Here is a 65,509-nt window from a genome sequence, read left to right on the forward strand (position 1 = left end):
GGCAAAGTCAAACTGAACCTCCCAAAAACTTCATGCTGATTCCCAGTCAGCTGGCATATCCAACGCAAGGTCACTTATAAAACCACATACACATAAGACTCGTTTACACGCACACGCACGAACACACACACACACACACACACACACACACACACACACACACACATACACACACACACACACACACACACACATACACACACACACACACCACACACACACACACACACACACACACACACACACACACATACACATACACAAACACATACACACATACACACACTCACACACACACACACACACACAAATATACAAACATACATACGCACATTTAAACAATCAATCAACGACACACAAACTGTAATTAGGATGACTCAACACCGCGCCAAACACCTGGCAGCCAGGAAACACGTGCTCACAAGGACAAGTTGAGGTGTTTCAACACACACATCAATGTCCAAACCCGTACGCGCACACTCACACACACAAACACACACACACACACACACACACTGCACCAGAGACCGTTTACATTGACACCTGTGTTCATAACCTCTGATAATTTTTTGAGAACTCTCTAACTCTCAACTTATTACAATTTATCGCAATTGCCGCAGATAGACTTGGGATCTCCCTGAAGGGACCATAACTCCATTTTAACCCGGCCTTTCATTCCATATCCGAACAGTAGATGGACATCTATGGATCGCTGGTCCCCGCTCGCTTCGATTGATCAGATTCATTCTTGAATACCTTCTCATCCTTCACACCTCCCCCACTCCCACCAGACGCACGCTTTCGGCTTTAGATTTCAAAGGCTGAAGTTATGCTTGACGGCGTTAGAAGGCATTTGGAGGACTAGCAACAGCCTCAACTGCACCAGACCATGTCAGCTCAATGCATAATGTATAGTGTAAACACACATACACACATACATAACAACACACACACACAAACACACTGACAAGACACAATCACAGACAAAGGGCAACAGCCGGTGGGGGTCAGGCCATAGTTAAATATGCTAATATGTTAATATACGTCAGCAGTGCTCAGGAACAAGCTGCTCAGCCACAGCCATGTGAGGTCCAGGTGAGGAACACAGACAATCAGATAAAAGTTGGCAGGCGTGAGATGCACACCACAATGGTATCACCAAAGCCCCTCCTTCAGGCCGACAGATGACCTCCCCTGCACCTGGTGCTTTGGAGGGGACGTTAACGTGGAGTAGTTACACGTTACCTCAATGACTTTGTGGGGATGCATTTGATACATGCCTGCCTGTCGCCACGGCAACAATATAACCGGCAACGCAGGCCCGTTGGTTCAATGTCCGCGCCACCATGAGTGTTCACGTGGCAGTGGCAGCATGAAGGGACAATGATAATGACGACTTTGAGGTTGCTGCGTCACACTAACTCCTATCCCGCACTTGACTACAACTCATAAATGAACTGGAAAACCCCATTCCTCTTGTGTTCTGATTCCTGTAACTGTTCTGAATGTTAAAACAGGCGATTGGTTGGCTCTTTTGGTGTCATATCTGTGATATTGATTGTATGCTTCAAATTGTTCTCAGCCTCCAGCTATGAGCTCGCTATGGATCTCAGCATCTCACAAACCAGTGGCTCAATGCCACTGGAATGTGAGTTGAGTTCCCCTCCAACCTTGCTATGAAACGATGCACAGGTGCATCTACTGCCAGCCCGATACCAATGTAAAGCTAAGCCTATAGTATTCACGGAGCTGGGATGTCTCACTGAAGAAGTGGCAACATTGTCCAGAAAATACAAGTACTGGTATGTGATTTAGCTGTTAAAACAGGCACGGGCACGCACACACACACACACACACACACACACACACACACACACACACACACACACACACACACACACACACACACACACACACACACACACACACACACACACACACACACACGCACCACACACACACGCATACACGCGCACACGCACGCACGAGCGGACACACACACACACACACACACACACTTTGTGATAAAGATGGTCTGGACAGGTCATCGAAGAGCCACTCAAGGTGGAGCAGGTCTGAGTAAGTGATGGGAGCCAGTGTTGGCGTCGTGAAACTGTCCCTGCTGGACATATTAAGGAGGCTGCTCATGTTGGGAACACATTGTTCCCTCACCAATAGCAGTCTGCAGTTACCATGGTCACAAAGAGGAGGATGAGGATGAGGACGAGGGAGAGAGAAGGAGAGAAGAGGGAGGAAAAGTTGTCTGAAATGAGTCGTATGGCATCCGTCATCGCCGCTAAACAGGACTGTAGGCAATAACATTTTAATGCGTGTATGTTTGTGTGTGTGTGTGTGTGTGCGTGTGTGTGTATTACTAAACGGCTGGGCTGGGGATTTGGTTTGGAGATTAACTCGCTGTCAACCGACCGTTTTGTGTCAGCAGGATAGATGGATACATAGATAGGGTGTGTTTGAGTGTGTGTGTGTGTGTGTGTGTGTGTGTGTGTGTGTGTGTGTGTGTGTGTGTGTGTGTGTGTGTGTGTGTGTGTGTGTGTGTGTGTGTGTGGTGTGTGTGTGTGTGTGTGTGTGTGTGTAAACAAGTCTTGGTCCCAATTACCCCGGACAATCCCTCAACACCCATTAAACAGTTTATACAGCGATCACCAACTGTGCACTAGGGGGGAGGAAGGGGGGAGGGGAGGCTGTCACTGTATATCACCCATAATAAAAAAAAAATGACCTGGCCGGAACATAAAAAATGGACGCACGGAGAGAGCGGATCAAATCCCAGTAACAACCACCCCGGTCTCGGCTGTGTATCTATAAGCTGCGTTCTGGGATGTAGGGCAAGCCGTCGCTATACACTTGACTGGCGATGAGATGTGGTGGGGGATGGGAGGGGGAGTGTAGCCCAAGGTTGATTCGGATGCAGGCAGCTGCACTACATCTGCGAACAGATTTTTTTTTTTTTTTGAGAGTATCAACAACTCAGATAAATCCCCTTCGTGTGCCCGAATTGCCGTTTGTGTTTCCAACCCGTGTTTGTTCATATTGACGGACGGGCATACAGGCAGAGCGAGGGGGGTTAGAAAATAAGAGGGGCAAGTGAAGTCCCTGTAGAGAGTGTTAGGTTTGGTTGTGCTATTCACATGACAAAGCAAACACCGGCTTGGGTATAGTATGGGAAATGACCCTGTCTCAATGAGAGAACCCAAACCAAACCAGTGGCCATGTGAACGGCGGATTGAAAACTGAATTAAGGAAAAACTACTTAAATATAAGCGGAGAGACGCGGCACTGATTAAGAGCTGCAGCCGCCGGTTCAATGGACCTGATTTCACCCCACTTCATACAAATGTAGACTTGATGTTTTTGCGCAGTGATTCTAAAGGACAAAGGGGAAGTAACGCCGATGTGTCTCTCTTTCTGTGTGTCTTATTAGATTTTGTTTTGGACCGTTTCTTTCTTTGCCCCAGAAGCCAAAGCACTGTGTGTATCAGAATGTCTCTTCAGATTGCCTCATGCATTATTCATCAGGGACCCCCGGCCGTAATCCTCCCCATTGTGTCCCTCGGCTCCATCATTGCCATAGTGACAGCGAGCAGCCTCGGGGGAGCGAGTTTACTGCATCGGCTCGCCACGATTACCCACTTCCACGGATGGGGACAGAACAGTGACAGTGGGTCAAAGCTGGGCGTCAAATTAAGGCAAGGGCTTTTATAATTAGACGCGTTTTTGTGTCCATGTTCGCATATTTGGATCAGGGTATGCGCGTAAAAGCAATTCATCCAACGACGCTGATTTACTACCGCAGACCCAACTTGTCAAATCAAAGCCACATTATAATGATGTTCCTCTCCGACCCGCTTATTGTTGCGAAAGGGACTTTTACTCGATCTTAAAACGATGCATGTAGAAATATTAGGAATCATGGCTCTTGGTTTGCATAAAAAATAATACTAATTCTGCAAGGAAATGCACAATTCGTCTTACCACGGACAGGCAGGGGGACCAGGAGAAGAGCCAAGACGCATGACAGCAGCAGCGCCGTCGGCCAGCATCCCCGGCTACACCTCGCGTCCTTTTCGTGCATCCTTGCGTGCAAAAAGCGATAAGAATGAAATCCGATAAAAAATATAAATAAATCGTGGGACCTGTCTAGTCAAACGGGCTTAAAAAAACGCGTAATCTGGATTCAGCCTGCAGTTGTGATAACTCGTCTAGACTCCCGCCTCCCTGCGCTCCTCCATAGTCGTGTGGTGGTCTCGAGTGGTGGTCTCCTCGCTACTACTTCAGCGCTCCTCTCAGCTGCTCAGCGCGCCATCGTCAGCGAGACGCGCGAGTTGTGTGTAGTAGTTCGGAGTTTGGGGGTGGGGCGGGGGGGGAGATCCTCCTAGCGTACAGCTAGCTAGCTCCACCAGCTTTTTGGTTGGGATTTAGTGCTTTTTTTCTGGCACTATTGAAGTTCAGGAGAGAGTTCGGGAAACACACACGGTGGAGTGAGACCCGCTGGACAACGCGACGGTCTCATCTGCGGATTGAGGATTGTCAGTCCCACCCCGAATCCCCTTCGCCTCTCCCCCCCCATCCCCTTCCCCTCTCTCTTCCCAAGCCCCCCTCCTCCCTCTGCCAGCGCTTTTCTTCTCCTTTAGAATAATCCTCTATTCATCTCGGGTCCCACCGTGAGTGTGCACGCTGGCTGCTGCGACGAACGCGCCTCGCCCCCCCTATCCCATGAAACATTGTCGATTTTTGGTTCAAGAGTTGCTCAATAGGCCTACGCGCCGACTCACTCCAGCACCAGATGGACAAAGGACAATCATATGTTTAGCGTCTACTACCACAACAAAGACCGCTCACTACTTCGTAGGCTACTTTCACAAAACTCATATAAAGGGGCTTTTGGTATCATGGGCGACTTGGTGTGTAATGCGATATCGAGTTTAGGGGATTTCACATCGTTAAATCGCAATGCTACGTTTCCAAAACACTGTGATAAGAATCAAGAGAAACAAACAATGACAATGATGAGAGAGAGAGCGCGGGGGCGGGAGGCGCGAGATGAACGGATGTGTTGGTGATGCGCGCGCGGGCCTCGGGGGTGAGGATGGTCGAGGGTGCGCGTGCATTCTTCGACCAAACAAAACTACAGAGGCAGAAGAGGGAGAGCGACACTGTGTGTGAGAGAGAGAGAGAGAGAGAGAGAGAGAGAGAGAGAGAGAGAGAGAGAGAGAGAGAGAGAGAGAGAGAGAGAGAGAGAGAGAGAGAGAGAGAGAGAGAGGGAGAGGAGGGAGGGAGGGAGGGAGGGAGGAGAGAGAGAGAGAGAGAGAGAGAGAGAGAGAGAGAGAGAGAGAGAGACACGCATAAAAGTAGTCTACATCTACCCAATCTCAGATTAACACATTTTGCTAAAAGGCACATAAAATAAGGCAGGCTAAATTGGCAAAAAAAAAAATCTAACACGAGGTAGGCAGTGTTTGATTAAAACCAAAGGGAATTCTAGATGTGTTCAATGGCTTGTAAAAAGTAGGCCAAGACAGCATTTGAGTATGTGAATAATGTAAACAGTCTGTTGCAAATCACCTCTAGAGTGCAACTATTCCTCCAAACAAAGACTGTGATTACACCCAAGACATCAGGTTCACGCTGTGTCTGCCTCTCTCTTTCTCCCGTTTAGATTAATTTACGTGTTGCTCTTTCTCATTCACCCTCTTCCCTGTTGAGATGGTTAATCTCATACACAAAGGAAAACACATTGTGATAGGAATTTGTCTGTGAATAAATTCACGTGGAAATATGGATTTTTGGAATATTGATTCAAAAGCAAATCTGAATGCAAATGCGAAAATACAGACAAACGCCCTGGTGTGTACACACGAGTCCCCATGCACTTATCACTGCCACACACTCCACAAACTCACACACACAAACACACATGCGCAAACACATACAGAAATACAAATGGGCCGCCCTTTTTTGGGGGGAGGGGGGGTGAAATCCTCTTATTGAATATGATGTGTGCCTCGTGCTGTTATTGTTAATGTAGACAGGACGAGACAATTGGTTCCTGATCGAGACAGTCCGTCATCATACGGATTAGGGCCAATGCAACCCCCTTTCGAATCTCATATCATAACCCCAGTCTACCCACTGCTAGTGGGGACTGAGGTTATGGGCAACATAATTCCTTGAGGCTTATGTCACTGGACAATCCAGTTCTTTACATTTATATCCAACACCCCAGCCACCTGGAGCACAACTGTCTGCTCTGATGAGGACTACAGTGCAGCTCTGGCTGGGAAACTTTTCCTGAGCAGTTGACCTGGGGTCCTCCAGTCTCTGGGGTCCTATGTCTCTATACTCACGGATGATATCTCATTAGTTTACGTTGCAGCAGATAGTTGGCAATCTGAACAGACGCTAGCCTTGGAGCTCACGCTGCTGGAGTCTGGCCAATCTGGCCAGAATTGGTAGCCTATGGTCTTATGTTGATCACTATTTATAATGGTCATATGGTATATATATATATATATATATATATATATATATATATATTTAATATATATGCATCTTATGTGCTAGCACAATCGCTCTTAGCAATCGCTCTCAATCGCTCACAATCGCACAATTGCTCTCAATCGTATTTGTCAATCATTTTGTGTTTTTGTTTATCTATCATATAGATAGATATATAATAATAATAATAATAATACATTTAATTTAGAGGCGCCTTTCAAGACACCCAAGGTCACCTTACAGAGCATATAGTCATCATTCAAAACTATGTAAAACAGACTAGGAATAAAAGGAAAACAGAGGTTAAACATGAAGAATAATAATAATAATTAATAACACTCAAAGACGCCTAAAGTGAAGTGGGGACCTCACTAACCACCACCAATATGTAGCACCCACTTGGGTGATGCACGGCAGCCAATCTATATCTATGTTTCTAGCAAACAGTGACTCAAGTCGATGCACTTGGGGTCGTATTTCCTTGTGAACTCACACAGCACAAGATTAGCACCAACACCCAGCCAGGAAGAACACTGGGCGTCTTATGTTCTCCATATTTTGTAGTACAGAAAAACTATGAACTGTCCTCCAAATATACTGCATGAAAGACGAAGAGAAGACTTGAGGCGTATTTCAGGCGGAGATCAGAACAGTGAGAGGCAGTGTGTGAACACCTGTCTGTGTTTGTTGTCCTCCATGAAGGCTCGTCTGCTGGCTCCGTGGGGATGGAACATCGATGGCCCCACGTTGTTGTTGGATCAAACACAAATATTAGTCTTTTACAAGTTATGTATACCTGATCTATATGCACAAGAATCCCAAGAGTCCCAGGTTATTGACACTAACACTGCACCAGAAACTGAAATGGACTGAAAACTGAAGATCAATATGAACAACAATTATTATTTTTTCTGGAATAAACAAAATACAGGTTTATAGTTAGACAGAGCTCCACGTCATACCTAGGATGCCAAATAGAACCACAGTGGTCCACTGGTGCATGGTATTGCTGCTTGTGCCTGTGTGTGTGTGTGTGTGTGTGTGTGTGTGTGTGTGTGTGTGTGTGTGTGTGTGTGTGTGTGTGTGTGTGTGTGTGTGTGTGTGTGTGTGTGTGTGTGTGTGTGTGTGTGTGTGTGGTCTCCACTGCAGAACCTGTTGGCTTGGTGCTTTTGTCAAGGAAATGTCAACATGAGTTAGAAAAGTACACACACAAATGCATGAATGTAGAAAAAAGGATAAAAAAACACCAACACACACACACATCCACGTACACACTCACTCACAAACGCTCACAAACGCTGACACACACACACACACACACACACACACACACACACACACACACACACACACACACACACACACACACACACACACACACGTTCACACAGGGAATTCGTTGACATATCACAAAACAAACACCATTTATTATTATTAGTATTAGTATTATGAACTGAGGAGGTCATCCAATGCTAGTACCTGCAATGGTACTAGCAGTACTGCAGGGTCAATAGTGATGTAATCTGAATCTTACTCTGTGCGTCAACAAAAAACCAGCATTTCATAAGCATGCAACTTTGCAAACAAAGAATACACTAAGCACAATCTTGCACGGCCACGCACAAAACGTGGCTCATGCATACATGGATGGTAGCTACGGATGAAAACCTTGGTCTGGGTCAACATTTTGGGTCAAGAAGTTTCTGGAGTTTGGGGCACCACCCACACAGAGCTGCGTGTTGTGAGGGTGTTTAAGGAAAACAGAATATATATTAATCCAGCTCTTGGAACACAATGAGGAATGGCAACCAAGCGTATTAATAGCCCAATGATACAAGCCAAACATGTCTGTGCGTGTGAAAGACGGTCAGATATGACTGTTTACGGATGAGATGCAAATTGAGGCATTTCATGTTCCCACGTGAAAGTGTGTGTGGCATCTTTGTGATGTGATCATGTGCGCTGGCCTGTTCAGGTCTGTCCGTTATTCATTAGTTTGATTCATGATAATGAGTATGATGATGAGGATGTCAGGAGCAGGGTTAGGACTACGGTGAAACATGGTCGTGCATCATTTATTCTGACCACTGCAACATCTTCATCATTACACGGCATCAAGCAGAGAACTCGATAAGACAGAGAGTGGAGGAAAAAAGAGGGAAAATTGAAAAAGTAAGAGAATAGAAGACATGGGCCAGGCAGAAGACAAGAGAAGCAACATTACATTTTGGGACAGGGGAAATCATTATGGTCCTTTGAGCTCCCTGTAGCATCAGCAGAGTCAGAGAAGGGACTTTGAGTTCAGTAGCACAGCAAAGAGGAGGATAGCAGGGGAGAGGAGAGAGACAACGAGAGCAGAGTAGAGAGCGAGAGATGAGGATAGGAGGGAGGAGGAGAGGAGAGTGATGAGGCTAGTAGGGCAGAGGGGAGCGCCGAGGAGAGACAAAGAGAGATGAGAGAAGAGGAGAGCAGAAAAGAAGGTAATATATGAAAGAGGAGAAGTGGAGAGAATATGGGAAGAGAGGAGATTAAATCAGAGGAGGAGAAAATAAGGGCTGATAGGAGATGAGAGGAGCAGAGTGGAGAGGACGAGAAGGGAGGATTTTTTCGAACTGTTGGCCCTCTAACACGTTTCATCATTGATGAGAACACGCACATGTCAAGATGGCAGTTTTACACATGCCTGACCATGCAGGGTTCAAACCCAGGCAACCTGGATGCACCCCTGAGCAAGATGCCTAAACCCCACCTACTCATCCATGCCAATGCGTAAACTCTGCTTCTGCTGTTGGATTGTGAATAACTGAATCTCCACGAGGCCCTACATTTTTTGGCTTTGTGCTGGGACTGATCTGATACACAAAGGAACGCTGGAGGATCTAAAGAGCATCCAGATAGAGCTCTCCGTACACACCACCCTGGCCCCTGACAGAAAGAACGTCCCGTGTCACGGGCCCAGCAACTGTTGCTATGGAGCCGTTGCCGTGGCAACAGCCTCCTCCAACAAAAGGGCACTCGGCTGCTGCGGTTAAGTAAAGAGACACAGGGCGAACCCGCGCGCAACAGGAGGAGAGCGCACAGCAGATACACGCCTGCATTCGAACATCACAAAATGATGACGACACTACACACTTCCTCTTGGTGGGATAGCCACATGAACATAGCAGGTCACAAAGGAAGTTTGGATTGAGTAACAATGATATAACAACAATATCACACATATACAGACCAAATCCTTTTTTTTTAACAGGGGAAATTAAAGGCGGATGCTGTGAGATGATTACTGATGTTTATAAGACGTCGTTAAGATGAGATTTAATTAGATTGTCATTTATTAAACCCCAAAGGCTAGTTGGAACCGTGAATAATGCAGAAGAACAAAGCATGGTTTAATACATCTGAATGACTGTTTATTATGAAACACTTACATTTGCCTCATATGACTCTGCATTGCCTTTCCATGCAAGAGGGTAGACATCAAGTGAACCGTGAAGATTGCTCCATCCATCCATCCGCAGCCACACACCAATCCATCCACTAATGCATCAACCTTTCCATCAATTCATCCATCCATCCATGCCTGTCAGAAGACATAACCTCTCTCTCTTTCTCCACATCCTTGTCTCCCATTTAGAAAAAAAAAGGGCTGCAAAAAAAGACAGAAGGATGGACAGATGGTTAGGAAGACAACAGATTGTATAAAACCAAAAGACAAGAGACAGACAGAGGAAAAGATTAAGTGACAGAGGGTGAGGGAGAGAGAGAATAGTAAGAGCAGGGATGGTGGTCGAGTGGAAGAGGAGAGATATAGTGGAGCTGTAGAGTTTGATGTTAGCCTGTAGTGGCAGAGTGAGTGTGGATGCATGGACCAAGGAGAAGGAGTGTTCATTAAAAAGGCGTCCCGAGTGCACACAAGTGCTGCCATATGGTCCATAATGTATGGGCCGAGCACAGAAACCCATATACATATATATATTTAAATAATCACACCTCTTAAAGATGTAAAATTTAAAACCCAGGTGTTTCGAGGTATCCCTTCTTTTCGAGCTCTTCTATAATGCAGCCGTCATATTAAACATTCAACCAATATATATTATTAATAGTGAGAACATACAAGAACGTAAATGAGGTCAAACCACTGCATTGATTGTGTTTCAAACCAAATGTTTTTAACATGTTTGGAGAGTCAGGCTTCAACTGGGACCACATGTGGCCGATTTGCCCTAAACAACCAGAGAATTAGGAGGATTCTGTTGACACATTACTAGCTGGCCACTTCAAAACGGTTAAAAGTCAAAAGAGACAAAGCCTGAAACGTTTTCCCTTTAATCATGACCCAGTCTACTTCTACTGAAGACTGAAACTTTACACACATGTTCAACAGAAAGCCCTTATCCCTTCCCATCCCACCCAAGAATTAATCGGTGTGCCAGCCCCCAAAATGGTCTCAATAACATGTCCCATCTCCCGCACCCCCTCTCCCAGATTACAGCTCTGGCCGGCAGGGATTAGGATTGGGACGGTTGGCGCCGGGTCCCCCAACATGTTACACACAGATGCTAGGAGTGGAGTGATCAGGCAACCAGCGCTGTGGAACTAGCACACTGGGAAGCTGGCCCTGGCTCTCGGACAGGGCCAAGAGTAGAGATTAGAACATGTGATATGTTTACTAAATCGATGTGGGCACTCTTGATCAAATGTTTCAAATGAAAAGCAAAGATATGACTACAATCAAGATTCACATTCCCTGCAGAATGGCACAGTCCATGATAATGTTCTGGCCTGAAAGCCAATTGATTAATGGGTTTATTGCACAGGGCTATGCCAAATAGTTTGAGGTCATTAAAATACCTTCCAATAACTCACATTTAGCACCACTTTTCTGACAGTGTGGAAGGTGTCAGGAGCAACTTCCAAGTTTAGCAGAACCTTTCTAGAGCAAGTGACATTCAAAAATGTTATCCGTTTTTAAGCGCATTAGCAGGTATTGGCGTTTAAGTAAAGGCCAATGTATTTGTACATGAACTGCAGACTGAAGGAACATTTGGCTTGTTGGAGGGTTACGAGAGCGGACACGAGAGTGGACTGAAATGACAGACTCCAGACGTGGCGCTCATACAAAAAAAACGTTTATTTGACAGTGTGTAGGTCCAGACCCCATAAAAAGACAAACGCAAAGAAAAAAAAGAAAAACATAAAAAAAATAAAAACAACTGCTACAAATATTCTGAAGAACAATGAGAGCTCAGTCTACACAAAGTTTATTCATCAAAAATACATTACCATAAACACAAAAAGAGTAGCCAAAAAAGTATTACATATGGAAGGGGGTTCCTGGCTTTTCCTTCCAGGACAAATATTCAACAGCCTGGAAAGTTCAGTTAGGGGGTACGTTAAAATTGTGTCATCGAAAAATGTGTGCACATGTGTCGTATGTTTATGCGTGTGTATGTGTGTGCGCGGGTGAAAGCGTTTCTCCTTCCTGACGGAGAACGGCGCCGGAGGCCGGTGGCCCACGTGCTAGCGTTCCGTTGGGTCTGGAAGCGCACGGCATTGTGGGAGGAGGCAGGAAAGCTTGGCCGTCGCGCGGCCACGTCAGAGAGGTAGCGCTTAGCGAGAGGAAGAGCTCTAACGAGAGGTAGCTAGGCCAGGAGCGAAGAGGAGGTAGCAGAGAGTTGCTAACAGTACTAGCGAGAAAACAGCAGAGGGGACGGGGGGACAGGGGGGGGGGGGGTTGGAGGTGGAGCTAAAGGCATAAGCCCACCACGTACCACTACCTTAATTACTGCAAATAATCAAAAAGTTTGCATTTGGCATTTGCTTTTCAATCCCGTACTCTGATTACAACATCTCAGTCCAGCTATGAAACATGTAAAATGTAATAGTTGATATAATTAGCCATTTGACAAGTACATATAATGGCAGAACTTTGATGGACATATGTACATATTAAGCACATGTAGTAACACACGTACTTAAACTATGAGTATATACGAACATGTTAGCTTGGGTTGACCCATTTTTCCCGTCAAGCTCGTGAGTGGAATAAGACTGTTGTAATCAAGTCCTGTGTGTGGGGAGTGTGTGTGTGAGAGGTAGGCGGTGTTTGGGGGGGGGGGGGGGGGGGGGGGGGGTGCAGAGCGAAGTAAGCTTGTATGAGTAGTAGGCTCATTATCATCAGCACGTGGATGACCACCGTGCACGTGTACAGACACAGCAGTGCACTGGCGAGAGGAGAGCGCATGTTACAGATCCAGTAGTGCCCGGTGCACCAGGAGAGTACACGTGACAGATACAGTAGTGATTCAGTCAGAAGCCGAGATGGCACCACATGTGCTTCTGATACGCACTGCGATGTGTCCAGCCAGTCTACAGGGAACAGAATCCAGAATTGGGTGTGTTTAAGTGTGTTACGGATGGGTGGTTGGCTTGTGTAATAACCACACCCTTCGATCAATAGAATGGATCCCCCCACCAACAACACACACACACACCTACAGTGTATTGTTTTTTGAAGAAGCGTAGAGGTAGATACTCAGCGTTTGGGCAGCCAGTGTTTTCGTGTGTATGCGTGTTCATTGGATTGATCCCCTATTCCACATGATTGCCACACTACTGACGTATCTGAACTCTTGGGTAACAACAGTCTCACCCTTTTCCCCCTGGTGGTAAGGTAAGCGATCACAGAGGACAAGCAAGAGAGCGAGACAGTATATGTGTGTGTGATGGTGTGTGTGTATGTGTGTTCGAGCATCGGGGTCTTTACAAAGGGAGGCTGAGAGAGAAGGGATGGGGGGTGGGAGTCTACAGCATCATTAGGAGGTAAATAAGCGATGGGGGGGGGTTCATCGTGTCATCCTCCCTAGTTCATTAAATAGGGATGACTCTGCGGATGAGCGTCCATGAGGCCATAGCAGAGTACAAAACAGTGTTTACTAAACGACCCTCGCCGCTGTGCCCTGAGAGAAGCCGGGGGGGGGGGGTATGTGCATGCATGGATGTGGGTATGTAGGACAGATGGAGCCATGGAAGCTTGGGTCAGCCTTGCCTTTGAGCTGTGTGTGTGTGTGTGTGTGTGTGTGTGTGTGTGTGTGTGTGTGTGTGTGTGTGTGTGTGTGTGTGTGTGTGTGTGTGTGTGTGTGTGTGTGTGTGTGTGTGTATGAGAGTAAATGTGTGTCTAAAATAAGAAGCTATCGTCATTTTTGAGGAGTGGGAAAGAAATATTTTTAGTCAGGAAGGAAGGCCATTATTCGCATCAGATAGTTAGTGAGAGTGAGTGTGAGTGTATGCATGTGTTTGAGTGTCCTAGTTATCTGCCACCCGTGCAGCAGGGGGCGCTGGAGGACCTGTGGGGACTGCCACTATCCCATCACCCGACGGTCCTGGATCTGCAGAAGAAGAGAGGAGGTTCCTTTTAGAACCGAGAACAACGTCTCATGCAATCTTTAGAAACGTCAATAAACAAGCATCTTGTTCACAGAGACCCTGAGGGTCTACGCTTTGGCATTCAAATTAAAGACCGGAAATAATTATAAACATGTTTCACGGTTTATGGTTAATGCGCCTTGGAAGCATGCTGTGTAAAGCCTTTTCAAGTACTATCAACATTAGAAGAAAAACACGCACACTTATTACATTTACAATAGATTCTGAAAGGCCAATGCGTTTAGATCAGCATCACAGCAGTCTACAAAGGGTTTACATTTAATGAATCAAATATATATATTTTCACTAGGGATGCACCGAAATGAAAATTCTTGGCCGAAACCGAAAATGAGGAAACCAAGGCCGAAAACCGAAACACCGATAGAAATTATTATGCCAATTATTAGTACCATTTAGGGTTGCCGCGGTATACGGTATTACCGGTGTTGAGGCCAACAGAGTTATTTTGTATCTTTTTTTTCCAGTAATAAAAAAATATTCGCAGGAATCTTTGGGCCTATTTGATTAGAAAAAAAAGTTCGGCAGTTTGTCTTTGCACGGTTTTATTTTTGATGCGTTTTTTCATAAAAAGAAAAATATGCAAACCTAATAGATAGGCTACCTAATAAAGCGTTGGAACACACAAGACCGGTAACCATAGCAACGCCGGTAAACAAACCCAGCCCAATCCCTACGAGGGCCCCGCGCTACGGCCATACAGAGGTGCACAGAGCTTTTGGCCGTGATATTATGTATACAATTATATTATACTATAATTTTATAGTTATAAGACGCTATAAGACGCTGTCACCGAGAATTGACGCACTGCCAGACGCCGAGTCACCGAGTGTGAGAGGAGAGTTGACGGAGAAGATGGCGGTTGACCTAGTTTATACCGGTGTTGACAGGAGTGTATTATTCGATGTGAAAATGTCCACACTGCGGCAACCCTAGTACCATTGCATTTATGGCTATGACTGTGTACTAACTTCATTTCATTACTAACTTCAATTTTTGCAAATCGCTATACGTGGGTCTTTCTCAGAAACATTGAAAAACGTCCACACCGCAGACATATTGGCGCTTATCTAGACAAGCGTGTGCTGGCCGCGCTTTTTGTTTGCGTCATCACAAATTTCTGTTTCGGCCGTTTTGTTTCGGTGATAAAAGTATTTCGGCCGAAAACCGAATATGCGCTTTTGGGCCATTTTCTGACCAAAAATTTCGGTGGCCAAAAATTCGGTGCATCCCTAATTTTTTACAAATAGAGAAAACAGAAAAGGTTTTCAGTACATTTAGAAAGACACAAACGAGGCTTGGTACTCACACATGCCATTGGGTGCACCTGGGTGCCGGGGGCCCATCATGGGTGGCATGCTGCCTGGTGGGGGGCCGCCAGGTGGGGGCCCGGACATCATACGCCCTTGGACGGGCCCTGGTCCCATTGGTCCTGCGGGACACAAAGAATTGATGCAAGCAGTGAACGACATGCTCCATCTCCCTTGATGTATTGCCTCCTTCTTCCTCCCTCTCGTCGACCACAATCAACCTCCCTCTCTATGATCTGTCTTGATTCCTTCCTCACCTGTGTGTTTAATCTCTCCCCCTCTCACCTGCGAGTTTACCTCTCTCTCTCTCGCTCTCTCACACTGTCTCTCACCTGCAGGGTGGTGGGGGCCGATGGCGTGATGGCCCATGGGGGGGTATCCGGAGTGCATGGCGGGCGGGGGTCCCCCGTGGTGCCCGGGGCCCTGGCCCTGAGCGGCGGCGGCTGCAGCCTGCTGCTCCATCTGCTGGCGGGCCTTCATCTCAGCGTACTTGAGCTGCTCCATGTGGAAGGACTGCCGCTCCGTCAGCAGCTGCTGCCTCTGCAGCTCCAACTACAGGGACGGAGGGAGAGGGACGGCCGGCTGTTAGGGCTGGTTATCCTGGCCCATAATGAAAGGGCTGTTTTGAATTGTAATGCAATGGAGATGGTAGGAGAGAGTGTTAAAGGGTCAGAGGCCGAGAAAGGAAGAATGCAAGAGAGACAGAAGGAAAGTGAGGACTAGACCGGAGAGGCGGTCTCGGGTCAGATCCGCAGGCTCAGGGTAGAGATCCTCGTGTCTCCTTGGGTCTTGCGCGTTTGCTGGCCGGTGCAGAGAAGACAGCCCGTTGGTAAGGAGGATAAACTGTGTGGGTGTTTGTGATGCGTGTGACGCCCTGTGCCACTGGCCATCAGCAAAACAGCTCTTCTGTTCATGCTCTATTTACGGAGCAGATGATTTGGGCCGGGCTCCCAGTAACTTCTACACTCGACAAAGTTCAACATTTTGCCTGGCAGCACCAGGGAACAAACTCGCACGCCGAATCAACCCCCCAGCACGCACATACACCAAGTGTTTCACTTTACAAATGGGTTTATTGGCACTCTCGGGGTGTCCAAGAAGCTTTATGTCCGTGCGACCAGGAGGGTTGTGGGTGGTCTGCTAGGCTTGGAGACACAGTGTGTTCCCTACTGAATACAGCTTTCAAACCTGTGGAGCGTGGCTAGTTGCTACCTAGTAAGTCTGCTGCATGTCAACTGCTGCTGCTTCTGTGTCTGAGTGTCTGCGTTACAAACGTGAGCCAATAAGAAACAGCTATTGCATTGACAAGGTTTCCCCAAAGGTGGCGCTGTCCCAGTGATTATATTTGTGATCCTGTGCCGTTCAGGCCGCTATGTGGTGGAATTAAAAGGCCCAAGTCTCAACAGAAACTCAAAAATGTAAAATGTACTTACGGCCTCCTTCTCGCGGTCCATAATGGTCTCCAGCTCCTCAAAGTGCCTCAGCTTGATCTCCAGCTTCTTCATCTGAGTCTCCACCAGCAGGGCCACCAGGGACTTGATCTTCCTCTCCTCAACCGCGGCCAGGTGCTGGAGGGACGGGAGGGGGGGGATGTTACGGCTCTGTACTCACACTGCTCCAAGTACAGGTCTTAATGATGCCCAGGATTTAGGGGGAGGGGCTAGGGTTGGTGGTCTTGAGGTCGGGGGTACGGGACGAAGGGGTGGGGCAAAGAGGTTGAGGCTAGGGGCTGAGGGACTAGTGGGGTTATGCGACCAGAGGGTGGGGTTACAAGACCAGGGGTTGGGGTTAGGGTAGGCGGGCCTCACCTTGGCTTTGGTGGCGGCTGAGGCCAGCGCGGCAGCCGCAGCGGTGGCGATGTTCCCCTCTCCGACATCCAGCTCCAGCTTCTTCTTCTCATCCTCCTCCTCCTCCTCATCTCCCTCGCCCTTCTCCTCCTCATCGTCGTCCTCCTCCTCCTCTCGACTCTTCTCCTCCTTCTCCTTCCCCTTCCCCTTCTCGGACGACGTCTCCATGGCCTCCTCGCTGTCTTTGTCTGTTGGGGGGAGCGTGGAGGCAAACGAGGTGAGTCGGTGGCAACAGTGATGGGAGTCAAAAGCGTTGTGTCTCAGCGCGGCCCCGTTACCTGCGGCGCCGGCGGCCTTGACCTCCGCCCCCTCGGCCTCTGGCTCCGGGCGCTCCGTGGCCTCGCCCGCCTCCTTCTTCACCTTCTCCCCGCCCTCCGCCTTGTCGTCCCTCTTCTCGGCGGACTCGCTGGGCTTCTCTGCCTCGTCCTTGGACTCCGCCTGCGCGCCACAGAGACAAACCAGAGTACCGCCACGGTGTTCAGTAGGCTTGGGGGCCCGGGGATTAGAGCTGCACTGATCCAGGTTGTAGGACGGCTGTTTGGCCGGTGGCTGACAGGAGGATGCGGCAGGAACATGTTTTACAGCCTTGAGCTCATCATCTCCAAATAAGTCGACTCATTATTCCCACAATAGCCTTTGATCTTCCCCCGGTCGTACCTTATCCCCCTGCTGCGAGTCGGAGTCGGTATCCATCTTCTCTGCTTCCTGGCTCTCTGAAACCACAGGGCAACAAGCGGTGAGCTTTAGCAACACACACACACACACACTATGCAAAGCCCTTTGGGTCATTTGAAAAGCGCTACATATGCAATAAAAATCATTATAAGAAGAACATATGTACTCACGATACGATACAACAATATTGTAATGCGTCTACCCTCAATGGAGTGATGACAGCGTTATAAGTAATGCAATTAGTGTGAGCAGAGGGACTCATAAAACAGTAAAAATGTATTAACATACCGGTATAAACCAACCATCTGGTATTGTTTTTAGGTGATTAGACCCGCAGGAGTAATGTTTCCTTTATGCGTGTCTGCCTTTGTGCATCCATGTGAATGTGCATGTGTGTCTGTGATGGTGCACATGAAAGATGTCACGGGTGCGCGTGAATTGGTTTGAATATTGATTATGTGACGAGTGCCCGGGGAGCACTTCTGTCGCATTAAAAGCCATCGATCGGCCCCGTGCTTCTCAAACGCATTAACTCGTGTTCAGAAGTGGTCGGGAGCGCTGGGAGGGGAAGAGAGAGCAACGGAGACAGAGAGGTGGAGCAAGGGAGGGGGAGATAATGAAAGATCTGAGAGACTGTGGCAGTGTGGTGACCCAGTTTATGTCAACTCTCCCTCCACCCCCCTCTCTCGCCCTCGCCCCATCTGCCATCATTGTGTGAATCCAGTGGGAACTATAGCAGCGACCCGCGCATGTACGTAATGCACGCATGCATGCCTTTATTCACCCTTTCAGAAAAAACGCCATAAAAAAATTTAACGCCCTGCCTGCTGGCTATGACATATCAGAAGCGTCTGCTGCCCCCCAGTGGACGGGAATTAAATACTGCATGTTAAAAACAGCCAAGAACCCTCTAACTGAACTGCCTCATGAAGAAACGGCTAAAATCGTTGGTACAATGGTTTGATTTACAAATCATTAGAGAATCGTTGATCACGTATTATAAATCATCCAGTTCTACAGTCTTAGATATTTATCTTCAGTTGTTGAAGTTGTACAGCTAATCGTTTTCTCCACCCGATACATCGAGCTCGGTGCCAAAATGGCCGTCACATGTTGGCCGAAGTCCCAACTGAAACAGCCTCGCAGTGGGCAGCCAGTGTGGGGTACGTGAATCAGATCCACGTCACCAACGTGCGTGTCCGGTGTGTGTGCGCCTGTTGCTGGGAGTGCGCGTACGCACCGGTTTTCTCCGGTTCCTCCGGGGCAGTGCCGGCGATTCCGCTGCTCTCCAGGCCGAAGGCGGGGTCCACCTTGCCGGTGCTCCTGGCCGCCTCCTGCACCTTCTTCACGTGCGCCTCCACCAGCTCGGCCGGCACCTCCTCACGCACACGCGAGAACTCCTCTGGAGACGGGGGGACACACGACACACGAGGAGGGGTTATCATGGGAAGAGTGAGAATCCCATAATAAAGTAAGGAGAGGCCCCTTCAGAGAGTAATGGACTGATCATCGCTAGTTTAAAGTCATGTCATGTGACCACGGGCACCGACAGCCACCCCCCGTAGGACTCACCGAGCGCTGCCTTTGCGGCGGCCGAGGCCACGCGGGGGTCCACCACGGAGGCCAGGAAGGCCACGGTGCTCATGACGGGGTTCCCCGACTGGCTGAAGGGCACCGGCTGATAGGCCAGGGGGCCCAGGGTGGCCTCCGTGCTCTCCAGGTAGGGGTCCTCGATGGGCAGCCGCAGGAAGTGCAGGATGCACTCGTCCTGGGTCCTGGAGCCCACGTGCTCCGACACCTTGTTCCAGTCGTCCTTGTACATCTCCAGCGCCTTCGGGGTGGGGGGGGGGCATTGTTATTGCAGGTAAAACAAAAAGACAGACCCCATCTAGCTGCATAGTTACTCTTTTCCCCCCCCCCCACACACACACACACACTACTGGTCGGGGTTTGTGTGTGCTGAGAGTGTCTACGTACCTCCAGGAGGAGCAGGGTCTCCTGTTCGCTCCACTCCCGGCCGGAGGTGGGTCCCTTGCCCTGCACACAGACAGAGTGAACACAAGCACTACAGACCGCTGCAGCCATTAGAGCTGCTACTGCTCTCATTCAGAAGGATGACAAGGCTTCACATCTCAGTAAACCATTCACAGGTGATCATCGCCGTGTGGTACAAACCCTCGTGTGTGAAATGGAACAACCAATGGATTCATGATCAGCATCAAGGTTAGAGATAATTTCAGAAGTAAAGCTGAGGGAGAATTACAAGGAACTACACGCTTGGATAAGATATGATTTAGATATCATACAATATATGAAATACATGGCATATAGCAAATCATATTTGGTAGACTAAGAGATAAAAGGGAGTGTGTGTGTGTGTGTGTGTGTGTGTGTGCTGCTGACCTTGAGGTTTTTCTTGGCGTACAGGTCGGGGCGCAGGCCAAAGTTCTGCATATCGGTGGGTTTGTCTTTGTTCTTCTCCGAGAAGTTCATGATGGGCTGAGCTGGAGGAATCTGGAGAAGCAAGAGACAACTTGAGTTACCGTATAAAAAAGGGAACCTCGCTAGTTAAGCATACTTTTTATTACAAGTACACATTAAGAGTCATCTTATCTATGGTGGTAATCCGATTGTTCCCAGTTTGTTTAGTATGCATGTGTGCCGTGTGTGCGTGTGCGTGTGTCCGGACCTGCGGGGGTCTGTGGTGGAGGGGGATAAGTCCCGAGGGGGTGTCGGCCAGGACGTTGAAGTGGGGGGTTGGGGGCGGACCCATGGGGAGCGGGCGGCTCTCAGAGTCCACCTGGTAGTTCACCAGACCCCACTGCTCCAGGAACGCATGCACCCTAGGGTGGGGGGGGGGGAGACACAGGACAGAAAGAGATGAATACAACGAACAGCAGAGAAAGTATTCTGGCCCCAACGTTACAAGTACATCAGCTTTGCATGTACTTTAATATCATACATTATTCTGCATAAAGCTGTAAATCAAAATAACATCATTGGTATTTTACTCAATGTACTAATTACATTGTTACATTAATATTTAGTTTTATTATTTGCTGCTGTTTCGACCACCTTTCCCCCGGGTATAAAGTACGCCCCCCAACAGCCAGACAATCCACTGTGCCCCACTAGTGTCCCGACACACCCACCTCATGACGGCGCAGACGTCCCCCGTCAGGTTGCGGCGGCAGGAGGTCGATGTGAGGTACTCCTGGGGGTTGAGGCGGTACGTGTCGATCATGAAGTTGCGGTAGGCCAGGTATCTGAAGAGGGACGGGGAACACACATTAGCGGCCAGCACCGAAACGGTCATTCCTTTCTCTTGTAGCTCGTTTTTTTTTTACCAGTCCCAGTTAAAATATACAGCGTGGATAAAAAGAGGAGCGCAAAGCACTGGACTAAAACCGATCAGATCAGCCGTTTTATAGATTAGTTGATACCATTATTTTGGAGGAGTAACGTCATTTAATAAAACTAAAGAATTGAACAGGATTTAAATGCAAACGGTATCCTCATTAGACAGAACATTGTGGTGTTGAATGTGCGCGTGTTCTTCTGAAGGAGAAGGTGTGGATTGCCTGGGCCCAGACACTCACATCTCTGGGGATTTCGACTTGTTCTTCCCGTTGAAAAACTCTGGCAGGGCTCGTCTCTCAATTTCATGGATACTAAGAGAAAGGGAAATGAATACAAGCAATTATGAAAGATTCGATAACAGCAATTTATACCCTACCCCCATTATTGAAGCTCTATTTAAAATAGAATATCTCTGGGGACAGGATAATTAGCATGCCAGTCCTAAGGTTCTGGGGTTTGAGCCCAACCTTTTTGGGAACTAATCAATCCCTGAGTAAGATGCCTTTACCCTACTTTCTCCATAATGACCTGTATCTGAACTCAGTGTCAGTTGCAAAATAACTAAACAGTAGATAATTAAAGCACTGGGATCCTAAAACTACTGTGCATGGGGCCGCACTTACAGGCAGATCATTAATAAATAACGATCTGGCAATAACTTCATGTGTCAGCAGACACATGAAGAGTGGGCATTTATTGGATTTCCACTTATTCTTTAGCTCCAATGCCCCGACCCAGAAGATGATGATAATCAGGTCTCATGGAGTAGAGAGCCCAGTGCCCTTCAACCTAACAAAATAGCAAGGCAACGCTGGCACACCCCTTCCTCACCAGTTGTAGTCAAACCAGGCGGCGTAACTGGGGATGATGATGTGGTGAGTCTGCTCTGTGACGTTGTCCTCGGAGTCCATCAGTCGGTTGACCTCCGCCTTGCTCTGCTCCTCGTCCTCCTGCAGGGGGGGGGGGGGACGACAGAGAACAGCTCCGGTCAACGGGAGCACTCGCCTGGACACAGCTTATTCTACACCTAGTGGGCTGCTTATTTTCCCATAGCTCTAAGAGGTCCCTCTGGACAGCAGCACGTTAGTGTATCAACCCGTTTATGTCAAGACAAGGTTGCCACATATACATGGAGAATTCCACCAATAGAACATCAGATTACTACAAACACCTCTTTCTAGGTTGTCTTCCTCTGTGGGTCATTATCATTGGTTGGACGGAAGGATGCAAGTGAATTACAGAGGTTAATGAAAACCTCACGTCACACTTTAATTTCGATTTCTTAATTTTAATTTCCAGCAATCCAGAGTGATTCGCAAGGCTGGGATGGGACTGCAGGTGTTTAACATGGTGAGCACTGGTGTTCATCCTGAGGATGCTGGCGGGCTGGACCGAAGGCCCAACCTTTGACCTTACCTTTCCACCTGACAGAACTGAGTCGTCCTCCATGTCATCTGTGGGAGAACAAAATGACATGAATGGGAAATATGCAAACAAGTTTTGTACTCCCAGTTTTACCAGTGCCGCCGGCACTGTTTTCCATTACACTGGCTGTTGATGAAAGAACGAGACAAGAGGTGGGGAGAGAGTAGTGGGTGGGAAGAGAGGAGAGGCGAGGAAAAAAAACTCTTTCCTGGCCATAGCCGCAGAGGCATCATCTGGCACAGAAAGCATACGAGAATAGAACATGGGGTGTGTAAGTCCCGAGAGGTGTGGTTGTGTTGGTGTACATAAAACTTATATTTTAGACGACTGCGCAAGACCTAAATACAACTGCACTCAGTGTGTGCGTGTGTGGGCCTAAGAATAGCGTGATTCTTACACATTTTAGGTTGCATCTTCATGGATGAATGCAGTTATTGTAGGTCGCTTTGGACAAAAGCATCAGCTCATCAATTGTGTGCCACCTAGTTCAGTCACATGTTTGTGTGTTAGCACATGCCGTTGCTCTATATAGATATCTATCTACCCTACGATCTATCTAGATATTTATATGATGGACGGCCGCCATCGTCATATCCAGCTCCTCAGGTGGTGTTCATGCCGACGAGGGAGCGAGTGTGTCCAGGGGGGCGTACCGTTCTTGGTGCCACTGGTCTCGTCCAGGGTGGGGTTGGTGGAGGAGTCGTCCAGGTCTTTGCTCAGGTCCTCCTCCGTGTCGTCCTCCTCCCCCCCGCGGTGGCTGCGCCGCTTCCAGTGAGCCCCGGGGTTCCTGGAGCAAACAACCGGGGTCAGCCAGGGCTCATGTACCCGTGAGTCTGTCCGCTTGTCACCGCCCCCCCAACTGACGTGAGTCGACCCTTAAAGCTCACTAATGGCGCGTTTCCACTGCAGGGTGCGGAACGGATCGGAGCGGATCGGGTCGCGTTTCCACCGCCAAAAGTGGGCGTGACCCGGACTTTGCCGTACCCGTTCCGGCCTCGTTCTCGGGACTCCTCCGTTGGGGTACCGAAAACAAGACGAGACGCCTGAAAGGGTCCCGGGAAATTCTAGCTACACCCCCCCTCCGTTGATTGGTCGACAGAATCATCACTTCCGGGTGACGCCGGGGATAAAAACAAACAAACAGTAGCCGCGAGGTATTATTCTTTAGAATTAACATGTCGCGTAAAACGCTTGCTTGGGCGAACAAGGAGGTGGAGACGTTCGTCTGCATTCTTGGGGAGGAAGACGATGTTTACGTAGCTGCCGCGGCGATCGACATCCGGCCTACCACAAAGGGTACTGTCGGCAGTGGAAATGCGACCTCAGAACCGAGCAGGGCTATACCGCCCCCTACCTACCGCACCTTTGCGATCCGATCCGTTCCAAACCCTGCAGTGGAAACGCGGCATTATGCTCAACACTCGATACAGACAAGGACGGAGCCTTCTTTCCGTACTCTGCTTCCATTGTCTGTATTCGTGCACCTCTTCTGAAAGCTTATAGATTTGGACGAAACAGAGAACTGAGTCCGGAGTACCACTGGAAATCGTTGGGGCACTGTATCCGTAGTTCAGGCGAGACGAGAGGGATGTTATAAAAGAAACACTTAACATTGTGCTATCCTTACAGATAATACAGAAATGTAATAACTAAAGGGGCCGCCTATTAACGACATTGACAAAGCGGTTATGAATGTGTCTGAACAACCAGGAAGGACACATTGAGCATTTAGTCAATTATATTCATACACTTAAAACTGCACAACTTTATTTTCAAGCTGCCAATAGCTGTTTAGCTGACATGATTCAGATCCGAGTTGAAGTAGGGCATGTTCCCTCACAGATGCTATCGGTTGCGATGCTGGTTGCATTAGATAAAACTTAGTGGACCAAGTCTCTTCTGATCAACTTATTTTTTAATTAAGTATAAGAGGGCAGCCCTACGAGTCACATAAGTTGCCTGTATGGATTTGTTAAAAAAATATAATTTTATAATATAAACTTTTGGAAAATGACAAATGCCGTCAAGAGTTGGAAAGTAAGGCAATACAATATTCTCTGTACACATGTTTTCATATTTATGTGTTTCACTAATAGGTTATGTCATATCGGATTCTTTACTTGAGTGATGGTCCAGTCATAAATGATCTCTCTCTAGGAGTCTCTGCTTGAGTGATGGTTCAGTCATGCGTGAGTTCTCTAGGAGTCTGTACTTTAGTGATGGTCCAGTCATGCATTAGCTCTGTAGGAGTCTGTACTTTAGTAATGGTTCAGTCATAATTGATCTCTCTAGGAGTCTGTACTTTGGTAATGGTGCAGTCCTGCATTAGCTCTCTAGGAAGTCACTGCTTGGTGAGGCTGGTCACTACTTATAGGGCCCGGTCATGTGTCGCGGAGCCAGTGGTTGGGAGGTCTTACCCCTTCTTTCCTCCCTTCTTGCGGGACTCTGCAGGGGTGGTTGGCGGGGAGGGAGAGCGGCGTCTCTTCTTGCCGGCAGAGTTGGCCTTGCGCTCCTTGCGGTCGGGCGTACGGGAAGACTGATCAGACAAACCCCAGGGGGGAGGCGCAGGGCGCGAGGGATGGAGGATGAGAGAAAGAGCGCCAGAATGAGAGGATGGAAACAGTCGAACACACAGGGAGAGGAGGGGAGGGAGGGGGCAACATGGCCGTGGGTACATGCTGTTCTCTACGGCTACACAATGCTACGGTCAATGTGGATGTATCCGTGTAATCTATTACACGGATATTATTGTTGTTTATTGATTTTAGTTTCCAACTAAAAACTAGAGCACTACATCAAAACTCAATTGTATGCCATACAATGACAAAGCATTGTTAAACAAGCCAATGTTTTAGACTAAAAAAGCAAAAAGGGTTTTAGATCCAGTTCCATTATTGTCATCGGAGAGACATGCATCTTATTTAAAACAACCAGGTTGCCCATTCCCATACAGGAGGGGGAAGGGGAAGAAGGGGAGGGAGGATGCGGTGGTGGTGAGGGGGCGGGGGGAGGGAATAGATACTAGGCTCCTGCAAATCACATACTTCACGCCCAGATCATAGAAGAAAATGTAATATTAATATTGATATAAAATTGAGAGCATATGCCTTTCTGACACGAGATTCACAAATTAAGTTAATGAATTGATTAACCTTCAATTTATTAATTAGGTTAATTCATCAAGTTTCCTTTCTATCTCTAATCGATCCCAATTACAATTATTCAAAACCCTGATGGAACAGATGAGTTCTGCAGGAGCCGTGGAAGACGCAAGGAGGGAGAGAGAGAGTAAGTGGGAGAGTGGAAAGGATGGGCAACAGACAGACTGACGAAAGAACACAGGGAGACACTGGCAAAGGAAAAGCATGGGCATACAAAGCAAACACAAGCAGCAAATCCTTTCAAGAATTTCAAGGGGTGCCGGCCTCCGAACACGCACACGCGCAACCTACTTCTTCCTCCCGGGGGAAGATCCTCTGGCGGAAGCTGACAGGCTTCTTGCTCTCGTCCACCTCATAGTCCTCCTCGTTCATCCACTCGTTGTAGGCATCTGTGTCCAGCACCCACTTGGCGTGGACCTGGGACGGACAACCACAGACGTATCGAGAGAGAGAGAGACAAAGATGGGGGGGAAGATTGAGAACTGGGGTCCCCATTGGCAGCGGTTGGTAAACCAATACAAGGCTATAAACACAGTGGCCAAGACTAAACAACAAAAACAAATGTACAACCGTTTCAAAGCTTTGCCGGTGACAGATTTGTGTGGCTCAGGGCTCAATAATTAGTTATTCTCTAAACAGTAAAAGGTCAAAAGGTCAGCCGAGAAGTGGTGAGGGGGCTCCACACACCTTCCAGGGTCTCTCTGCGCTCGGGGGGTCCTCCACGTCTCCGTCCACCTCGCCGACGGCCACCCAGGTGTCATAGCTAGAGGAGCACAGCACAACGGCCACACATCATATGTCGTTCTCAGACCTACCACTCCTTGTTTCGGAATTGGTTGTATTGGATGGCAATAGCCAATAGTAATAGTGACCACGATGCATACCTGTCGGGGGACATGCCCCAGTGCACCAGCACTTGCTTGTCCTTGCGCATGACTGGACGAAGCCACTCCTCTGCAACAAGCACACAAAACATTACTGAAGCAGTTCACACTCACAAACACACAGACGAACACACACCCATTGGGATGCATCTTACCATCTTCTTGCTGGGTAGGAGAGGGGTAAATGTGGTGGGTTGCCTTCGACTTATCCTCAGTGATGGAGCCCTGAAGAACCATGGTCACAGTTAGCGTCAAAGAAGTTACTTTTTGACCGCCAGCGTAAACAACTACGACCAGTGTGATTGGCTAGCTTTAGTTTGTAGGGCCGGACTTACCTGGTGCCTCTTGATGATGTCTTTGAGCTTATTGGCTTGCTTCTGTTCCATGTCGGTGGACAGGAAGACCGTTGGTCGAGTCAGACAGTTATTCTGAAAGCCAAGAGCAGTCAAGAGTTAGACCACTGTCGGCCTCAAGTTGGGCCGTTCGCCGTGATTCGTGCCATATTGAAAAGTAGAAGAAAAAGTCAAGATGAAATAACATTCATATGTAAAAGGCTATAGCACTGGCTGGTGGAGCAACATTTACAGAATGTATCAAAGCCACCATAAATCCTTGGTAGGCGTGTCTTTCCATTTACCTGAACCAGGGACTTCTCCACGTTAAGAAACATCTCCACGTTACGGTCCATCCTGGAGGGGTTCTGGAGATCAAACCTACGCCTGGAGTTAAATTATTGGGAAAAAGGCAAAGGACGAAATAACATCATTAGAGTTAAACATGGATATCTTCCTGTTAGCGGTGTAGACACGTTTTTTATTCTACAGTTGGAGCATAATCTGATTCTTTAACTCCTCTGCCCTCCTTTTTTAACTAGGTCATGTAAGCCTTTTAACTTTAATGCTAGCTACTCCAATTTTGACGTATGCTTTGAATCTTCTCAGCCTGATTTGCAAGTCGTTTTGGATAAAATGTTGTATGTAAACATGCAGTTCAATTTATCTATCTTTGTTTTGTGAAAGTCACTTTAATTAACAATAAATTTGGCCATGGGTTAAGAATGCCATACAGTGGACAGGCAATGCGTTCAGAGGGTAGGTGAACTGGTACCACTTACCAGCCCTGCTCACTCTTGAACTTGTAAACCGAGCCCAAGATGTGACAAAGAGCACCACCGGCCTTAAGATCCAGGAAACTCTTGGTCTGAGGGCAGAGAGGAGCAAGATGAGGACGTTGCAGTTATGCATACTAGTATAGTTTCCTCAAAAAGTGACAATGTAAATGTCAATAGAATAACATGGAAAGTAAACAGGTCATCGTGATAAAAAGGAATATTCCGAGACATATAAAACAAAACAAGGGCAAAGCAATACAAGGAATGTGATCAGACTTTTTGGCCGAAGCATATATTGATCAGATCGAGTGACTTCAAGGTATAGTATCAGACTATAAGGCAGAAGCATTTATTGATCTTCAACGAGTACACATACATTTCGTTGTAGCTTTGGGTGTATAGTGATAAAACCTTTCAAGATCAATGCACAAGTATGAGTATAAGTGCTTGTCTTGCTATTTTTTAGCCCCAAGAGCTGATAATTAAGGTCACCGATAGCTGTGTCCGTCAAGGGTTTTGGAATCATTTACTTACCGGTAACTTGGTGAGGGCGGGGTTGTTGACCCTTCGACCAAAGGCATCCTCCTGGAACTGCAGCAACTGGACGACCAGGCCGGCCAGCGACTTGCTTGAGGGAGAGTCGTTCTGGACATGCTGGGGGAGAACACACAGAACACCTTCATTGAGTCACATGCTTCTCAAATGGCGGGCCGGGACCCACAAGTGGGTTGCAGAAGGGGTCCTCTCTCCCTATATCTCTATACAAAAAGCAGCTCACTTTTTGACAAGTTATTTGACACATCTTGCTTATTTAATTTACAATATTATTTTGTTTCATAGATATTTTGTGGGCAGGGAGCTCAACCCAATAGTACGCTAACCCTTTTGGCAACACGCAGTGTAGCACAGGTCCCATTTCCACTTGTTGTGCTAAACATCCATCGCTCTCTTCTCCAGCCTGCTCTCCCGTCTCAGAACAATTGTTATTGAAACAATTTCCATGACTTATTCAGTAAATCTAACAGGTACAGACCTTTACCAAGTCTCACGTTAGACCCCCAAAACAACTTAATGAATCTGCCAACTCGTAGGGATGGACTGATTTACCACCTAAAAACCTAAATAGCATTACACATATGTCTATTACTAATACCCTATAGGGCTTCTATGTAATAACCTTTGCGCGAATTGTCGCAGAATGAAGAAACTAATTAATTTACAATTTTATTTCGATCTTAAACAAAGAAAAATAACACTTTTTTTCATTTCTGAGGCTATATAGGAAAAGTTTGGCATTTTCATTTCTCCCATTTGTAATCAATTATATATTAATCATCAGTGGCAGGTGATACATTTTTATCATTTTGAGAAGGAACTGATCAGACACCAGCGCAATGCTCGTGGACATTAAATATATTTTTCTACTATGCTTGCCGCCTCGTTGTTTACGGGCCAGCTTTTCCCATCCAATGAGATAAGTGACATGTTGTAGCCATGAAGACGGATGACAAGTAGTTGTACACAAGCACAATATTTGCTGCCCATTGTGACCCACATCTAGCATTGGAAATAGACAAGCACACACAGCAGAGTGAAACTAGCGTTAACATTGTAAACAGAAAATGAAGGCGGTCCAAGTACTTGACACATGGGGGTATGAAAACACCCTCACGCTCTTTGTTGTACCGTGCTAAGCATGCCGAGATATACAGCTACAAGGTGGTTGACAGTACGGTGCATTTCACACAACCATCGAACAAAACCCGACGCTTTTTGGTTGTCCAGGGTTGGCTAAAGACATCTTTAGCATACACTGAACCCAAATTATCCAATTCACCGAACCAACCAACTAACTACATACGTCCCGTGACTGAGCTGCGTATGCATACGTTTAATGTGTTCAGAATATGCATATCGCGTAGAATTTTCCCAAATATCGCCAGGTTGATCAATGTGTACCCTTAGTTTGATCGCCGAGATTTGTAAACATTACCCCAGAAATGCATTGTTTTTCGGGCCCATGCAGGCAATGCATGAATAGCTAGCAAACTGTTAGCCAAAAGCTAACCAGTCACATACACACAAGTTGAATTATATAGGCCCTTTCATTACGATGGACAAACTTGTTAGAAACATCGTCATAGCGGATTAACAGTAAAACAGGCTTCCAATAGTTATCAGAAATAGACGATATTGAGAAGTATTGCTCAACAAACGAGTGGAGCTAAAAAGCGCTCCATTGTGCCTTGGACGCGGGCCTACTTCAGACTCAATGGAGGACCAGCGTACCTTTTTGTAGTGCTTGGCGATCCACAACCGAACTGTCTCCAGCTGAGATACCGTTTCAGAACTCTCCCAGAATTTCGAAGACGGGCCCCCGTCCTTCTTTCGACCCACGGCAGCGCCGCCGCCCACTGGACCGGTCGCCGGTCCACTCGAACCCGTTCCGCCAGCTCCAGTTGCCGCTGTCGCCATTGTGTTTTGTCCACTACGTTTTTCTTTCTCCTCCACGGCGTCCCTCACCGTGCAAGTTTTCGAATGAAATTGCGCAGCCGCAGACGATGACATATTTTGAAGTCTCGCGGTACACAAATAGAGAATCTCGTGGGAAACGTAGTCCATGATCAATTTAATTGATGAAATTATAATTTATTGATCATTTGATTATATTACTGAATTTAGGTGGAATAATCAATGTAATACACTCATTTTTGTACATTGCATTATGTATTCACTGTATCAATGCAATTATTGGGTAGGTGTCCTTCTGTAAATTACACTAAAATATACTACTATACTACTGCCCTCTGGTGAACAATCCAGGAAAATACGTCCACAACATTCAAATTACCTAAACTCTGCACAATTATGCCAATATGAATAGTGGGTAAACATAAGACTAAGGGTGGTAATCACCGCACTATAGTGCAGTACACCTACAGAGCACAGTTTCTACAGTTTCTGTTCCATTTCTGTAGTGCACTAGACCTACAGTGTCTCCCTGGTCCTCCCTATACTGCAGTAGACCTACAGTGTCTCCCTGGTCCGTCCCTATACTGCAGTAGACCTACAGTGTCTCCCTGGTCCGTCCCTATAGTGCAGTAGTCCTACAGTGTCTCCCTGGTCCGTCCCTATAGTGCAGTAGTCCTACAGTGTCTCCCTGGTCCGTCCCTATAGTGCAGTAGACCTACAGTGTCTCCCTGGTCTGTCCCTATAGTGCAGTAGACTCCCTGGTCCCTCCCTATAGTGCAGTAGACTTACAGTGTCTCCCTGGTCCGTCCCTATATTGCAGTAAGTGTCTTCCTTGTTCATCTCATGCAGTAGGGCTACAGAGTGACTCCCTGGTCTAGTCATCATACAGGGGATATGTGGGAGCAGCAAGGGCGCGTCTCTATTTACATGTTAGATGTGGTCAGGTAGTAACTTTGTACGTCCTTAAGTTTATTGATAATAAAAAGAAATTCCTTACTTACCCTCTCCTATACATGTAATAGTAACTCATTTTTGTTGATCAAATGCTTTTCTTGTTCAATCACTTATGTTCGGTCAACTCCTTCGATTTGTGAGAATGTATAATATAACACTACAAGATGATGTTTTTTGAATAGGCTGACAATTCAAGAAATACATCTTTCAGAGGATCATACATAACTATGCACACAACATTAGGAATAGAAGAAAAGCAAAAATATAATTTCACACATACTATTACGTAAAGATACTCTCGTTTGTGGCAATGCTTACACACATAGCCCACATAACACATTGCACTCTCTTGAAACTGCAAGCTAACATCTTCAGTAATTGTTGAGTTGACAGTGGGACAAGAAGACTACATTCTTATTAGATGTATCCAAATAAAATACAGGATACACTGACCTACGATCTTTTAATATTTAAAAAAGCAGGAGCTGGAAGAAATTCTACCCGAATTGCTTTTATTTGTTCTGCCTTTTAAACCACCTAGACTATTGAAAATACTGATTAGTAAGATAGAACCGTGGGTATTGAGTAATTAGGCTTCCGCTAAATGTTTGCATGTTAGGCCTACTCAAAGTGGGTTGTTTTATTTTTTGACCTACCTCTCTCTGTTGGAAAAAACATAAATTAAATGGTTTTAAACTTTGAACTATAAACTATGAATCAATGAACTATAAACTTTTTTAAACTCTGAAAGATATACTAGGCAGAAATTAGAGAAACCTTGAACCTGTGTATGGACACATACATTGTACTTGATTTTTGAAGTTGTACCTCAATTATACTACAATTACATAAACCAACATTACTAGATTAATAGATTAATGTTAGCCATATCGTACATTTAAGATATTAAACCTCTAACATCTATTGCATGAATCCCTAATGTAATATTAATGGAGACCAATAGATGGAGACAATGTACAGAAACGTCTCTTGTTTATCAGAAGAAAAAAAATACAGATAGCGTACTGATATCTTTCTTTTTAAATCATGGGTGCTGGTGATGAGGTATTTAAAAAAAATCGATCCATTATCTTAATTAAAAGAAATTCTTGACAATTTAAATTTCCTAATAAAAACAGTTTATTCATTTAAAATGCAGACAAAAATAGTCACATTATAAAAAGACATTGGGAACAAAGCCTGCAAATAAACTGTATAAAATACAGTCAACAACTTCACAGTCTCACTCATCAAAGGGCAAAGTAACTGATGACAGAACATGAATTAAAACCAATTGAAATGAATGAACAAAGATAACTTGGTTGAGACGCCACCTCAGGTCTTACATACTAATACTATTTGGTTCTTTTCATATAATGTAGTTATGAATTAACCGTGAAAATGTGTACCACGAAAGAGTAGCAGGTGCTTTTTCCTCAAGCTCACTTAAACTCTGCCTTTAAACCATGGGGCACGCAATCAAACATACAAACAAAGAAATGTAAAATAAAATAAAATCTTGGTCCCGAGAAAGTACAGTTAAATACTGTTGCCAAGAAAAGAGATCACAGTTTTCATAGCATTAAGGCCTGTGACTATGAGGGGCTCCCAGTGGTTATGATGCCGGCCTCCTTCCCCCTCCTAGGACAAATTAATCGAGATGCTAGCGAAGGTTGTGGCTTTGAAAGAAAACAAGAAGATTGGCAATTTGCTGTTGTGGGATGCAGCCATCCTGAACCCCTAATCCAAATACATCACAGGTGTCTTTTAGCCGATACAGTCCTGGCTTGTGTTGTTTGTAATGAACGTCTGCAGGCAAACCAAGCCAATGGACTGCTCATATTCTAACATATGGCGACGGGGCTGTGGACTACAGCTTAAGTGTTGCAGTGCATTTCTAATACTGAGTAACTAACTTTATAACTAATACTAAATTAAAGCAGAACATGAATGCCACCAAAACCCACCTATTTAACTCAACTGGAAAGGCTACGTTTGACAGACCAAAGCTACACGTTTGGCAAAGGGTGCTCCGTATAAAAAAATAATAATATTACTATGCTGGGCTTCAAGTGGAAACAAAGATTGCTTCAATTTGAGGAATCAAATGCTACTGACCAACATAACAAAAACCTAGGGAGACAATGAACGACTTTCTATTGTTAGATGAACATCAATATGCCTACAATTTATACGAATTGACCAGTACAGGCAATACATAACAAAATGTGTTCCATTGGGGACCTATACAGCCTCTAGACATACTAACTATAAAGATTGGCAAGAATTCTGCTAAAAGAAGATCTACATTAGTGTATCTGGCCTAGAGGGAGCTTAATAGAATATTATGTGATCTCCCTCATGTGTAGCTGGCCTGATTGATATGCGGTCCATAAAATACTTTAAAAACACTTGGCAACAACAACATCTGCTTACGCAACTGTTGTAAAGGCTTTTAAAACAAACATACTTGGAAACGTTATAATATATTGACTGAAGTGAACCTCTTCAAAAGCTAATTTACACACTTAGACATGGTTCATTTACATCCAAACGCTAAGTTACAGAGTAAAACACTGCAATTCAACTGTACCGCAAATCAATGAAAACATGTTCTCCAAATAAGCCTTCAGAGAACGTGATTGCATCAAAAAGGGAACCATGGGTGAACTTAGAGGTTCTTCATGGTTGTGAGGAGCATCCACTGGTAGTGGAGGATCCATCGTGGACCAACCGACCTAGTCCTCCTCATTGGATATAAACATCAACACTGGTTTGGGCTTGGGGTAGTAGGGCACCCCCAGACAGAGAGGTTACCCACAGGGGGAGACATATCTATATATATATACCAATACAAAGAAAATAAACACACACACACACACACACACACACACACAGGGAGAGAGCTGTTATCTGGGCACTTTGAGGACCTTGTAGACGTTGTTGTGGAAGACGGTGGAGAAGTGAGGCCGGGCGTCTTTGTTCACCAGACTGCAGAAGGGGACCTTGCCGGCATTCTGGGGGTCCTCCACGTCCCAGATCTCTGGCATGCTGCAGCCGGGCCTAACATACACACACACACACACACACACACACACACACACACACACACACACACACGGGAGAGGAGGGAGGACAGAAGGAGGAATATTTAGAGAGAGAGATGAAGGGATGGTCGAGGTCTGTGGTGGTGTGTATGCAGGCGGTTGTTCATTCTGTGAATGTGGAGCTCAGCCACGGTGGTTTGCTCATGGCTCAACTCCAAGGCTTTTGGGATTATCAACCTCTCTCACAATCTTTTGTGTTCGTCTGTGTGCGTGTCATACCTGGTCCTCCTTGTGCACCAGGAGTCCTCCAGCACAAAGTAGTGGACCCCGAGTTGCATGAGGTTGCTTTTGACCGTCTCCCCGGACATGCGGCTATACATCGAGTACACCAGCTTGGTCCTCTCTCTGCAACACACACACACACACACACACACTAACCTTATGGGGACGGCTGGCATTAAGCATAGCAGTCGTTTCCTCTCTTGTTGTTGCAATAACATTTAAATACCTTCTAATAATAATAACTTACTCTTTTAACTGTTATTAAGTATTTTACATGAATATTGGAGTTAACTCTGTCTTTTGTCATTTCTGAAAAACAGCCAAACACAGAACTAAGCAAGACAAAGCTACACGTGGAGCTTTGGAATCAAATATTTGGACAGAGGTTGGTTTGTAGATAATCTACCTCAAATAACAAAGGCTGCAGTGCTAGCTGAACTTAGCCCGGCAATGATCCAGCGGAAGTCGATCTTAGCCCTGGCTCTACTACAGTGCTAGCTGACGTGAGCCCTAGTAATAACACTACAGTGCACTTCTAGCTGACCAAAGCCCTAGTTATGCTACAGTGCTAGCTGACCTTAGCCCGGCATCCTCATAGTGTGGATGGTTAACGATGGCCCTGCCGGTCGATAGCTTTACACTGGCCATCGTTGGCATGGCTCCAGCAAACACTGCATCTGTAGACGGATGGAGAGGTTCAAGGACAGTGTTAGTGGTGGTAAGGGAGGTGGCACAGATCTCCACAATCAAAATGTTAATGCTCCCTTATGAAATGCTCCGCTATTTACTGCAAGTTACTTTGTATGAAAGCATCTGTAAATAGTAGATTCAATTATTGTGAATGTGATAGGGGTACACAGATAGGGGTATTGTAAGAGATATAGAGAAGGGCAGAGTGAGAGACAAAGGGAGGGAGACTGGGAGAGAGAGCTAAAATACCTACAATGTAACTACTTTTTTGCAGTTTAGCTTATGTCTAATTTTCCAAAGCCCCAATACAAAGCAGAAAACACTGCTGCAACAGTGTTGGCACCAGCAACCCCATCAGCAGCAGTACCCACCGGGTTTGGTGTTGCCCTGGATCCAGTCGAGCAGCTCCTCCTGGGGCATGTTGCTAAACTCCCCCATGATCCCCCACTGGGCCTGCAGGTTGGTCACGCCCTGTACGGCCATGACAGACAGAAAGGCAAACACCACCATCTGGAGCCTGGACCTCTCCCCCACCCAGCTGAACAACTGGCGGGAGAGAGGGAGGGGAAGAAGGAGAGAGTAAGGGTGAGAACGGGAGAGCGAGATAGAAAGCGAAAGAGACAGACACAGATATGGAGAAAGAGGTAGACAGATAGGTAGTACGGGAGAGTGCGGGAGAGAGAGGAAGAGAGTGAAAGGGGTGTGGAGAGGAAGAGCGGTGAAGGGGAAGTGAAAAAGAGGAAGAGAGAGAAAGGAGAGTAGAGTGGGAGAGAGGAGGGGAGTGACAAAGAGAAAAAGGGATGTGGAGAGGGAGAGAGGTGGATGGGGAGTGACGAAGAGCAAGAGAGTGAGAAAGTGACAGAGAGGCAGAGGAAGCGAGAGGGGAGAAACAATATAACACTCAATAATTACATTTGACTACAAATACAGTCATACTGATAATAACAATACATAACGATATTTATACATTCAGAAATCAAAATGAAACCAAAACAGACTAAACCAGTTACCTGCTTGGAGCAGATGAGGGCGGCCATGATGCACATGTGAGGGGTGAGGAAGAGCTTGAGACGCATGATTAGGACGGCTAGCAGGGAGAACGCCACCAGCTGAAGACCGTGGTACACCAGCTGGAGGAGCAAACAACAAATGCAGGCAGCACACAGTGATTCATAACAATAATAATCTTTATTATCGCATTTGTGCAATGCGCGTTACAAGCCACACAATAAACTCTGCATATAGTGTGTGTGTGTGTGTGTGTGTGTGTGTGTGTGTGTGTGTGTGTGTGTGTGTGTGTGTGTGTGTGTGTGTGTGTGTGTGTGTGTGTGTGTGTGTGTGTGTGTGTGTTGAATATCGTGCGTTGGAGCAAACATTGCGTGTGTGTGTAATGTGTGCACATGTGTGTATGCACTTGTTTGTGTGTGCGTGTGCAAGACAACTCAACAGCGCAATAGAAAGGGGGGCGGGGGGAGAGATGAAAAGATAAAGAGCAATAAATAGAGAGTGATAAATGGAGAGATCTAGCGATATAAAGAGCGAGAGAGAGACCAACACAGAGACAGAGAGACATATGGGAGCCATATGACTCACGAGAGATAGTATTGAAAAAATAAGAGATAAAGAGAAAGAAAGAAAAGACTAAATAAAAAGGCGCAGGGGTTTGGGATTGGATTCCACGGCAAGAGAAACATTGGCTTTCATTTCCCAGCGGAGAACCAAGCGAAGAGAGCCGGAGGACGAGCCAGCAGCCACAGAGACATTCACTCACAGGAAGGCACAAGGGCGACAACACTGCTGCTCCTGCTGCTTCCGCTCACTAATACCTTGCAGAGATAGAGAGAGATAGGGCAGTTTGCGCTCGCTCACCTCTCCTTTGGCTATCAGTTCCGGCCTGTAAGAAGCAAATAGAACGGAATGAGTTTGGGTCGCTGAGGCAGAAAACAGCACTGCTATCTCTGGGCACATTGCAGAGAGACGAATACATTATGGGGGAAAAATGTAATATGTTTATGTTTAATGTAATACAGTAGCCCACCGCGTAGAAATGCTAAAGATAAGACTGGGAGACAGAGATTTGCATGGTTTCCAGACTGCATGGAAATATTCAGACTGTGTATTCAAACTGTTAAAGGACACCGAGCTTCCCTTCAAGACACAATACTCTGGCATCTACCTTTTCTGCTAAGTTACTGTCAGGGTCAAAAAATGTACTTTTTAGTTAAAAGTGAAAGAACCTTCTGCCCACACAATTCTTTTGATCTGTAACCAAGGATTTGTACCTGGCAAATACTCAAATCTATCTGCTATTCGCTGGTGGAAGGTGTTTACTTTGGACCCTGGTTGCATCACTCAAATGTAGCCGTGAACAACAGAGCACAAGCAGTGGAACAGACACTCACTCCTCTTCCTCAAGCTCACTCTCAGACTCTGAGGTTTTGGCCACGTCTCCATGGACCAGGAAGTGATACACATCCCGTAACGTCTAAAGAGGGACAGAAACAAATGTGTCTAGATTGGCATTGTATTTTGAGTTTTGCTAATTTGACACGCTCTGGCAATGAAAATGTAGTTTTCCCATGCTTATAAATCAATTCGAATTGAGAGAAAAAGAGACACAGAGAGAGAAAGACATCACGTTAAATGAACAAATGGTATGCATCAGGAATCTCCCCTTTGGCTCTACATTCGTTTCTACAACCAACCACCCCCAATGCTGTTTTTAAATTCATTGCAGATAATCAGCAACGCGTGTTACACTGACTTCAGCTTCGGTGCAGTTGTCAAGCTGTCGTTTTGTGACAATTGACAAGGCAGGGTAGGTGACACGTGTATATTTTTAGCACCATGTTTTATTCATGAATTCATGGAACAGCCAAGGTTTTTTTTTGGTTTTTGAATGACTGCGCTTTACAAAAAAGGCACTAATTAAGCGTTGGGGTGTGTGTGTGTGTGTGTGTGTGTGTGTGTGTGTGTGTGTGTGTGTGTGTGTGTGTGTGTGTGTGTGTGTGTGTGTGTGTGTGTGGTGCAAAAGTTACCCGTGCAGCGATGAGCACGAGCACTAACACGTTGATGGGGAGCAGCAGGGTCTTGATGTAGCGCAGCGGGGTCTGAGACGGACGGGGACAGGTGTAAGTAGTGGCCCATCATATATATGGAGGCAGAACAGAACAAGAAGCTAAGATTTGTCTGGATGAATTATCTATTCAGGCGGAATCTAAAGTCACAGAGAACAACAGTATATAGCCCATAACCTTTACAAAATGTGATGCACGCACACACACAGCGGTCGAGGGCCTGTTAGAGCCCTGCTACTAAACAGCAGGTCGCTGCGCCCTGAATGGCTGACATTTCACCTGGACACAGTGACATTTAAGCTGACACCATATTTTCAACCTGCATTAACACATAGTTTGAGCAAACAGATTCAATCTTTTAAGATAATTCATCACAGATTAACTTTCCTTTTTTCGATTGCCTTTAACTTAACTAAATAAAATGTACAAAACATCAAATGTATTAAACACTACCTCCATCTCCATGAAGTCAAACTCAGCAGCGCAGGTGTACATGAGCGTGTGGAAGTCCTGGTAGCTGGTGAACTTAGACTTGATCAGGCCGCTGATGTGAGCCTACAGGAACACGGGGAACACGTCAGAGCTCGACCCCACGCCTCACCCAGGCTCAACACTGGGGGTGAGGTTGACTCACTTAGTGGACGCCTCACCCAGGCTCAACACTGGGGGTGAGGTTGACTCACTTAGTGGACGCCTCACCCAGGCTCAACACTGGGGGTGAGGTTGACTCACTTAGTGGACGCCTCACCCAGGCTCAACACTGGGGGTGAGGTTGACTCACTTAGTGGACGCCTCACCCAGGCTCAACACTGGGGGTGAGGTTGACTCACTTAGTGGACGCCTCACCCAGGCTCAACACTGGGGGTGAGGTTGTCTCACTTAGTGGACGCCTCACCCAGGCTCAACACTGGGGGTGAGGTTGACTCATTTAGTGGACGCCTCCATCAGAAGCAATATACAAATGACAAATATAAATATAGAAACATATGAATCAGATATTCTGAGCGGGATGCCTCCCTGATGACCATACCTTAATATATCATGGAGAGCAAAACATGAATATTGAAGTAGTATGCGCGCCACCGCTTTACATTCGCAACATTATTCACTTACTCAGCGTAATGCAACTAACTTCATCATAGCAACAATGGCTTACGTCATCGGAGGACCCCAGCACGGTGGACAGTAGGAACTTGAGCACCAACGTGGAGCCCACCCATCCCAGGCCCTGCATGGACTGAGGATGGGGGGGGCAGATGCATGAGGGGACAAGGTGGAGGGTTATAAGGAGACAAACCCTAACTGGCATTATGCTAGGTGCTGTAGAGGTGGTGTGCATGGTTTTCTGCCTTACACTTGAGGGTCAGGGTTAGGGTCAGCTGTAAGCTTGAGAAAAGCTTATTCAAATTGCCGGTCACTGCTAATGCCATTTCTGTGTCAGCTTATATAAATGAATGGTTCAAAGATGATCAGGCTGATAGGTAGAGGTGGTCCTATATGTTTGATCAGACTTAAATTACTTTGGATGACAGTGCTGATCTGCTTGTGGCTGGCCTACCAATAATTGGTAGACTATATCCATATCAAAAAACACATCACTCTTTGTCGACTAACAGATCTTAAAAGCATACAGGAGCTGTCATGCCTACAAATCATCTCTCCTGCTACAGAGTACAGAGACATTTCAACATTGTGTATTTATACGTTTATCGAGTCAACGGATGTGATGAAGCTTTTAGTACTTCCACTGGTGATGACAGTTTTAGCACCTACTCTATCTTTACAAGTGCTTGCCATTTATGAAAAATTGCAGGTACAGATATCGCTGCCGAGGTGATGAATCGGTTGATGCAGCAGAAGCCTTTTTGCTCTGCATTACTGTGAGCACCTTTCATAAACAAAAGTGTTTGCCAAGCAATCGTTCCCCGATCCAGAAATCATTTTTCAGTTTTTGGATTAATATAGCCATAGAAAATGAGGACCATCCCTTTGTTTTTTAAAAAAAAGCACTTATTTTGAGAGCCTCTACCCCAATTTCGTCGCACTTTGTGCAATGACAAAAAGAGATTCTGATTCTGATAATATAGAGTGTCATAGCACCCAGCCGCCGCAAGTCTCTGACATCAGAGAGGAATGAAAATAATAATATCAATAAAATTAATCATTGACACCGACTCAGGATTTATATCGAAATGTTCGCAATGACTAACGGTGTATGTTGCCAGAGTTTGGCTGATTGATATCATATTATGGGTTGGGTCAGCTTGAAATCCTCTATAGACCTGCAGAGATAGAATAAAACAACCTTTCCAGTGATTCGCCAAATGCACCAACTCCCTAAAATGAAGCATACAACTATCAAGCATAAGGTCCTCATTGGACACAATGTTTTCCATGACCTGCATTTTAAGATGAAGAAGCATTCAATACAGCATATTTTCAGCAGTTACATGACGAGCAGGGCGTACCCAAGTGATGATCCCGGGTCTGCAGACTGCTGTGAAACTTTCCTTAAATGCGATGATGGCCTGCCAAGACAAACACATAACATCCAAACATTGAAATCCTCTGAATCACAACAAAATACCAAACACAAGGAATATCAAATATACCCAATATGTAACTGTGTATCTTTATATATAAACTGCATTAAATGGCTATGGAGATATAGTGGCGACCTAAGCCATGAACTGGAGCATCTATTATTATTTAAAACTAGAAGCTGAAATCAGAGAAAACAATCCTGAGTTGTCAATGGTTTTACTGCAGTTATTCTTTTCTTGTAATCCACATATACTGTCAAATTAATTAATTAATAATTAATTATTATTAATTATTAATTATTACACTTGCATCAAGCAAAGATCAGACTATGAGCTTTAGTTGTCTTTGCAGGGGAGTGAGGCTTCAGGCCTGTCAGTCGTTCTTTGGGTTCAAAGGACAATGCTAAGTTAAAGGACAATTCCGGTATTTTGAACATTGAGCCCCCTTTCTGGTTTGTTTAGGATGAAATAGAGTGGGTGACACCGAAATTTGAACTATTAGTCCTTTCTCGGGTATTTGGCTCATTTTGAATCGCTCCTGCCTGCTTCACAATGGTTGTCTGTGTGCATACACAAACCTGTCAACCCAGCAACCCTAAACGTTCGTTTTCAAAAATGTGCAAGTAACCGAGTGGTTAGTGGCATTCGTGAAGTTTAAAAAAAAATTATCGGCGCAATATATGGTTTCTGTCGTGTTTTATTGCACATTTATCGCCAGTTGATTTCAGTTGGAAGACTCATTACTGCACGATGATATTACTCCGCCGAACCGGAAAGGTGGGCTGTTTACGTTGGTTTGAAGTCTTGTACCGTGAGCACTTCGGATTAGGGAAAATCACATAGAAAATCACTGAAAATGGATTATGAAAGGTGGCTTCTGGAGGACGCACTCGATTTTGACGGCAGAGTATATCGTTTTGAACCAGAATTCACCCAAGAGGAGCTACGTGAAATGGAGGCTAGGGCTACGGAGGCGCCTGAAGCTCCGGCTGAAGCGGTCCCCCCAGGATCACGGGCGGGTGGTGTGCCTGTGGGAAGTGCAGGCAGATGCCGACGGAAGTCGAAAGTAGGTGCTGCACGGAGTGGGACCTTGTGCGGAAGTTTATATGGGGTTGTGAGGTATCTGAAAAAATAGTTCAATTTAGCAACTAACACGGATGGAAAACATATATTGCGCCGATATTTTTTTTTTAAACTTCACGAATGCCACTAACCACTCGGTTACTACATTTTTGAAAACGAACGTTTAGGGTTGCTGGGTTGACAGGTTTGTGTATGCACACAGACAACCATTGTGAAGCAGGCAGGAGCGATTCAAAATGAGCCAAATACCCGAGAAAGGACTAATAGTTCAAATTTCGGTGTCACCCACTCTATTTCATCCTAAACATACCAGAAAGGGGGCTCAATGTTCAAAATACCGGAATTGTCCTTTAATGAACATCCATTGAGACGGGCGTGTAGGTTGGTGGCTAATGGCCTCAGAGGTCTTTGAATTTGTCTGCAAATTGTCTGTTGTAGATGTCAAAACACACGCACACAACGGACACTAGGGCTGGCCGATTAATCGAATTCCGATCTCGATTTCAATTTCGAACAATCACAAAATTAACATAATCAAGTTTTCAGAACAGCTGGATACATATTTGTACATTCTTTTAAATTTGAACATTTTCTTTTGGACCATTTTGTGCATTTTTTTAAGGCGAAATTTCAAAGTTCTCAGTTACAAAGTGTTTTAGAGAGAGACATGCTGAATAAATACATCAAGTTTTCAAACTCAATAAATAGTCATTTGAATAATCGTGATTTCAATATTGACCAAAGTAATCGTGATTATGATTTTTCCGTAATCGAGCAGCCCTACTGGGGACACACACACACACACACACACTCACACTCCCCCCCCCCCCCTGCCCCGGAGGAGCAGAGCACTGACTCACCCAGATGGAGACCAGAGAGGAGGCGTAGAAGGAGGTGAGTAGCATGGAGTTGCCAAACATCAGGAGGAAACACATGGCAAGAGCGATCTGCAGGAAGCAACCAGGGAGAGACAGAGAGAGAACGATGTGTCAGTCAACCGCAGTCTGCTTTGCCTCCCAGTGGTGTGGAAACTGTGTGTTCTGGACCACCAGCTTCACACTGGGATGCTGAATCCAGTCGTTAGGCAGCTCATCTGTGTAATGACAATGACACCACAGGGAGGAAACAAACAAACCACATCCACTTTGTCATGACAAAAGCGAGTCCCTATTGTTGCTGCAAGAGAGGCATATTTCTCTCTCTCACACACACACACACACACACACACACACACACACACACACACACACACACACACACACACACACACACACACACACACACACACACACACACACACACACACACACACACACACACACACACACACACACACACACGAGATCAGACAAAACAAGCCCTGCATAATTTGTCAGAAATATTCATCTCTCACGGGACTTCAACTGTCGCATAGCAACGATCCCTAGTAGATTCGTCCCTCAGAGTTGAAACAGAAGAAGCTTGTTGTTAGATTGTAAGTTAGTCAATCATTATGGGAGAGTGGGGGGTTGCATGATACATTGTCATAAATAATTAGAAGAGACTAAATGCCAAGTGATGAAAACGTAGCCTTCATCCAGACGAAGCATGGCTATGTTAAAAAGGAGCAAAGGCTGTGCCTTCGCACGCTGGGCCAACTTCCAGTCGCAACTCAACTGAAGATTTGGCAGCCACGTAGGTCACAGGGGAAACACATGCTTCTGCCTGGCTGCATTTGTTATTCATGGGAACACAGACACACACGCGTGCACAGAAATCATCACTGCCAAGCCGTTTGAATTATGCACTGCCTCCATGCCCTCCCTTGGACTAAGATCTCCACCATCTCTGGATGACTTCCTTATCGCTGGAGCTCCCAGCCTCTGGCTTCCAGACCCTGGCTCATAGCCCAGCATGCAGAGGAGGATTAGGGGCAAAGGAATGTGGAGGAGATGCTTGGATCATCCCTCGTTCACAAACACATACAGCCCTCATTTAGACGAGAGACAAAACAGGGACACAAAAAGGCTTCCATGAGACTGGAAAGAAAATCTCATACGCTTGGTGTCTTGTTGCTTCAAATTTAGACATGTTAAAAAAATAAAATAAACTGTCGTCATGAAAATGTGAAGTGAAATTGCGACCCTTTGATGAGCGCTATTGATATCGAGGAACAGGTGTGGAGAAACCATGGAAATAGTGCTAGAGGGAGGAGCAGAGTGAACCAAACTGTTGGGATTGTTTGTTTTAGAGTCTGCAGTTTGCTTTAAAATCAATTCATCTTTGGGTCATTCATACTGTATTTTGGACATGGTTGTTTTTCTTTAAATGAGGTGCAGGTTTTGAATAAGGTTGCCCTGTGCAGGCGGAAAGTCTCCTACCATGTGAGTCACCAGGATGGACTGCAGCTTGGTGGGGCTGAGGTAGCCAAGGATGTAGGAGGCAAACAGAGAGGCCACCTGGACAGAACAAAGCAGCACAACCGAACATCAGCTCAAACAATGTCTGAAAGTAAAAATCTATGACTAGTAGCAACGATATCCTGCCAACATTGAGCCTTGTGTCTCATTGTATGTGGTTAGGCAGTGTGGATACTGTCAAAACGGGGCAGATATTAACTGCAAGGCATCATCACACTGGGACTGAGAACTTGTCGACTCTAGGAAAAGTTAAATGTATTGCTATGATTTCCATTAAGCTCTACAGTTTTGCTTCAATAGTAATAGTATTAAAAAGAAAGCAGTCCAGTACAATATGTGCGTATTATGAGCATGATGAATGGAAAAAAACTTAAATTTATTCAAACCCTAATGGATGGTTTAATGTACCAGCCAGATACTTCAGAGGGCACACGCTATTGAATTTATTTCCAAGCGATTTCAGCGCCAAATTTCGATTGGCCAATTGCACACTCTGCAGGCCTCGACAGGCGCCCACGAGTGCTGCCATGCATTCTCGGTGCGAACACTTGGTTTAAACCTGGATTATACTATACTACTATACCGCACGGCCGGCACGGGTCGCAAAGACATGAGCTGATGCGAAAAACTGATGGGCAAATCGTTTGGATCTTTGATACATTCATGAGTTTTCTCCATGCAGCGAATGGTCTACAGGAAATTTAACGCTACCATACGGCCATTAAATAGGCAAGACGAGGGGGGTGGGGGTTACATTCGGGAGAGACCGGTGTGAGAGATGGATGAACCGGCAGCTCCTAGGAATTCTCCATGGCGGCGCCTGCATGGAGCAGCCGTCGGAGCGAAAAAGGCCAAAAGATGCGGAGCGTGTTGTTCTGTGTCACTTTGACTCGCTTCAAAATAAAACATCTGTACCTGGGTGAGCAGCACGAACTGAGCAAACTGCCAGGGCAGCATGAAGCACAGTGTGGAGACCCCCAGGGCCACCATGGACGTTCTGCTAGGGCTCTTTGTCCTGGACCCATGGGACAACACACACACACACACACACACACACACACACACACACACACACACACACACACACACACACACACACACACACACACACACACACACACACACACACACACACACACACACACACACACACACACACACACACACGTATAAACATGTGCACACAGCATGTACAGAGTTCATTCTTTCGATGCAATCCAAGCCCGGCATCTAGGCTGCGCAGTCTTAAGAAGCCAAAGCGGGCACTGAAAAATATCCAGGACCAAATCGCTTAAGATAACATAAAGACCTTCTGGGGACTATTTCTGATATTTCTATAGTAAGAATATACCCACGTACAAACCCAAAAAGACCCACGCTTACCGTAGGATGTAGGTGAGCAGCAGCATCTGCATGACCAGAAAGGGGTACGCAAAGCTCTCCCTCAGAGGTGGGGTCCACATCACACGAGTGCTCTGGAAGCACACACACACACACACACACACACACACACACACACACACACACACACACACACACACACACACACACACACACACACACACACACACACACACACACACACACACACACACACACACACACACAGTGGAATAGTCCTTTAGCAAGAGACAGAAGCTCATGATCCCTTATTTGGATCACTCTGAATGGAGATGGAAGCTTAAAGTGAGGACGTTAAATACACAAAATGCAAAGCCCAGAGAAGATCAAATACTTTCTCTGAAGATCCGCACAGAAAGAGGAAGTAGACAGATTGAGCAGCTTGTTGCTTGTAATGTCTGATCATGTTACAGTATATTATTACACTATCCATTCAAGAAACATGATGGTAAAATCTGTTCCATCTTGGTTTTCAAGTATTGAGAGAACTACAAGCTACTTCTACCAAACTACTTAGTACCATATTACACCCACACCCACAGCTAGCGGCACGTGAGGCAGAGATTTCCTTTTGTGTCCCTACCCCACAGTAAACCAACAGTGGGGTACGGACAACCTCACAATACGCACCAGGGAGGTTAGTATATGCTTGAACTGGACCAGTAAGGATATAGCTGTCAAAAATAAATGGATGTGTGGGTTGGCAAGGCGAAACGCAATAGATTTCACACACATACAGAAATACACACATCTAAATGTGTGGAAAGCCAGTGTTTATTTCTCACTAAGCGAAAGGCAGAATTTCCGTCTGGTTTGCAGGAGGTGTGCGTGTTTGTGTTGCTGCACTGATTTATCTTTCGTTGCGTGTGCATTGTGTGCGTGTATGTGTGTGCGGCTCACTTCTCCGTGGTTGAAGAAGAAACACATGGTGGTGACCAGGCCTCCCAAGCGACTTCCACTGGGGAGGGAGAAGAAAGACAGTGAACACAAGCACGTGAGAGATAATAAGTACAGAGAAAGCAGAACATCAGCGTTTATCTTTTCCCTTTGCATACATATTTGAATCCCTCGAACAGCTCTATCCACTAAATTCCAAGGACTTGGATGTAATATTTTGTAGGTAGGTTAAAGTTCAAGGGAAGTTACCTGAGGTAGGCGCCGTATATGAAGAACAAGCTCATCATGAAGCCGTTCAGGAGGAACACAAAGGTCACATAAAAGTATGCTGGGTCGCCCAGGCCTAGAGGATGGGACACACAGACACAGACACACACAGACACACACAATTCTTGAAAACAAAGGAGCTTATGCCATTTTGACAGAATTGAATTATACGGTTTGCATCCTGTCAAATCTTTTACATTGCAGCGGATTTGTTAAATGTGCGCACATCACCGTCGCACTGTCCCAACAGATTGATTCTGTCCCTTACTGGTAACCTTGGATATTTTAACATTGCATATTTGGATTGGCCCCTTGCCATTTATCTCAAATGTATGGCCCTTAATGTAATGTTACTTGGGGCATTGTTTATTTTGGAATTAAATTGTGTTAACATTTATATATAGACACATTTCTAGCTGTACAGCTATTGCACCTTACTGCTCTTGTAATATTGATTGTTTATTTGTTTATTTTGCACTCTACGCTCTGTTCCTTCCGTGTACTGCAGTTGCTGACCAGTCATTTCCCTCTGGATAAATATTTAATCTTAAACAACAGGCCACGTGGAAGCCAGGTCTTTATTACGACAGTAGGCCAGGTTTAACCACAAAACCCCCACCCCCGCAGTGTGTGATTCTTGAACGTTATGGTGTTTGAACAAAGCAATGATCTCCTAATATCACACCCTGCTGTGTCTCATGCAGCGTGACTTGCATGCTGATGCAGATAAACAACAGCAAGGAGACTTGTGTCAGGTTTTTAAACACTAAAATGTGAGACTCTGCTGTGGAATCGCTACTGCCATGGATTGGACAAAGCTCAACAATCGAAAGAAAACATTTCTTTCTTTCTTCCCACTTATGCTAAATAAAGGCATTTCATTTTCATTGTGAAAAGTTTATTCTGTCCACACCTTCCATCCTTCATATATCCTTCATCCATCAACAAACAATGAGTCAATGAAGATGGAAATAAATAACATGCATAAGTATATAGTTATAAGAATTAGAGTATAATGATAAAGACTTATTATTCTCAGTCATCTCTCCATTGTTCTTCAATAGTGATCCGCTTTTATTTAATTGAAGCTTATTCTAGGTTTGTCTTTGTCTTTCCCCATGGCTATGACCCAGACCGACTTTATGATACCGTTTTAGTACCGCCGCTGTGTATCACCACTATTAGGAGCGATGTTGTATATGAAATGTCCGGGATGCCCAACCCTCACTCGAGCGCGGACACTGTGGTCGCTGCTCAGATGGAGTCTCACCATCCACACACACCGTGACCCTACACTACAAGCGTTTCCGAAAACTCCATCTCTCGGACTCCGCAGTCAACTGCTGCCCTCGCGTCCACCAGCAACCCTTTTTCATGACATCCGAGAGCCTTGGAAAAGGCACTCCGACGTCACGAAAGGAACGCCATCTGCATTCGCAGCAGAGTGGAACATTCACATAGTGTTTAGGGCAGAATGGCAAAAGATGACTTACTATGTTAACGATCATTTAAGACAAATGATGACATTTAAAATGTGGTCTTGGGTTCACTGGCTCTTTAAAGGAGGAGCGTTCCACTCTGCTATTTTCTGATAAACAAAGTATTGCTTCATACACTGCAAAAAAACTGTCTGCAAAATCAACTCTGTTTTAAAATAAAAGGGTGGACCACCAATTTTCTCAGGTCAGACAAATGAGGAAGGCAAATCCCGGACCAATGATGTCACTGTTCAAACCGTGTGTGTATACATCCGTGTGTGTGACATGTGTGCAAGATATACATATGAACATGCTGTGTTTGCTGATAAAACAAAAGTGCCGACCGCCAATACCTTCGCAGCTGTCAACAGGAGCAAGGCCTTCTCCCCTGTTGATGGACCAGCACATCTTAGTGGGGACACTGAAGAAGTCCATGAGGCCTGTGTATGTTCTGTACCAGCTGGCCAGGACCACCTTGTGGGCAAAGTGGGAGGGATAGAGAGACATAAGGGTAGGTTGTTATTCTTGAGTATCAGTTGAATAACAATCTAATATTGGCTTTTTGTTGTGTTTTCTCAGTGGTAATTGCCTTCTGGTCGGTGGCTTCATTGGGAGTGGGTGTTGTTCATTTTGTATTGGGTTACTCAGTTTATTACGAAATAACTTATCTATAAACTATATATATATATATATATATATATATATATATATACATATATACACATATATATATACACACACACACACACACACACACACACACACACACACACACACACACACACACACACACACACACACACACACACACACACACACACACACACACACACACCTTTATAACATAATAGCATACTAATAACAATGAATATTAAACAGTAATGTAGACAACATTATTGGCTGAATTACCTCTGGGTATAGGTTGAAGCGCTTTAGGGTGTTGATGACCAGCGGGTACTCCGTCAGCCGGTCGTTCATGACCAGGTGTAGGCCGCTCAGGAAGGAGGGCGCCTCGATGATGGTCTTGTAATAAGAGTAGTAGAGACCCTGGAACACAACGAGAAACAAAGCTGTAGCCAACACACATGGTTACAGGGGATGAGCCGGTGGACAGGGACGCATAGAAATGGCTAGAAAAAGTAAGAGATAAAGAAAGGAAACTGTGGCAGGAAATGTCATGCAAGGAACATTAGATAGATTCAGCAGATGGGGCCGAAGCACACAGTGCATTTGGTTTTCTATCTATGCAAGATAAATTCTCACTTTCAAAACATTTATAAACTTCTTTCTTTTTTTGTAACGGTCTTTTACCTCACCCCGCACAGGATAATAATTTGGATTATGGTGGGAGAGAAAGAGCAATGCATAGTAATAAAATGACTTTATGATGCACTTTGATTAATTGTGGGTGCTGGCTAAAATAATATGTATTGCTGGTCATTAAAATGGATGAAAAGCCAGAATCAATAATGATAGTTTGATATATTCTATCCTATTTACCATTTCCGTCCGAAAAGCCATTTCCTTTTCCAGATTAGATAAGTGTGAAAAATGTCGGTCATTTTCAAACAGGAGCGTGAGGTGATACCTAATCACAAAGAGAAGAAAAACATTTGTATTCACGTTCACTTTGTGTTGGCCAATACGTTGACATAGTTTATGCAATGAAAACATGAAACGCATTTTCATAGACAAGCGTCCACTTGATTACATACAAAATAACGTCAAATAAACTACATACAATTATACATGTAGTTACATGCATGTCACATAACATGAAAATGTAAAAGTGGAATTTTCACACATAAATATAATAATAGGTTATAACTTCTAATATGGTACCTGTCAAAAATGTAGCTTCATGGTAGAACAAATATCGTTTCGGAAAAGCAACAGCATTTAACACACACACACACACACACACACGCACACTAAATAAAATCCCTTACCAGTGGATAAATCCAGCAAGCGCGGCTGCAAAAGAAGAACAGCCTTAAATATTGTATCTGAATGACAGACCGCAATGACACATAACCAGTGTTTATCGGAATATCTGCGGTCGAACAAACTAAAAAATTCTTGCAAGTGGTGTGATGCTGGGTGGCATTTTATGGAAATAAGTGCGGATTTGATGGGGTTCGTTAAATTCCCGGTAACATTTCAACAACTTTGCAAGAAGGGACGACACACATTGGAAAGACATGTATGTTACTGACGTCAATGTTGGACAAGTAACGGTAGGCGGCTAACCGTAACTTTAGCAACGGTAAAGCTAACTGGCGGTTATGAGTGAGAGCTATAACCCGGGTTACGAGCCGAGTTATACCGCTCACTCGCGCAGGATTCAGCACTATATTTAGCACTGTATCCGCGATGTAAGGAACCCGTTAGCAGCTGAGCACCGAGGCTAACTAGCTAGCTAACGATAACTTACCGAGCAGTAGAGTGCCTCCTAGTTTCATGAAAGCACCAGGAGTGAGCCCAAGCTTGGCTCTGCTGGCTGAAATCACATTGGGCAGAAAGCTCCCGAAACCCTTTCCCTCTCTGCCTGCTCGTTTCATGTTACTTTTAATAACAGGCGGACTCTTGTCCCGTTCGACCAAGGTCGCTTGGGTTTTCCCGCTGCTCTGTTTTCTTGTTTTAATCACCATTTTAAAAATCAGTGTTCAGACAGAGGAGAGGCTCGAGACAGCACCGCTATGCAAGACACCCCCCTCGGTCTCCAGTGTCGACTGATGAACAGCTTGTGGACACAGTCACTACCTGGGTGATGGCGGTATCTCTCGTCTATACAAATCTGAGGAAACGTTGCCCTCTTTTGGCTTTCTGGCGCTACTGCAGGCCGCTTGCATTTGGTAACCTTGGCAACACTAGGACGTAGGATGGGCATCTCTTGTTTACTGATCTTTTGTTGTCTGATGTCAACACACTGCCACATCCGTTTACCCACGGCCGAAGAATGTACCCCATCATTTTGACCAAACCAGATTTGCTTTCTGGTTATATGCTACTATTATCATTTAACATAATTGTATAAGCATAAACTCATGATTACTATGCAATATTTTTTCGATCTATCACCATATTGTATTGGAAAAAAAGCGTGGTAAATAGTAAACACATTCAACAACTATAAATATTTTACATTGTCATTTTATTTTTGTAGGGAAACTGGTCTAGCACGACCATGCTCCATTCGTCTCTTGTCAATGGGTAAGTTACGAAATAGAAACACTTTCATTCGTATAGTGTGCTCTTCTATATATAAATGTTTCATTATCTTGTAAGTGCATGATACATAGTCGTATTGTGTTTATATGTGTCTCTGTATATTTTTTTAATGTGATGTAAAATGTTTTTCATTTTAATTAATTTCACTGCCCTGTGGTCAATCTGGGAACTTTAAATTAGTTTCATTACTAGCCAGAAGATGTCATTGTAGGACCATTGTTGCACATCCTAGAGCGGCTAAGGCACGCCCACCTATTGCGTCACGGCTGGACCACATACACTGACATTTTTGAATGGGAATCAATGGATTGAAATTAGATCTTCTAAATCAAGAAATATGTATAAAAAAAGATGTAATCTGCATAAACCCAAGTCAAAGTAATGCCGATGTGTACATGTAAGGGTATTGGGTACTTAAGTCCGTTTCAGTCTTTTTAATTGTTTGAAATTGTATTTTTATTATGAACCCTGACAGGTACATTTCATATATATTCAGATTGAAACCAACACTTTTTAAACGTAGCTCCGTGAACCCCCATATAACTTTTCAATTTCTAAGGTCAAAGCTTGACGCAGGAGGTGGGCGTGACGTAGCCGCTCAATATGCGATATTGTTTACACCTCTGGTTTACCCTATAGCCAACTGACTTTTCACACTATTTTGGAAAGAATGACAAAAGTGGTTTACTTTTTTTTTGTTCCATATCATTTATTTATAATATCACCTCCCCTATTAGGGAAACCTTACTTTTAGAGGCCTATATAGGCCTATTGTATATAGTACAGTGGTGCATCTGGTGTAGGCTATGCCATCACGCAAGAGCTTCTGCCATAGTCATTAGGAATTTCTTTCGAAGTGAATAATTATATTAGGATATGGTGCATCATAATATTAACTAAAGAGACAAAGTTCAGCAATGCACCAAACAACAAACAATAATTACAGCCAAAATAAGGCAAATATCCTACAAATATTTTGATGCCAGAAATCCATCTCAAACAACGCCAAAACAAAAACTTGTCAAATTATTAATTCGAACTAATACAAACTGATTTTTAGTGTACTATTATAATTTTACACCATGCATTATGTCACTTTGAAGATATGCCATAGGCCTTCAGCCAAATTCCTAAGAAGTTAAATGTAATATGTATAGTTGTATTCCAGTCTCTATAGGCTGGCCGTTCTCACAAATTCCCGGATGAAAGAATACACCTATTTTGTCAGTGGTGAAAATACATTTTCCCTCTGTAGCCTACTCCCAAAAGCCTATATGTTCCATGATACACACATCTGACAGGAGGCTTGATTAAACTGGTCTGGAGCGGCCTCGTTCGTGCATCAGGACGCTCTGGCGCCCGAGGCCTACCCGTCCCATCACCCGCCTGGAATCATGCCTTGACTGAAGTGTTGCCTTAAATACGACCAGTATTTCGGAGCCTGTGGTTCCTCTGCTCCGTCCACTGACGGCATGGCTGTGAAGGATACGCATCTGACACGCGCTGCGCTGTTGGCACAGCTTGCGGCCACACCGACGGAGTTTTGTTTGGACACATAACACAGCAGGGCACGGTGGAGACCGACGGCAGGCGTAGTGAGACAAAGAAGAGATTTAAAAGAAAAAACACAAAGACTTACAAATATTCGAGCTGCTGACAGTAGCTTAGGATGTTTGGTGTGTACCAGCATATTTTTGCGTTCGTTTTCAGCGTTAAGCTTTAGGAATTTGAGCCACGAGAATATTACTTTATTCAAACTATATTAACTTTAAACGTATCAATGTGGGGTTATTTTTCCATATATTTGGTCGGCGGATGTTTTGCTGATCATTTCCTATATATTTTTTTAAACCAATAGTCCTTCAGTTGTATATAGCCTACTTTTAAAGGCATAACTTGGTTGGCTGCGCTCTGTATGCAGCATGAATAACCCTATTGTTTGAGTTCATTTTACTATTTAATATAAAGGCAAGGATATAAAATATTTTATTGCATATGTTATTTTCTTTAGAACACAGGGGGGTGGGGGATGCGTGTGTGTGTGTGTGTGTGTGGGTGAATATATATGTACTGTACCCTTACTGATTTATCTGCACACTTATTTTGTGCGATGTGTGTCCCTCACATCGTGTACGTGGAAGCGTGCATATGTACGTGCATATGTGCGTGCGCGTGCGTTCGAGAGCGTGCGGGTGTGTGCGTGTGTACGAGAATGAAAGAGAGAGAGGGAGAGGGGATTCTGGGTGGGAGGTGAATTAATTAGGGGCCAACCGGCTGCCTCCGTTACCGTGACATGTTTATTACTGAACAGAAACACATGCTGTCAATGATCACTCATTGTTTGTGTATCAGTTATCTCAGCATTAGGGCCCATTAGTATTCCCTGAAATCCAATTCAATTAGAGCTCCCCAGGGCTGCGGTTCCACAGAGAGAGAGAGAGAGAGAGAGAGAGAGGTGACTAACTCATGTCACGTCATAGTCAGCGTGCACATGGTACACACTTATGTGTAAGTGAAAGAAAGTGTGTCATGTGTAAAAGAGAGAAGAGAACGTGTATCTGTTTCTTAGTGTGAGTGTGTGGGTGCGTGTGTGTGTATGTGTGTGTGTGTGAGAAATGTGTTTCTAACATAGATATTGTTTCTCTCACTGTAACATCCTAAATGAAATACTGTAACATTTCCGTTCTTGCATTTCAACTCCGTCCTCACGGCAGTAGCAGGTGCCAAGACGACGACGGCAGCCGAGACCTTGCCTCTGGGCCATCGCCGTGGAAACCATCTCACCTGTGTCAGGTGGACGAAGGCCCCTGCATCCCCCCCTGCCCAACTCCCGGTGGCTAATCCTAGTAACACAGCTGGAGGGATTAGAGGTGCACCTTGACCTGGAGTGGCTGAATGCTCCCCCTTCCTTCCTTCCTACCTTCCTTCCTACCTTGCCGGGACAAAGGGTTCACCTGCCGGTCCCTCTGATCCACAGATAAGATGGCAGTGTTGGGGGGGAACTCAGGGCAGACGGACCACCGCGTTACGCATCGCCCTCATCCGGCCACTTCCATCAGGAGCTCGAGAGCTCAGGTTAACATCGCGGGTCGGGTTATCTGAGAGAGAGAGAGAGAGGAAGAGAGACAGAGAGAGAAAGAAAGTGGGAGAGAAAGACAGAGCGAGAAAGAGAGGAAGAGAGAGAGCACGGGAGAGAAAGAGAGAGAGAGAGAGAGGCAGACAGACAGAGCATTAAATAGAGAGGGAGAGAGAGAGATAAACAAGCGACGCAGATTTTTTTCAAGGCTATGTGTGTCGAGTTAAGGTCAACTGAACTTGAAAACAATTTGGACGAATTAGCGTTTGCTTCCTTGTGTGTTTGTTTGTGTGTGTGTTTGTGTGTATGTGTATGTATGTATGTGTGTGTGTGTATGTGTGTGTGTGTGTGTGTGTGTGTGTGTGTGTGTGTGTGTGTGTGTGTGTGTGTGTGTGTGTGTGTGTGTGGGAAGGGGTTCTTTGCTTCTTTCTGTTTATGTCAACACAATGTTATTGTACTTAACTACACCTGGCCCACATGGCAGGACGTACTGAAAGGAACAGAGTATAAAAAAAAAGAATAAAAAAAGAATGAGCAGAGAAGGACAGAGAAAGCACAAGAAAGAGGGAGAGAAGGATAGAGTGAGAGAAAGACAGAGAGAGAGAGGCCGAGGGCGGGGGGGAGGTGGCCAATCTGTGGAGTTGAGGGAGAGGGCATGATTGGCTTAATCCCGTGCAGAAAGGTTGTTTCCTTTTAGCCCCGCACTGTGATTTCCTAGCCTCTGATCGTCTCTTCCATACGATTAGACCAATGAGCAGGGCATGCAGTCATATGATGGGCCTGCTGTGCTGCCAGGCTAGTGGCTAGGCTAGTGCTTAGGCGTGGAAGGCAGCCAGGCAGAGCAGCTCTAGTTCGGAGGCCAACAGGCTAACTGCAGGATTATCTTTGGGAAGGGGAAAAACCAGACCCACGGGTAATGTGGTTTACATCACCTAGCCCGCTTAATGTGCTAGCACTGATGCCTGAATTGTAAATTGGTCAGATTACTTTGATAACTTTCATTTGGTGTGTGTGTGTGTGTGTGTCTCTGTTACAGGAAATATAAGTGATGGCGCAGGAGCACAAAATAATGTGCTCCTGAAATCGGTCATATACGTCAATGTAGGCTACGTACTCACAAATAAAGACATTTCTCCTCTTTCTACATACACACACACACACACACACACACACACACACACACACACACACACACACACACACACACACACACACAAACACACTCACATATATGTCCAAGCACCACACACACACACACACACACACACACACACACACACACACACACACACACACACACACACACACACACACACACACACACACACACACACACACACACACACACACACACACACACACCTACAAACCCAGAAACACACACGCACACACACACACACACACACATACACACACGCACGCACTGCAACTAATGCAGACTTAACCGGCCCTGAGTAGGGGCTATGTAATGTAATTAGCCCAAATCAGTGACCTTGCTTTCAGACCCTACACAATGCCAGAGGCCCCTCTCTTTCTCGCTCTCTCTCGTTCCCTCTCTCTCGTTCCCTCTCTCTCTGTCTCTCTTTCTTTTCTCTCTCTTCCCCCCTCGCTCCTTCTTTCTCTCCCTCTGGTCCCTCGAGTCCCCTGACTTGGACCTGCTGGCTAATGGAGCCACCACTTTGGGACTGTCTGACACACAGAACGAGAGATAAAGAGACAGCTGTAGAGAAAGAGAGAGAGAGAGAGAGAGAGAGAGAGAGAGAGAGAGAGAGAGAGAGAGAGAGAGAGAGAGAGAGAGAGAGAGAGAGAGACAGTATTGTTGGGTCAGATGGATGTTAGCGATAGAGAAAGATCAAATGACTGCGGTAGAAAGATAAATAGGAGTGAAAGTCAAAGAGGGAGAGAAAGAATGAGAGGAGAGAAAGAAGGAGATGAGCGAAAGAGCGAGTGATAAACAATGGAAGAAGAGATGAGACTCTTATTGTGCTATTGCTCTATATCATACTGTATAAAATCAGTTGCTTTTCAATTGCATGTTATTATCTTGACCTAATCTCATCATCTGTGCACAAGGCTTTGTCTGCTGATATCTCTCTCTCCCTCTCCTTCTCTCTATTTCCCTTTCCCTCTTTTCTCTCTGTCTCCAGCTCTCTGTCTCTCTCTCTGTCGTCCTCATGGTCTCCCTCTCTCGTCCCATCAGAATGTGCCCTCTTCCCTCTCATTACCCAAATGATTGGCCCAGTAAGCCTCTTACCTCAGCACACATACCTGCTCCAGTATCACAGTGGCAGGCTGGGAAAAGCCAATTACTTTAATTAAGGTGAAGAGTCCCTGACCATACAGAAGACATGTGTATGTGTGTGTATGTGTGTGTGTGTTTGTGTGTTTGTGTAAGTGTGTGTGTGTGTGACTGTGTGTGTGTGTGTGTGTGTGTGTGTGTGTGTGTGCGTGTGTGTGTGTGTGTGTGTACAGATGTATGTATGTGTGTGTCTGTGTGTGTGTGTGTGTGTGCGTGCGTGCGTGCGCGTGTGTGTGTGTGTGTGTGCATGTGTACATATGTTTGTGTCTGTTTGTGAGTGTGTGTGTGTGCACGCATGCACATGTTTATGTGTGTGCGTGCGTGTGTGTGTGCGTCAGCTTTTATGTCTCTGTATGTGTGCAGTGCATGCGTACATCTACTGCATGTGTGTGGCGTATTTGTGTAAGTTGCATCTGTATCTGTCATGTGTGCCTGTTACAAACATGTTGTTTGTCACAGTGTGTGTGTGTGTGTGTCTGTATTTCTTTCTGTGTGTGTGTGTGTGTGTGTGTGTGTGTGTGTGTGTGTGTGTGTGTGTGTGTGTGTGTGTGTGTGTGTGTGTGTGTGTGTGTGTGTGTGTGTGTGTGTGTGTGTGTGCAGTCCTCGTGCGCTGACCGGGGTTCTCCTGTCATCTGTCAACACTCGGCCGAGTTAATCTCCCCTGCTGTTGCACGTATTAAAAGATTATGAGCGTTCTGCATGGCTACATGCACACCCCATAAGGGGCCGTTCACGGTGAGGTGACCCCCCCCTCCACCACCTACACCCCCATGCGACCCACACCTCATTCCGCCAGGGGGTGAGACAGAGGCCAGGGAGGAGGAGGAGGGACTGGGTGTGATGGTAGGGTGGAGCTATAAAGGTGGTTTTGGACGGTGTTCCTGCCAAGTGCCAACATGTAAACATATTGAATATACAGTGACATTATCATATAATGATTGGCACGGCAAGCAGGGGTTACACAGACATGCAACAGAGAACGCCATTTGTCTGTCAAATACATGCATTCATGGAGCTTCACTTGCAGTCGTTTGTTGAATGAGCTTTATTTGAAACGTAAATGGAGGCATCAATTTTTACAAAATGTTAGACAAAATTCATTCTTTTTGTAGACCTACGAAAGGTCCTAGTCCAATATTATGTCAGATAAAAGACCATGTCTCTATTTGTTGTGTTCACTTTAGTTTGTTTGCATTGCAGGGTATATGTGAGCAAGGTTGTTGTTTATGTGAATATGTGTGTATGTTAGGGAAAGATAGAGAGCCAAAGAGAGAGAGAGAGAGAGAGAGAGAGAGAGAGAGAGAGAGAGAGAGAGAGAGAGAGAGAGAGAGAGAGAGAGAGAGAGAGAGAGAGAGAGAGAGAGAGAGAGAGAGGCAGAGTCAGAGAGAGAGACAGAGGAGGAGAAGGTGAGAGAGAGAGTTGACATTAATGTGGGGCCCAGGTACAGAGGCCTTAATGGTTTCTTTCAGCACCCCGGTTAGTTGGCGCACAGCGGTGATCTTTCAGCATAGCCCCGCGGCGCGCTAACACCTCGCTCCTCTGTGCTCACCTTCAATTAGCAGTTTATAATTGCTGGGGGGGCCACAGTGTGGGCTTCCACACCCCCACCCCCGGGTGCTGATAGATCCTGCATGGCCGATCCTCCTGCTGACCCTCAGGAAGTCAGAGTGCAGGTATCCATCAGAGGTTGTTTATATAAATGTGTTTGTGCGTGTGTATGTGTGTGTGTGTGTGTGTGTGTGTGTGTGTGTGTGTGTGTGTGTGTGTGTGTGTGTGTGTGTGTGTGTGTGTGTGTGTGTGTGTGTGTGTTGTGTGCACATTAATGTTTGTTAGTGCAGCTGTTCATATGTAAAAGTATCCAGATCAGGTATGTGCATGTGTGAGTACATTGAACGACATGGGGATTTTTAGATGCAATTGGCTGCTTCAGAGAATCCCTTAAATGTAGTTTTTTTGGGCAGTAGATCATTATGAACTTATTTTGGTTTAGGTATCTTGACTTTGTCTGCCAAAATAAATCCCACTTTGTTTCTATCAAGTTGGATCAAGTGAATGCACGAACGCATCTCTACAAGTCCTCCTCTGGACCTCACGCAGAGCAGGGCTTTAGCTTCGTGACAGCGCATGTTAATGTGACAGAGACAGACACAGAGAAAAATAAAGAAAGAACCACAGACTAAATAGTTTCTTTCCGGCTTATGCACGATCTACTAAACCCACAGAAAGACTGAATCAAATAGTAGAAAGGCAAATATCCACAAAGTCCAGACACCAACACACACACACACAGACACACACAAACACACGCACGTAGCACACACACTACATTTTTGGTACTGTATTCTCTGAGCACCCAGTATACCCCCCCTCCCCACTCCTATCTGCCAATGTGCTGCTGCAGATATTGTTAGCATTCAATTTTTTCCATTTACATTTTCTCTGCACACACACACACATAATTGAGCAATGGATGCTCTTATGAAAATTAAACCCGCGGTCCTCCCGGGTTACCGTAACCCTGTTAAAAGGTAATGAGATTCTTTATGCGTCTTCTCCTGATTTTTTTATTAAATAGAATATCAGTATGACTAATTCCCCGGGCCCCGACGCGGACTGGGACACCACATTATTGATAGGCTAGTGCATAAGTGGTCTCTGTTGGGCCGCGTCTAATGGCCTAATAATGCATTATACCAGTATCAGTGGGCCTGCGGCTTGCAGTGCTTATTGTCGTTATTGAAAACACCTGGGTGAACCATTCATCAAGGTTAACTCAGAAGGACCCATCCGTTCATTTGGCTGTCAGTAAAGATCTTTATTTAGCTCCACTCCCCCCCATCCCCTTCCCCTGTCCCATGCCGAGGTATGACCGCTCCCTGACGGACAGCTGAGGCCCCGTAAAAAGCCTCTCTCTCTCTCTCTCTCTCTCTCTCTCTCTCTCTCTCTCTCTCTCTCTCTCTCTCTCTCTCTCTCGCTGACTCTCTCTCTCTCTTTCTCTCTCTCTCTCGCTGACTCTCTCTCTCTCTCTCTCTCTCTCTCTCTCTCGCTGACTCTCTCTCTCTATTTCTCTCTCTCTCTCTCTCTCTCTCCCTCCTCCTCTCTCTCTCTCTCTCTCTCTCTCTCTCTCTCTCTCTCTCTCTCTCTCTCTCTCTCTCTCTCGCTGACTCTCTCTCTCTCTTTCTCTCTCTCTCTCGCTGACTCTCTCTCTCTCTCTCTCTCTCTCTCCTCTCTCTCTCTCTCTCTCTCTCTCGCTGACTCTCTCTCTCTCTTTCTCTCTCTCTCTCTCTCTCTCTCTCTCTCTCTCTCTCTCTCGCTGACTCTCTCTCTCTCTCTTTCTCTCTCTCTCTCTCTCCTCTCTCTCTCTCTCCCTCCCTCTCTCTCTCTCTCTCTCTCTCTCTCTCTCTCTCTCTCTCTCTCTCTCTCTCTCTCTCTCTCTCTCTCTCTCTCTCTCTCTCTCTCTCTCCCTCCCTCTCTCTGTTGGTGTCACCCTCTCTCTGTCGGTCTCTCTCTCTCACCCTCTCTCTCCCTGTCATTCTGGAGGGATGATGGAGCGGAACGCATCAGGCAAGTCCTTTTCTCGGAACCAGAGCTCCTTTTATTATTTATTTATTTCTCTTTATAATAGTATATAGTGTTCACTGCTCAGATAGATCTTTTCTGGCGGTTGTGGTTATTTTTTTCAAATGTCTGAGCAACGGGAAAGGCTGTAAAACTGTTGGCCAATCCGAGAATCCGCGGCCGGTGTGTCTGAGTGAGGGATGTGAGCGCGGTGTGATGGAGAGCGATGGGCCGTGCTCAGACAGTGGGGACATGATGGAGTTCTCATCCACATCTACAGAAAGCTAGTTGACAAATTACCAATGCATCGACTGCCAGACGTCAATAATTACATATTCATACGGGCCGCCCTGGCGATGCTGAATCCCCCCCAAACCTTGCTTGCTGCACAGTTTACCCACATTAATACAAATGGATACAGTAATGAAATCAATTAAACACCAACCTCATCCTTTTTTTGACACTACATCCAATTAATGCTTTAACTTAGTGACAGCCTAAGTGTAAGTCTGAATAACTTTGTCCGGAAACCTTTGCATGATAGATGTCATGATGTGGTGTCTATTTAGTCTCTGAGATGTCATGCTGTCAAAGTGACCTTTCAGATATTAGGCCTACTTGAGAAAAGATCACGTGTAACATTTAACATCATTCATAGTCCTCCAAAAATATGTTTCGGGAATATAAATCATAATTATCCCTTTGTTGCCTTTGTTCCAAAAAATTATAGGCAACAGGCATAAACTAAAATGTTTTTTAACAACATTTTGACAAAACTTGAAAGAAGTAATTGTAATCATATGTAGGCGTGTTAGGCTACTGTACTTGAATTTATTCATGTTTTTTTATATTAAGATGTAAGACCTCAGCCTCATCCGACGGGTTAAATAACTTAACGTCTAAGTGTTTACACATAACACAACCACCAGACAATTTAATGAATAAATTAGACCGTTATCTGGATAATTGGTATACACTGCAAGGGGCGCTCAAACTCAATTTGAATTGGATGAATGTAAGTTGAATTAGGAAGAAGAATTAAACAAGGTCAAAACTAATTAAGATTAAAATAGCCCACCTTGATTTGTTTGTTTGAGTGTTACGTATTATTAATTGTTTTGCTTATTTTTAGAGTTCTATATGCATGTAATTATTAGAATGTAATTGTATTAATATAATAAAGTAACTATTTTCATCTTCAACCATTGTTCAAGGCCTATAATTAGAAATATAAAAAATAAAAATATTTATAATATATTATGCAATTAAGACTCACTTTCATATTTTATGTCCCTCGACCACAAGCTATTGAGTAAGTTTGCAAGCCAATTTTATCATTACATCCTAACAACAAAACAGTCAAAATCCATGATACTAACCCTTTATCAAACAAACAAACTCTCTCACACACACAAACACACACCACACACACACACACACACACACACACACACACACACACACACACACACACACACACACACACACACACACACACAAACACACACACACACACACACACACACACACACACACACACACACACACACACACACACACACACACACACACACACACACACACACACACACAAACGTACACTCACACAGACTTGAAGATGTGTGACCACCATATGCAGGACCGGGGTTGAGCTGGGGCGGCGTTGATGAACAAATATGCCAAGGAGCGCATGCCTTGCCAGCCGGGGACGGCAGACACACAGCCGGGCTTCATGGGAACGCTGCTCCGGGGACCCACTCTGTGTTTCCAGGGAGCAGTATATCTCTCACTCACTGGGGTAGGGTCGGGTTATGGACCCGTGCATGTCTGTCACTGGGCTGGGCAGGGTCCAGGGCCCCCCGACACCCAAGAAAAACAAACAGAACCCAGCTGGCCACCAGAGAATGGTCAACTCATTCCCTGGTGGAGGCGGACGGCTGTTTTACCAGATGAGCTGTAACTAAAAATCATGTACATCTGAATCACGACCATAGAAATATACTACGTAGATCAATGATCAATATTTACATTGGGCGATCTGCTTAACTCCGCCATTGTTCTGTTCCCTTCACACCTGCCTGTGTGTTTGTGTAAGTGTGTGTGTGTGTGTGTGTGACTGTGTGTGTGTGTGTGTGTGTGTGTGTGTGTGTGTGTGTGTGTGTGTGTGTGTGTGTGTGTGTGTGTGTGTGTGTGTGTGTGTGTGTGTGTGTGTGTGTGTGTGTGTGTGTGTGTGTACAGATGTATGTACACACACTGACTGATAACTCAAGGGGGCGATGCCGACATTTGGTCTTTGCATTGCGGCCTATAGCTGGATGGAGGACTGGGGATGTGTTGCTGGGATTATTTTTAGCCTGATGAACAGGCCTTCTGTTGAATCTGCAGCAGGTCTAGGTGGCGTTTATGGAGAAGTCAAGGTGAGAGTCGACTGACTCCTGGTTGAGTTTAAGAGTCCCAGGTCAAGTACTTCAATTAATACTGGGATGCCGGTGAACAACAGCTGTTTTTGACACATTTCAAAATTTACAAAAATGACAAAAAAACTATTAACTTGTAGGGTAACGCCCCCATATAAAATGAGAACAGGCGATTTTTTTAAAAATGCCTTAACAATTTGTGTCTGAAGCCGGAGACGAGCAGTGAATGGCTGTCGTCATCATTAACGGTTGGGAGGCTGACAGCAGCAGCTCTCCGTCTGGCAGAGAGGAGAAGAACACGGAGGCTTCCCGACAGTGTTCATCGTCCAGGGCCCGGTGGCCCCCGAGAACTTCCGAATGAGTGAGATGATGTGATTACGTTGAGGCTAATGACGAGGGGCATAGTTAAATCCATCTCTGCGTTTTCCTCTGCTTCTCCCCCCGATTCAGCGCCCTGTCAGCAGCTTGTTACCCGGACTCGCTCCCTCTCATCCTCCTCTTCCTCAGCTCGATGCCGAGAGAAGAGGAAGATGCAGGTGAAAGAGAGACAGAGTGGAGAGAGAGGGAGGGAGGGAGGGAGAGAGATGGAGACCAAACGTCAAAAGCAAAGGAAAATGGGAAAAAAAATTGAACTACAGTGTAATTGAACTATTGAAAATAATTAAGGATTGACAGGGACCGAAAAAGTAGGTGTAGGAAATCCCAACTGTGAGAAAGAGATAGAGGGAAATAAAATGGAGTTATTGACCGAGGGAGAGGCGAGGAAAGATAGTGAAAATGTCAGAGGCCTCCACACTGAGAACACCCAGGGAGAAAACAGCTGTTTTTACTGCGGCCATGTCCTGCTAGCGCCTAGCGCTGATATATGAGGTGTCAGAAGCTCTCCCGACAGATCGTGGCAAATTCCCCATGATAAAACACGAGCAACATTCACTGTTGAAAGCGCTTGTCAGGCTCGGGAAAGTGTTGGGGATTTTTTAAACACGAGTAGGCCAATTAGGGTTCATGTCTCCTGGCTACTAAATCCTGTGATATAATGTAATATTTGGTTTTATTTTTTTATTTGAAATGTCCTGTTGAGAAAACATGTTTCATTTTGTACACAGTGGATTTTTCTCACATTAAAAAAATTCGGAGCCGTCTAAATAAAGAAAACAACAACCAACCATCGGGCTAATTTGCATCTCCCTAAGAACATGTCGGTCAATATGGCGGCTTTGACAGCCTGCGCTTTTATCTTAAAGTGTTACTTTAGGGCGAGGCGAAGGCTGCACTAACTCGTTTATGCTTTTAGTCAAAGACTCGTGCTCTAACTGACGCATGGACAATTAAAAGGGCACATAGAAACACTGACCCCTTCCTCCTGGCAATCCCTGACCAACAAAAGAAGCGCATGGAGCCAGATGCTGCAGCAAGATCACAAGTTGGCCCCTGACAGTAAACCATTCAAGCAAATGTTTTAGGAAAAAAAAAATCATGTTGCAGGAAAATGTCTGACATGCAAATCCTCTGGGGAATTTGTATGAACAACGCGGGTTGTTTTATTCTATTGTAGGTGGACACAGTAGGGACCAGGGAATTGGACTAGTCCTTTATACATTACAGTGTGTGTTTAAGCGTTATGCAATTAGTTGCTGGAAAAAATATGTCCAAAAGAGTGACTGTCTGTGAGTGTATTTGTGTGTGTTTAATAAAATGTTGCATTGGACTGTGATAGATTTTGACTGGTGAACTGCATTTGCATGAATGCAAGGACATTTATTCCATCATATCCGTGCCCGCCCTAACAACCTAAAAAAAACCAGTGTGTCTGTCTGCTCTGTTTGTTTGTGTATGTACAAGTGTGTGTGTGTGTAAGCGTGTGTGTATACATCTCCGGACATCACCACCTGTTAGCCACTCTGCGTCATCGTCACTTCCTGTTACGCCTCAGGTCACCGCGGCAACGTGCGTCTGGCAGCCGACTGGCTGAGGGAGAGAGAGAGAGAGAGAGAGAGAGAGAGAGAGAGAGAGAGAGAGGGAGAGAGAGAGAGAGAGAGGACAGAGGATGGAGCGAGGGGGGAAGAAGGAATAAGGAAAAAAATAAATGTTTCACAGCGTTCAGAGAAACTCTAGGGACGGGGAGCCCCTAATCACATTAGCCAGAGAACTTTTACTCATGGCTAATGGAATTCATTTAAAATGGAACCGCTGGGCGCTAAACTGATTTACATTGATCCAGAAATGTATAGAGCCAAAGTCAGTCTATCTATTCTGTGAGGGAATTAAAGGCCGCTAAGCCTATAGAGACAGACTGTATAATCCTATGTTCCAGGATCGATACTGGCTGTAGCCTTCTCTATGAGCCCTCTCCATGCACTGCTCTCTGTTCTGTGTGTGTGTGTGGGGGTGTGTGTGTGTGTGTGTGTGTGTGTGTGTGTGTGTGTGTGTGTGTGTGTGTGTGTGTGTGTGTGTGTGTGTGCGTGCGTGCGTGCGTGCGTGCGTGCGTGCGTGCGTGCGTGCGTGCGTGCGTGTGTGTGTGTGTTTGTGTGTGTGGATTACTATGTTTGCGTCGCAAAGCTTTGCTTTGTGTATGTTTGTGTGTGTCTTTGTGTCTCATACACTTA

The 65,509-nt window shown here is 45.5% G+C and overlaps 3 protein-coding genes across 19 annotated transcripts in view; all 3 read right to left on the reverse strand.

Moving 5' to 3' along the window:
* Positions 1-4,573, reverse strand: part of cspg5a (chondroitin sulfate proteoglycan 5a) — a 31,565-nt gene extending 26,992 nt beyond the window's left edge. For 6 of the 16 annotated variants that reach the window (XM_060065841.1, XM_060065840.1, XM_060065851.1 and 3 more), the window contains exon 1: positions 3,994-4,571. In XM_060065841.1, the coding sequence (XP_059921824.1) occupies positions 3,994-4,093 (100 nt within the window). In that variant the 5' untranslated portion in view covers positions 4,094-4,571. Of the gene's footprint in view, positions 1-3,993 lie in introns of all 16 variants that reach the window. The other 10 variants (XM_060065839.1, XM_060065838.1, XM_060065843.1 and 7 more) reach the window with 3 other exon arrangements.
* An 8,998-nt stretch (positions 4,574-13,571) lies between these two features.
* On the reverse strand, positions 13,572-30,264 carry smarcc1a (SWI/SNF related, matrix associated, actin dependent regulator of chromatin, subfamily c, member 1a). 2 transcript variants are annotated; one of them, XM_060065826.1, is made up of 27 exons: positions 30,022-30,264; positions 28,267-28,386; positions 27,736-27,821; positions 27,259-27,340; positions 26,957-27,049; positions 26,777-26,846; positions 26,622-26,691; positions 26,425-26,500; positions 26,029-26,154; positions 24,994-25,088; positions 23,230-23,363; positions 22,568-22,605; positions 21,983-22,101; positions 21,391-21,462; positions 20,944-21,057; positions 20,481-20,634; positions 20,195-20,305; positions 19,769-19,828; positions 19,364-19,622; positions 19,032-19,193; positions 17,774-17,829; positions 17,395-17,554; positions 17,078-17,304; positions 16,703-16,837; positions 15,602-15,821; positions 15,269-15,391; positions 13,572-13,904 (listed from the first exon to the last, which is right to left on the reverse strand). In XM_060065826.1, exons 1-27 carry the CDS (start codon positions 30,205-30,207, stop codon positions 13,822-13,824), a joined length of 3,231 nt encoding a protein of 1,076 aa, XP_059921809.1. In that variant the 5' UTR covers positions 30,208-30,264; the 3' UTR covers positions 13,572-13,821. The 2 variants fall into 2 exon arrangements, with proteins under 2 accessions (XP_059921809.1, XP_059921808.1); XM_060065825.1 differs by having other exon boundaries at positions 24,994-25,112.
* A 2,016-nt stretch (positions 30,265-32,280) lies between these two features.
* dpy19l1l (dpy-19-like 1, like (H. sapiens)) lies at positions 32,281-51,120 on the reverse strand. The gene is made up of 22 exons (XM_060065833.1): positions 50,757-51,120; positions 50,272-50,296; positions 49,823-49,910; positions 49,232-49,369; positions 48,676-48,796; positions 46,827-46,920; positions 46,581-46,638; positions 45,663-45,754; positions 45,195-45,294; positions 44,241-44,318; positions 42,741-42,827; positions 40,723-40,782; positions 39,411-39,491; positions 38,708-38,809; positions 38,216-38,287; positions 37,580-37,662; positions 37,047-37,071; positions 36,188-36,307; positions 35,549-35,723; positions 35,065-35,164; positions 34,485-34,610; positions 32,281-34,221 (listed from the first exon to the last, which is right to left on the reverse strand). Exons 1-22 carry the CDS (start codon positions 50,971-50,973, stop codon positions 34,068-34,070), a joined length of 2,196 nt encoding a protein of 731 aa, XP_059921816.1. The 5' UTR covers positions 50,974-51,120; the 3' UTR covers positions 32,281-34,067.
* Positions 51,121-65,509: the final 14,389 nt, after the last annotated feature.

This window comes from Gadus macrocephalus, chromosome 11 (genome assembly GCF_031168955.1).
Source record: "Gadus macrocephalus chromosome 11, ASM3116895v1".
Classification (NCBI taxonomy): domain Eukaryota; kingdom Metazoa; phylum Chordata; class Actinopteri; order Gadiformes; family Gadidae; genus Gadus; species Gadus macrocephalus.

Bases quoted from the DNA above. Each gene is read 5' to 3' on its own strand.
- dpy19l1l (XM_060065833.1), bottom strand. From the start codon at position 50,973: ATGGTGATTAAAACAAGAAAACAGAGCAGCGGGAAAACCCAAGCGACC. The intron at 50,297-50,756 runs GTAAGTTATCGT...CTTCTTTTGCAG, and splicing joins AGGAGGCACTCTACTGCTCG to CCGCGCTTGCTGGATTTATC. The intron at 40,783-42,740 runs GTGAGTCAGTGC...TTGTCTTGGCAG, and splicing joins CCTCTCTGGTCTCCATCTGG to GCCATCATCGCATTTAAGGA.
- smarcc1a (XM_060065825.1), bottom strand. From the start codon at position 30,207: ATGGCGACAGCGGCAACTGGAGCTGGCGGAACGGGTTCGAGTGGACCG. The intron at 20,635-20,943 runs GTGGGTGTGTCG...CCCCCACCCTAG, and splicing joins GACGTCTGCGCCGTCATGAG to GGTGCATGCGTTCCTGGAGC. The intron at 13,905-15,268 runs GTGAGTACCAAG...CTTCTTCTGCAG, and splicing joins AGGTGCACCCAATGGCATGT to ATCCAGGACCGTCGGGTGAT.